Source organism: Cygnus atratus, chromosome 1 (genome assembly GCF_013377495.2).
Source record: "Cygnus atratus isolate AKBS03 ecotype Queensland, Australia chromosome 1, CAtr_DNAZoo_HiC_assembly, whole genome shotgun sequence".
NCBI classification, from domain to species: Eukaryota; Metazoa; Chordata; class Aves; order Anseriformes; family Anatidae; genus Cygnus; species Cygnus atratus.
In genome coordinates, this window is record NC_066362.1 from 180,794,498 (window position 1) to 180,864,910 (window position 70,413).

The window sequence follows — 70,413 nt, forward strand, 5'->3', positions numbered from 1 at the left end:
CCCCTGCAGATTTACCAAGAAGGCTTTGATCTGTCATGAATCTCTGATTGAGGCATATCAGAGCTGAGGACAACAGCCATTAGAGGCTTTGTCATCTACACCATGCAGCTTTCTATAGAAAATGAATTTAGAGTATAACTGCTGTCAAGACAGCTTTCCTGTTTCATTAAGGTATTTCTCCACCACTAGCTAAGCAGCACAGACAAAATCAGCCATGTATTCTAATAGTCAGACTTTTACCAAAACAAGATAAGAGCGTGGGCTAAGCATAGCCCTGCTTTGATCCAGTTTGTAGATTCTTATCATCCCTGGTCTTCTTGAATATCAATGTTGCATCTCAAGATGGATCAGCAAGGTGTCATTAGAAATGTGCATTGTCATTATGCTTTTCTTAAACATCTGTTTTTGGCCACTAAATGAGACAGATACTGGGCTAGATGGGTCTTGGACATGACCTCGTACAACCATCCTTATAGTCTCTAATAAAAGAAGGTTGAAGAGCGCCAGGGGTTCCTGGAGGCACTGTTATTCTAAGGGAAGGCATTCAAACACTCCAGTGATGAGCAGCCATCCAAAACTCTAAGGTGGAAGGATGGCAATAAACCAAGTAGATAAGCAGATGGCTTCCAAGCTACAGTATGAGTTTACAGCAACAAATACTAATAGTCTTAAGCCATTTTATGAACTTCTCACAAAATACCAAAACCAGCTATTATATGTCTGGGCTTCTTAAATATCAAAGCTTTTTTTTTTTTTTTTTTTTTTTTTTAAAGTTGATTTATGCAAGCCAAAAGAAGTTATGTAATTTTCAGTTAAAACTTGTAGACCAAAGAAATAGCAACCTAATGTTTTCCTGATAATCCTTTCTGGCTAATGGATTTTGGGCCAAGTTTCTGCCCTCAATGCTTTTATATAGCCCAGTTACACTTCTGCAATGCTTTCAGTGCAGTTTGAGAGCAGCAGCTGAAGTCAAAATGAGTCAGGGCTGCCATGGTCCTGTCCCCTGCCCTGGAGAAGCCATGCACAGCTGGCTGTCCTGTCCCTCCCTGTTGTCTTGCCTCTGGCCTCTGTGCAAGCAGAAAGTGAGTCTCTTCAGGAAAATAATTTGGCTGAAATGAGCCACTTTTTTCTCTCGCTGGGCTGGATTTCAGTCAGATCAGCTTCTTGAAATTCTCCAGGTAGTTTGGAGACGAGGAGGTGTACCTGCCTGGTTAGGGACAGGAGAGAAGGGCAAAATCTCTGCAGCCTCATTTTAGCAGCGTATTAGCTGCTAAGGAGCACTGATGCTAACAAAAGCGTGAGACACCCTAGTTCTGCAGGTCAGTGGATTCAATTTGCAAGTTTAGCTGAGACCTTTACTTTGATTCATCAGCTCTCAGAAGAGGCCATCCTGGTACAAATGGATTAGCCAGAAAACTGTTTGTCCTCTGGGATGCTTCACATCTGCTCAGTGACCTGCCTGCTGTGAGAGAACATTAGAAAAGTGCCTGGCCCATATCTTGGGACAGTGTCTCTCCTCCTTTTAAGTCCCAGTGATGTTTCATTCCTTGCCAATTTTTAACAGAAGCTGACATTTATATCAAGCAGGATTTCTCCCTCCCTTCTGCCTCTCCCCATGCTGATGACCAGAAATGATACCTCTGAAGCAAAATATTCTTGGCATCACTGCCTCCCAATATTCTCAGCACAGGCAGAGGCATCATGCATATAAGGCTACTTCCAACATGAGAGAAGGGATATTTTAACATTTCTTCTCCCACCACACCAGTAAAAGGAGTGGTTATAGCCTCAGCCTAATGAGGGAGGGGAAAGAAAGTCTGTACAGCCAGTGAGACACAGCCACTGGACACAGGAGCTCCTGCAACACCAGCCAGTGTAAATGGGACTTTGCCACTTCCCTCTGCAGCAGTAAATCTACCCTTGTTTATGGATCTCAGAAGTGGAAACAGAAACAAACATCTTCTAGCAAAAAATTATTTAAGTTTTATTTCTGTGATCTACTTTGTGATGTTTACCCTGGCTTAGATTATGCATTAAACAGCCATTCCTGTTGTTTGCTTGAAAAAACAGTTAGTAAATCCCACAACTACAGAATGAAGAGTTTTAATAAAAATATTGAAACCCAATAAGCCCATCTGATTATCAATCTTCTGATTAAAAATTTATGCCACAGGTAATTCAAAACTGGATTTTTACAAATGTGGTAAAACAATTCAGAAATAAAATCTCCCTTGGAGATTCAACAGTGTTTTGAGTGTAGCTGCTGCTTTCCAGAGTAAAATGTTTTACTGTCATGACCAGCTGCAGTGGAAAAAAAAAAAAGAAAAAAGAAAAAAAGAAGATCATTTTTTCCCTTCAGAAGAGTCTACACATAAAAGCTGCTATAATATTTACTACTACTGCCATAGGGGTTTAATTCTTCCTCTTTGAACATCAGTGGGGACAAGACTGGTACTTGAAAGTAAATGTTTCCTCTGCCTTGTAAAACACATTGTTTCACGAAAAGCTTTGTTTAATGGAAGTTGTCATGGTTACCATCAGAGGAGTGCTTTTGTGAACATTATCATCATTCCTCGTAGAGCACTGACGCTGAGTATATGTGAAGGGCTCTAGATACTTGCCAGAAGCCAAAACTGTCTCGTTGACCTCATAAAATGGACAGAAGGTCCGCTGTCTGCGCTCCTGGCAATCTTCTCACATACGTGGCACAACATGACACTTGCTAGCACTCCTTTAGACGTGACAATGGAAACGTTTCCACTGTTCTGTAATGGATGTGAGTTAATGCATTCTAGCACTTCCATCAAAAAAGAAATGAGGTAAATGCTTGAGCATCACCTAACCCTCTCTCTGGCTAAAACGTTACCCCCCCCTCCCCCCCCAACTCAGCAAGTCCACACAAGGCAACTACAATCTCTCTCCACAAGCCAGCACAGATGAGAGCAGCTGCTGGCCAAGCAGGCAAAGAGTACTTGGAAATATGTTCAAATTCGTAGGACTATCCAGCCACTGAGATCTTGAAAGTACCTCTCCAGGCCAGTGGCAATCCCATACAACCTTGTCAGAACTGTGCTGATGCACACGTATGGGGCACCAAAGGAGAGGTGCAGAGTAACACCCATGGTCTCTGACAGTTCCTGTCCATGCTTTGAGCTCAAGGCTTCTTTACAGGAGATGGTGACCAGAAAAAGGGAAATTCACCTGTGTGATCTCCACATCCCTTTGCAAAGCTGTGGCAGGTAGCCCTTGTACACCAGGCTGCCACATTAGGGATGCTCAAATGGGGTGCTGATCCTTGCACATATGAGCAGCAAGCCCCTTGTACTCCCCTTGAGTCCCCGGCTTTGGGATGATACAGAAAAGGACTCCAAATACTCAAGTTTTTATAGGAATTGTTACTGAGTGCTGCAAGTTTTCAATAAAATTTTTAATGTACTAGAATTCAAGTAAAAAAAGAGAGCAATTTGCTTATAAAATACATATTTGCTGTGCTGTACCATGAACTTTGGTGGGAGTGTGCATGCTAGGGTTTTCAAATGAAGTTTAGAATAGTGGGACCTGGGAACCAAACTCCCTTAAACGCCACTGAAAACCCTTGCTCGGTGCTTTGAAGAAACAGCTTTTTATTGCATAGCTGTATTTTACCTCAAAATTGTAGAATTTTAGGAGGTTGGGTGTCTGGCTTGAGACCTACCACAAATGGACCTGACCTCACCATAACCTTTAAAAAAAAACAACGACCCAACAGCCTATGTGAGAAACTGCCACAAATATTTTGGCAACATTTACCAGTCTGAAAGTCAGCCCTTTAGGGCTGACCTAGCATGAAGACTAAACCACTTGCCAAGCCGTAACTCCCCTTCCTTCCAAAAGAGCAATCGTCTTTATGTTTTTTTAATCCATAACCAAGTGTGTTAAGTCCAGTGCTGAATGATAACAAAATCTTGATCTGCAGAGTGATAATTTCCTTTGGGACTGGAGGAGAAAAACCTTTCTACGAAGGCCAGGCCCTGTAAATCGAGACGTTCCTCATTGCAGCACCTAGAATGGGAGGGTAAGTGCCAGGATCAGAGTTCAGAACCCCACAGGAGGATCAGGATTCTGCCTACAGAATGAGATAGCCGAGGATGGGGCCAGCATGGGTATGGGCTGTTTTCAAAAGTTTTAGTCTGGAATGAAAAATCCTCTTGTGTTTTGTCTTTATCAGCAGTTCTCCACCTTCTAAGCCAGGTGGTTTTTCTTTCTTTCAGAAATAGGACTCTAATGTATAGAAGGAACTGCTGTGGCATCTGTCGCTTTTCTTCTGGAATTGCACCAAAGAGAGAGAGAAAAAGAGAGAGAGAGAGAAATCCAAAATGCTGCATGAAAAGAATTGAATTGAGGACTTTTTTTTTTTTTTCCTAGCAGAGTCACCTTCCACCAGAATTTAAGTTAAATGAGAAGGGACACATTTTTCTCCTCTCTCCCTACCTTACAGTGAAGCTCTACCACTATAGAAAGAAATGTGAGGCTAGAAATATCCCGTATGTGATACCTTGATCAGTAGGACGTCCATACAAACAGAACAACCACCTCTTTTTTGCTTACTCCTTTTTGGGCTAGAGAGAGTCCTTTTTGGACTAATGCTTTTGTCACGCACCCCATCCTCACGGCTCATGCAAGACAGATGATAGCCTGCCAGATCGAGAGTAGAAAAGAGATTGAAATCTGAACCCAGGTGTAGATCCACCAGGGAAATTGATGCTTTTGCCTCCTGTTTTAGTGCATGTATGATCTGACACGGTTTCAGCTTTCGGCTTTCAGCTTTCTACTCTGCCTTCATCCAGCAGCAGCCGGCCCCCTCCTGCAGCCTGCTCTCAGCTACTCAGACCAGTGTGCGAGGGATGAGTAGGAGGTTTGCATGTCCTCAGTGTTAATTCATTTTTGACAAGAGAGGGGGGTTAATTTTTTGTCTTCCTTGCAGATTTCTCCTGCTACATTTTGAGCACTGCTACTAAATGTTATTTAATGAAAGGCTTGAAATTTTGGGAAACTTAACCCAGGAATATTTTTATTATTATCCTTATCTTTACACCATTATTATAGCCTCATAAGTGTAAGAAAGTAATTAAAACTTAACCTCTCTTTTCAACAAACCATACAGAAGAGCTAATGTGAAGCGCTGGTAGCAGAGAAAAGCTAGCTAAAGGCTAAGACTTAACACCTCGTTCATTAGAATCTCTGAAATGCTTGGAATTTAATGCAGAGAAGTCTTCTTTTCACCATAATTATGTGAAAGACCAGAATAAAACAGAGTTAAATGAAGCAAATGTATAAATAAAAGAGCCTAGAGTTTGTGGTAGCTTTACTTACTATCTTAATTATATATTTCCTTAGAATGTTTCTTTTTTCCCTCCCTGGGACAGATGGAATAAATTAATCTTAAATGCAGCATAAAATCTATTCCAGATCCTCTCATATGCCAGTGCTTAAACATTACTAACTAGAATAATAAAAGTCAGAAATGGAAAAGATCTATTACCTGACCACCTAAAATTTAACATACAGAAATATATCCATTTAACTAAATCTATTTCTAAATATTTAAGGAGGTTTGGTTACATCTTAAATCAGTTCAATGGTGGCTAGAGTCAATTTATTTCACTTTGAAACCACACTTAAAAGTGAGTGGAAGCGACCTGCTTTTAAAGGCAGTTACACTAACTAAATAAATACATGTCTGCAGACTAAGAGACATCAAGGTCTGTCCCATCCTGGTAATACAGAATGTAAATAAATACCTTCTGAATAGGCCCTTCAGGGGTTCAGGGTCTTCCATCACCACTGCAGTTGCTGGATAATAAATATCTAACTGCTCCCAAAACATGTTCAAGCTGGAAATGAAGATATACTGAATCTTTGTCTCAGGTTTGCCACTCTCTTGCCCTGGATCAATCATTTAAACACACACAATGTCTGTAAATACATTAATGCCTTTTACCTGAATATGATGATTCAAATATTAACAAGTTGAGAGCACAGCATTCTGGTCCCAATCCTAAAAGAAACTGCATGCATGTAATGTTGTGTAAGTGAATACGTTGATTTAGATGGCAGTATACCAGTTATGAAGGACAGAAGAGTTTGTTTCCTTAAGTTCTGCAGTACTGCGTATGTGCCTGCATGGGACAGTTTTGTATGAGCACTTTCTACAATTTTGTCCAAACTAGCTTTTAGTAACCACTGAGGGAGAGACGGAATAGGGATTCTAATTAGAGGGGCTCATCCCATACTTAAAGCATTATATTTATTGAAATACGTTAAATCCTCCATAGAAACTGAAGAATCATTTTTATTGCTTTCAAAATGCTATGCACGCAAAACAAGTTTCCTATGCAATGGTATGATTTTTTCTAATTGTTGATAAGTAGTAGAGACTGAAAGACTCTCCTAAAGACCACTGGAGACACATGTTGGATCAACCTGTGATGCCAAGAGGCTGCAGGGCTGTGCATGAGTCCTGTGGCACTCTTTGGTACAGCAGTGGGAATTCACCAGTGCCAGGACAAGCATTGCTGGGTTTGGTAAAAGCTCGTTGTTCCTACAGTGTGCTGAAACCACCTTTGCAGCTGTTCCCAAGCTGTTCCCTCTCATTTTACAGCACTCACACCCAGATACAGATTATTTTAGACAACCACGGCCATAAACTATTAGAGACAACAGTTGTGTGAGCTATATCCATTATGAGCCTTCTAAACAAAATTAAATGTTACTCTTGATTTGAGATACTGTACGGTTGGTTATACACAGTTTACTGCACCACTGGCAATCATGAACATATCTTAAAATAAAGGACTTCGATGCTGTACAATGTAGACATAGCTAAACGAGTACTAGTGGAAAACTAAACCAGTTTACCATGTCTTACTCCTGGCTTATGTGACGCATTTCTACCTCCTGGTCCAGTCTAGTATTTTTTGATGTTGAGATTTTGACCATTTTCCTTCTTTTCTGAAAGGCAATAGAACAAAAGTATAAAAAACAGGCAAACCAACAAACAAAAAACATGCTGACTTTTAACTTTTGATCACTTTCTGCAAATAGCTATCTCCAACAGCTGACAGAAATTAGGCGGTTGCTTGAGATTTCTGAAAATTCCCATTCATCAAATCTGACATTTTCCACAGAACATCAATGGAAGAAGTTTCTCAGGTCTGGGGCAGGATTTTTTTTTTTTTTAATTGTCACACAGTATCTAGATTGCAGGGAACACAGGAACACTGCTTCCGATGTTGTGCGAACCTGATTTGGTGGAGACACAAGCAGTGGTCTCCCAGCTTGGAGCCGGAGGTGACAAATCAGTTCTGCCCCATTCTCCTGTAGTCTGCTACAGCCTGAATAACAGCAGTCGAATACAATACAGCAGAGGGCCACCCAGGTGAGGAAGGGCCTGGAGCACCTCTCCTGTGAGCAGAGGCCGGGAGAGCTGGGACTGCTCAGCCTGGAGAAGAGGAGGCTCAGGGGGATCTCACCCAGGGCTGTGAATCCCCGCAGGCAGGGGGCAAAGAGGCCGCAGCCAGGCTCTTGTCAGGGGTGCCCAGCGCCAGGCCAGGGGCAGTGGGCACCAAGGGGCAGGCAGGAGGCTCCCTCTGAGCACCAGGCAGCACTTGTGTGCTGGGCGGGCGGCTGAGCACTGGCCCAGGCTGCCCAGAGAGGCTGTGGGGTCTCCTCCTGGATGGCGCCTGGATGGGGTCCTGGGCACCCTGCTGGAGGTCACTTTCAAAGCGCCCTCCCCGGCCCGCAGGGAGGCCAGGCGGCAGGCCGCAGGACTCAGCCCACGACTGCGAGGCCGCCCTCGGGAGCCCCCCGTAGCGCCCGGCGGGGCTGCGGCAGGAGGCCGGGCTGCGTCGGGGGGGGGGCCGGGGAGGGAAAGGCTCGGCCCCGACCCCCGTGCAGGGGCGGTCCGGAGCCTCCCGCCGCCGCCTCCCTCCCGCAGCCGGCGGCGCGGAGCGGTGCGGAGCGGAGCGGCATGGACGGAGCCGCGGCGTCGCCGCCATGGAGCAGCAGCAGCAGCAGCAGCCCGGCGGCGAGGAGGACTGCGGGGACTCGGGAGCCGAGACGGGAGGGTGAGAGGGGGAGGGCTGGGAGGGACGGGGTTGGGAAGGGAAGGAAGAGGGGAGAGGCTTGGGGGGGGGGGGGCAGAGAGCACCGGGGTGTTCCCGTCCCTCCATCCTTCAGCCCCACCGCCCGGGGGGGGGTGGGAGCCTCCGGGGGTCCTGAGGCATCCCCGCGCTGGGAAAGCCCTCGGTCCCCCCAGCCTCTTAGGGCTGGTTGGGATAAAGCCTCCCCCACCATCATCATCCTCGTTATGCACCTTGGAGGAAGGTAACAAAGCTGCGGGCAGGGCCCGGGGGTGCCTTGTTGAGGGCTTCGTGCCAGCCCGGGACAGTTTGTGTTGAGGATGGGCTTAGATTTGTGGGTGCCCCAAAATGGGGTTAGTGTTGTCACGATGCTCACCATACCGGCCTGTAAAGTGCCCTCAGCTTTGCCGGTGGGTGTCCGACCTGTAAGTGCCTCACTGAAGTCAGGCAGAGTGACGGTTTTATCTGGCTCCGTGCCCCAGCTTGCTCTGTTGGTAAGCTGGATGACTCCTGAGACCACGGAGCTGCAGGGATCATCCACGGGATCCCCCCGCTCAGCTCCCACCCTCAGCCCACCTCTGCAGGAGGGAGAGGGAGCTTCTGCCCTGCCCGTCCTGTGTGCTGCTGCCGGGTCATCGTGTCGGGAACAGCAGCGAGCCTTTGCTCATTCTCCAGCCCCAAAAGGATGAACAGAGGTTGCCTGCTCCCCTTTACGCTGTTTACGCTCCCCTTTACGCTGTTCTCTCCTAGCTCTCCTCCCTCCCCCCCAGCTCCTTGTCTACAGTGTGTCTCACTTGGTCCCTTGTCTGCATGGGCTTGAGGGTGTGCACACACCCAGGTGCAGCAAGGTTGGACAGCCTTCTGACTCTTTCCTTCACTTTCTCCCTTCTTGCTACTGTGACAGCCCGTGCTGAGATTCAGGGAAAAAGACGCTATCCTGCTCTCAAACTGATACTGATAAATAATAGCACATACAGGGGTGCTGGGGCTCTGTGCTGGTGTATGAGACTGAGAGCATAACAAAACTGTAGAGCTAATTCTTTGCAAAGTGGTGTCAGGTGCACGGCACCCAAACTGAAGTTGCAGTGCTATAAATTAAAAAAAAACAGACATGAAATATGGCTATCTCTTTCATTTACCAACTATTAATTCAAATAACTTTTTTTTTTTAACTCTTCTGTGGTCTGAGAAGCTAAGGACTTTCATCTTACATAGTTGTAGTATTGCAGACAGATCTGGCAGTGAAAGTTTTAAAATGTGTCACGTGGCGGAAAAAAATCCATGTCTTCTTTCTAGTTCTTGGAACAACATCTTTAGGGAATGTGGGTGAAAGGAAGAGTAACTAATCACTGAATTCATGGCTGGTTCAAAGCTCAAAACATCCTCGATGGGTCAAGTCACTCTCAGTTTGCTGTGCTTACCCAGAATAGAGAAATCTGCATTTCCTTGGGAGGGGCGCTGGGAAGGATTTGCCCCAGCTGGTGATGTTAGCCTTCAGACCTCAGTGATGAGCACGACAGCCACTTACGTCTGGTGTTGGTGAGGTGTTAAAGCTGATGATTTTATGAAGCATCCCTGTCACCGGCTTGACACTGGAAGGTGTAGCTTAGCAGAAGAGTCTGTCTGAGGAACTTTAACGAGGACATATGGCAATTGATAACCACGGGAGTTTATTTGGAAAAGCAATAGGTCTCTGCGTTTCGATTATTATTTTTAGCTCTGTTTAGCAGCTATTTAGTCTGATAAACATGTTGCGTATGTCTCTTTCACAATGTTTATATTTCAGTTTTCTCACCAACCCAACTGCTCACAGCACTTGCCTTTTCTTCTTACCAGACGATCTGCTTTTTGCTTTGTCTCAGTCCCATCCTAGACATCGCTGAACTGAGCTGTTTGTCTTTTTCTCTAATTACTCAACGGTTAAAAATTAAATAAATAACAATTTTCAAGTTCAGCCACCATCCTGTGAAAGTATAAGGATAGACAACTGTCAAAGTGATTCAGTAAGAGGTTTACGTCGAGTGCTCTCTTTCTGTCACTCAGGGAACAATAGCGTGCAGTGCCTGCAGTAAAGCCAGGCGCTGCGAGCCACTGTCATCCCGATAATTGCACGTAACGGCGTGTGAGCTCCGACATGGAGGCTGTGCCATGGAAGCTGTTTGTAACAACCAGCCAGCCTCGTACATCAAGTACCCCATCCGCGTCTTACGGTTTTGCTGCAGCTTCCACCTGCAAGTGCAGGCAAAGGTCTGTGCTCCAGGAAAGCTCAGTTACAGTTTTAAGCCTTCATTTTCCTAATCAGCTGGAAAATATCTTCCTCGTACTGCATTTGCCTCGGTAAATACGGTTGGCAAACAGGCTGCAGAACAAAAACAGTGTATTTTAAGTGACTGAATCCAATCAGAATGGATTGAGCTGTTGTTGTCAAGTACCTAAATAGAGTGAGTAGAACGTATAAGCCAATTAGTTTATATTGGCTATTTATTAATGAGATTTGAAAGAGTTTGACCATCCTGGGTCTAAGAGACATTGCCTGTACTAAGTGTGTCTTCTAAGGAAATGTATTTTTGAGCTTTCTTGTGTAAAACCCTTATTTCATCTGCTACTGAAATCTTTTAGCCCAGAAGTATGGGAGACTGAGAGTTTTCAGCTATAATGTTTTTTGTAGTGTTTTGGTACTATAAAACCAGAAATTTTAGGAAGAAAATGGTCTTTTGGGGAGGGGAGGTGGACATTGATTAGAAAGCCAACAGAGTGGAAGACAAGTAGAAGAAAGGATTTAAAAGGAGGAAAAATATTTATGTTTAGAACTGTAGATCGATCATAGAGAAAAGCAAAAAGGCTAGAAAAAAAACATACTAAGCTGCTTAAAATGAGTAGTAGAAAAGTGCATTTTTGAATTTTCTTGGTTTCACAAGCCATGCAAACGCTGTTATTTCACTATCCTTACTCAGAATAGCAGAGCTAAGTTTGGGGGGGGGGGTCTGAAACACCCAAAGTGGCAAACTAAAACAATTTTAGAAGTTATTAGGCACACCAAATTGAAGCAATGAGAAAGATTCTTGTTGTCACTGAGGCTAGTGGTGAAGCACTGGTTCGATGCATCGCATTGGTTCAATTCATTGCATTCAAGACTGATATCCAGAGGGAAGCATCATGAATGTAGAAAACCGGTAGTTTCTCAGACCCAAAGTCTTAAATGTTTGATTCCTAAATTTTTGTTAGGCCCAGTTGGCTGTATTCGAGGATTGCTTTTATAGGTATGCTCCCTCCTTTTTATTAAGTGTATGTGCCTTAACTGAGCATAACACTTCAGTGAGATAACTGGCATTAATGAAGATTTCACTATCTGTGACAATTCCCAGCAGAACTGCACAAGTTCCCTTAGACATCTGTAAGAGACAATGCCTTAGGAGGTTCACACTTTAATCATTAGCTTGCTAACAGTGTCAAACTTTGCCTAAGCCCTTCATTTTTTGCCTTCCTCACTTAAAAGTCATTTACAGTTTTGAGAAGTTATAACTTTCAACTTAAATGACTTGAATTTGCAACTTGAGCCTTTCCTCATGTACTTCAAAAATTTCATTCATATTTTTAGAGCAACCGAAGACTTGAAATTCAATGCTCTTCTCAATGCACAGAAGTATTGAAGTAGAAGGGTTTTTTTTTCTGTATAAGTTAAAAACCTAAATATTAAGGTTTTATTAATGGTGCAAACCACATCCACTAGTAGTTAAATGCTGAGTATTTGATGAATTTTAGGAAGAAGGAAAACTGTACTAGCAGTTGGTAGCAGTAAACTGCTGAGGAAAGTTCAAAGATGTATGGAGAAATCCCTTTCAAAACAGAGAGACAAAAAATTGCATAGGCTTAGGGCACTGTACCATGCAGCAGTTATTTTTAATGTATATTTAGCAAAATCCACAACTATTTAGTTGTAGTTATTATGTGGGGGATTTAATCCATCCTTTTTGTCTTCTCCTGTGGCTATCTTCCCCAAATTAATCTCTATAGAGATTGTCAAAACTTCTTGGTTGTGCTGTACACATTCATTATTTTTCCTTGTGGCTCTGTCCTTAGCTGCATGCATGACCCTGGATAAGTCACAAACTCTTTGAGCCTCCTTTTACTTATCTGTTAAGCAGATAAAAAATCCTTTTCTTGTTTGTTGCAATTCTGTAACCTGTGTGAGACTCAGAAAATACAGTTGTTAATGGGAGACAGGACAGCCTGTAAAAAAGAGGGTGTACCCCACTTACAAGTATTAAGAATGTTGTAGTACACGTGTGTCCTCAGTCAGATCGGGCTGCTTAAATTATTAAATGAGTAGACGAGCCACTTGTCTGGGGCGAGGAGATGTTGTTTCCATGTCACTGTCATATGCTTCTAGCTTAAAGGGTTTCAACACTTAAGACTTTGTCGTCTGTACGGTAGTCCTTCAATATGACAAGTCAGTCTCTTGTCACAGATTTCAGCCATTTATGTGAAACTCTCAGGAATACAAATCACTGCTGCTGAAACCTATTTTGAGATTGTTTTTTTTTTTTTTAACCTTGGGGCTTTTTTCGTTTTTCCTTTTTTTTTTTTTTTTCTTGAAACATTCACTTCGTAGATATACATCATTCTAGATGTGTCAAGCTGTACAATTTGTCTGTGATTTGACATTCAAACAACATAAAGTTGAGCTTTTTGTCATGATTTGGGACTGAGTAACCCTTTCTGATCAGATTTCACCATTGGAGTGAAGCTGTTTCATTGAACCTGTGGGAAGGCAGACCTTTCTAGTGTGTTGCTCCAGGGCTGGGTGCTGAAAGCAATACTGAAACTGACTGTAAATCCCCTTTGACTGATAACCACGATGGTTAGGTCTCAGCAGGAATGAGATTTCTGTCAGCTAACTGTGGCTGAGAGGAACAGGACCCCAGGAGGGGATGCTACATGGAGGCAGATGTGTGCTATCTGCATCCTGGTGCATCCATCCCTCTGGGAGCACGGTGTGGGGAATGGGGTGCCAAGGCAGGGGTGCTAACCAAAACACCATGGTCCTGCCTCATCAGGTGCCTTGTGGAAGGTTAGAAGCAACACTTCATCCTGATACAACGATGATGGGGATGACAGTAGTGATGTCTCTCATGTTCAGCCTCAAACATAGGTATTGGGAATAAGCTCTTGAGTGCGGTGGTGACAGCTGGGCTGTGGGAATCCATCCTCTGACTTCATCACTCTGTTGGGAATCCAGAGCAAGATGTTTTGAGACGAGCTGCTCTGAGTTATTTCGTTGCAGTCGTCTTGATTACACAAGTAGAAGTACAGCGAAGGTAATGGGTTTGTGTTGGATAGGTATTAGTGAAACAGATTGCAATCTGACCCACAGGAATTTGGTGAGAAGAAACCCAAGGCAGAGCTACAAACCTAAATCTGTCTCACACGTTGCACTCTAACTGCTATAAAATCCTCCTGTGTGCCCTGTGGAGTGCTTTCTGGGGGAGGGAAGGCAAAGAAGCTGCTTAATGCAGCTCTTATATGAAACAGTGAAATTGAAATAACTGTAGGCAGAGAAGACGGGAAAATGTGAGTACATCAGGTGCCATACCATTGGTCCTAGGCAAGCTAAGGGAGTAGACAACAGAGGAGCTAGTAAACTTTACGTGGTAGTGACTTTTTGTGGGGGATTTTTTTGTTTGTTTGTTTGATTTGGTTTGGTTTGGTTTTGCTGCATTTTATTTTGTTTCTGGGGACTAAGGAGTCTATGCAATGGGGATCTTGGACAAAGCAGTGTAGTAGCGTGTTAGGATAACTTGAGAGATACGTTCATGTTACACAGCAGACTGCCTTGTGGAGATGTTGTTTGGCTCAGAAACTCTACTTTTAGCTATATTCGTGCATTAAACAGCCTGTGGGGGTGTTCTGAGCTCTGAGACAGTTTTGTCCATACTCTTGAATACTTCAAATGGTCAATGGCATCAGTTTGGATGGGGCCACCTAGTTCTCCCATGGGATTCCTGGGAGAGCCAGGAGCTTTTTTCACCATGTTACCGTGGCCAGAGACCATTTGCAGAAGACCTCTTGCCAGGCTGGTTTGGAAGGCCGGAGGTTTTAATGGTACAGGTGCAGACTGTTTCACACTGGTTGACCTCAGTCCCACACAGCTCCCCTGATGACATTTGTTAATTACCCTACGTGTCACCAGTGTGGCACTGCTAATGAGATGCTGTGCCACGGCTGATCATCAGACCTAAGTAACCCAAGCACAGTGAGATGCTGAAGTACCTGGGTTGTTTTTGTGATTCAGAGAGACCTTACGTAGCAGCACTTCTTCCACAAAGAAAGGGGTTTAGCGTGTTTTTATGTATCGTACTCAGAAATTGCAGGTTGTGCTAGCAGCTACTGGTATTCAGTGAGCTGTTTCCCCCTCTTGGGTATGTTGAAGCTCTGTATTAATAATCATCAATGAACAATGCAGGCTGATCTCAGAGGACTGCTCAGGATCCTTTGTGCTCATGATGGACTTACGCTCTCCGATAATGCACCATCCTGATCCTTCAACAGCTCTAGTGGGAATCTAGGTCCCACATTTATCTCAAGCTTCTGCATTCCTACTTTAATGTCTCTTGACATGCTCACAGCTCCTCTTTGCTGGTGGGCTGGCCGTTAAGCACAAATTCTTTGCCCTAATTTTCAGTACCTCCCACTGCTCCAATACCCCTTTTGATCGTTTTTTTCTCATTATGTGCCCATAAAAGGAACAGTCCTCCATTTGTTCAGTTTCTGTCCTGAACATCTCTTTCCTTTTATCTGTACTGTAATATCTATCAGTAGCACAGGGGAAATTGCTGGCTGCAAGACCACGTAATTGGCTGGGAGCCTCTGAGCAGTATGACCCCAGTCTTTCACCATTAGAGCCAGAGAGTGCTTTAGTCTTGAATTATCCCAACGGGAGAATCATTTCCCAGGGGAACTGATAGGAGCTGATGCTCAGGATGTTTAAAACAGGGATGGAAAGAATGGGAGGAAACAAACTTGCTTGATGTCGAGAGCCTACATGACCCAGGAGTTGTTTATTTCTGTACTTAATTTAGAATTCAGTATCCTACAAGGATGACTATAAGGAAAAACATTCTTTTTCTCCTACTTTGTAAACCACTTACCATTGCATGCCATGAATCTGAATGGTTTGTGCTAATGTGCTGAAATATTAAGGATTTTACTAATTGTCGTTTTTGCTCTTAAGAAGTAGTAGATTTAAGACAAAAGAAGTTGTAGGGAAGGAGTCAGAAGAAGGACAAAAGACGATGCAGGTTGGCACTGAGAGTACACAGAGAGGCTCATATTCATCCCATTTGGTTTTAGGTATGTAGCCAAGGGTCTTACAATAGCAATATAGTTTCTGTAGGCTTCATCTCTAGACAACAGCAAGGGAGAGACCTCTCGTTATCAACTATAGATGGAGCTCAGGGAGAGTGCAGTCCTTATTTCAGTATCTGAGGTTAACCTAAGCCTTTAAGCTTAATTATCCCTTTTTTTAATTTTAATTCTGTGTATGTCAGTTCTGCAACAAACATGAATTAAATATTAATTTGAACCATATTAGAATTACAAAAAAAAAATACAATACATTTCTAAAGCCTATTAAAATGCGTCTGTGCAATTAGTCTCTGAGCACGCTGTTGTCTCCTCCCTTTTCACTCCCCATCTTTTTATTTTTCTTCTTGTCTCATTTTTCATGGCCTGCCTGTATGCCGAATGACACTCCCTTGGTTCAGGACTCATTAATTCTCCATGCCCTGTAATATGCCTGCGGCCCTCTGGGATAATAAAATAACAGTGTGAAGTAATAGAAAGCTGCTTCTATTTGCAGTAAGCAAAAGACAAAATGTTGTCTCGCTCCTATCTGAAACACAAGCAATGCAGATCCACTGGAATTAGCTGCCAACTGCTGAATGCAGATACAAGCAAGGAAAGCCTCGGGCTGTTTTCAAACAGAAGTGCAGACCAAATGAATCCTTGCTTGGGATGCTTGGAGGCAGCTGGGTGTATATTGCTTGCCTCTGGGCTTGTGAAGAGTGGCATGCTACACAGTTTTAACACCCTTACAAATATGCATGGTGCCAAAGGATACCCAAGTGACTCGTTGCTGAACATACCCTGCAGCTTTATGCCCCCATACAGCACCAGCCCCTGGGATTGCCTCCCCCAGAACCTGCCCAGGGTTGGGCGAGTGGTGTGGAGATGGCCCAGAAGAAGGAAGAAGAAGAAGATCTCCCTCTGCCCGTGCCATCATTGCCTCTACCTTTCCCAGTTATACAAGGGTCCTGGGGAAGTGTGGCTGAGGAGGGGGAACATTTTATTCATGGAGGAGGTGTTGTGTAGCAGGCACATATAGGTATTGTAAAAAATTCAGGTGGTGTCATTTTTCACTGGTCCAGCAGGATGGGCAAAAAGAGCTGGGGGTAGTTCCTTGTGCTCTTCCTCACCTAAAGAAGCAGTCCTGCATCCTACCTGCAGGATACCAAGCGCTAAGCATTGGACTATGAAACGTGGGGATGACTGTCATTGCTTTGTTTCCTCTGCAGAGATAAGTTCATATCAGAACCTAAAGCAGCCACTATAGTTGTTGGGGGGTGATAGCCTTTATTCCCTTGGATGCCTGAGAACCTAGAGTATCAAGGTATCTTAAGAATATGCTTAGATGTTATCTATTTCCAGACAAATATCTTGGGAGTCAAGGCTCACGCACTTCTTTTGATTTAAAGAAATATTGCAAACTTGTTGGAATTGTTTATACAATACAATATAATACAATATAATAATAATAGGTGTGGATCCAAGAACTGTGTTATGTCTCCATGAACAGTTTGCCTGTTGTGTTGAGGGCACTGCAGGGCATATATGCAAGAAGTTAAAAGTGGGAGAGGGCTCTGGCGAGTGGGGTCTATTTGGGGGAATCAGAGAGAAAGGGAGTGGGGGGTCTGTGAATGACCAAAATCAAGCACTCAGAAGTCATACACAGGGCCTCAGAAATGGAAATGAATTATAAATAAATAAATAAAGTATATTTGTTTGGCGTATTTGTTTTACTTTAATGTTTCTGGATCTTCAGGACATGAATGGGCCGTGTTTGTGAGTTTTAATCAGCCCAGAACAGGGCTTTCAGAAGTTTGGGGTTATGTGCAGCTGCAAAATTAACTGCAGTAGTGCTCAAAACTCTTAACAGCTCTCATGGATAACCCAGTATGCACTGAAGTAGAACTCCTAGCCCATGTTTTTGCTGAGAGATGTCTTGAAGAGGAAAAGGGTTTTCTAAAACAAACAAAAAAAATCCTTTATAATCTAAAATGCTTACCTTTCAGTCCTCTCTTTTGGGGTCTTCCCTGCCAGTTGTGTCCAAAGAAGAATAAAAATTTTGTGAATAGAGTTCTCTTAAAATAAAATAATTTAAAAAAAAGACATCTGCAAAACAGCTTTTAGACAATATAAGACAAGAAAGAAGAGGAACAGGGTCAAAATCTAGTCGACTTCTGCTCCTAATCTTTATCTGAAGCAACCTGTTTCTTTTCAAATAGAAAGCCTCTGAGCTTTATTTTTATGCCTGAAGTGAGGCAGCATTACCAGCCACTGCCATCCCTAGAAAAAACCCTCATTGCTTTACTCAGCCTACATAAGTGTTTTCAAAATTTGTACAAGCTTTTCTGAGGCCATGTTCAAAACTCGTTCCAGTTATTGCCTTCCTTAAAAATAAATAAATAAATAAATAAGCATACGAAGTGGACTTTAATTTACTATGCAGTGTGAATTAGTTTTGGTACATTTTTTATTCTCTCTGTTAGATGTAATACGATAGAGCCCCATTTAACTGAAATCTTTGTCTTGCAGGTCTGAGTACAGCCGCATGTCCTCTACCAGCAGTGAGTATAACTTTGAGACTTTTTGGAAATGGAATCTCATCTTCTTGTTCTCCTGTTTCTATTTATTAACGTCAACCCAATGCTATGATGGAGCTCACACTGACACAATAAAGCCCTCGTTCCTTCTCTTCTTGGATCTATGTCTAGAAGCAGCATATAAATTAAACTGATTGGAGATTCGTGACTGAAATACAAGCCATGTGTAAAATCGTAAACATTAGAAGTCATATCAACACAAGGCAAAACGAGAACAAAATCTGTAAATACGGCTTGGCCAATGTGAATGGGTCCTGCAACTGAATGAATCTGTAATGATGAATGTCATTAGAGCTGGGGCATGTGGAAATAATTGAATGTTTATTGTACGCTGATGCCAAGGACGCAATTGAGAACAAATCCTATGAAGCTTTTTGTTGATTTCAAAGGCGATAGATGCTCTAGCGAGTGTCACAGTCTTTCTGTTTATGATAGTTGAATTTCAGGGTATCCTACTGATAAAAGATGAATCCTAGTATATCTGGATTAGTGTTCTTTTTCACCAAAGCAAAATGGCATTTTTTAAAGCAATTTCAAGTAGTGCATTTTCAGTCCTCTATCTACCCACTCAAACCATTCTCTTAGTTGTAGGACATCCTGTATCTACAGCACTCCTCAAAGGGCAAGATGACGCCTGTCTCCCTGGTACACACACAGACTAGAGTATTACTTATGCCAAGGAAGCAGATCAAGAATTCATAGATGAGTAATTGCATTTTATAAACCGGATCTTGAAGCACCATGAAAATCAGAGGGGAAGAAAGCTGTCAGTTTTTCTTCATTCACACACTCTCCATGCATGGAGAGGGTTATTTTCTGTCTCCCATGGTCTTCAGTGGAGAGCTTTTATTGATTTCAGCAAGAGCTGGATCAGACAGTATTCATAATGTCTGGCTCCTGAGCTGATGCGACTAGCAGGGAGCTTGCTGACTTTTCTCCATCTGCTCTGTGTGTGCACACAACTGAGAAAAAGAGAATTCAGCTCATCTTTTTCCTAAACTTTGTTGTTTAAATACATTGCTGGCTTCCCACTGGCAGGCATAGTTCTTGAAATGATTGGAAGGCAAAATCCAGCCAGTTGACTTTTTCCACAAATAGTAAATGCGTATTGAATTTGACTGGTTACCCCAGGTGTGTGCTTTTCCCCTCAAATCACAGTTTTGGGTGATGGTTTGGGTTTGCCTAGTAAGCATGCTTATTTGGCAAGTAAGTTCAGAAGGCAAGGCACAAATAAGTAAATTATTTCTCATTAGGTTTTGGTCTCTTAACAACTTCGTGTGGCTGCATATTTTAAAAATAAAGGTAACGTTAATTTTCTAAGTCTTCATTTTTATTAAATTAGCTGTTTGCACAAGTAATGTTCAGTCGTATGGCAGCTATAGTTTGTCACGCTGTGTGGTCACCTTGCTGTCTTGCTGACCAAGGCTATCCACAATATGTGGGGATTACAGTTGTATTTCAACACTGGTAATTTGTCAGGACAAGGATGTATTGTCGTCCCAGCACAGACACAAAAGTTCAGGAGGCAGGACTGTCTCTCTCTTTCTCTTTTCTGCTTCCAAGGCAAATTATATTGATGCAGCTTCACAAGGAGCAGTATTTAGCTTTGCATTTTGTGTGGGATTTTTGTGGTCAGTCTGGTCAGACAGTGTGAGAGCAACAGTAACATTGATGTAAAAGAAGTTAGGTGAAAGAGAAATGCTTTTGTTTTGCAGGCTGGCAGTTGAGGATGCATCATGCATTTGAAGAAAAGATTATTGTGGAAGAAAGATTAGGAAAAAAAAATACAACTATGATATGAACATTTTAATTTATTTGGGGAAGAGATTCAGAAAGTGGCATCACTTGTACAGAAAACAGTCTGGTCAATGGTGCCATTAGGACCTAATATAATGCAAAGTAAACTCTCATAAATTAAAAAGCAGAGTCTCCATTATCTACAGCTGCTTCACTTGAAGCTCCTGTTCTAATGAAATGAAATTTATCTAAGCCAGAAGTACCACTGGTTCATTTGTTCTTTTTTCAGGGGTCTTATCCTCTGGTGCCAATGAGGCTCCCATTTCAGCATTTAATAAATGAATAATTCTGTCTTGTGAAGTTCTGGATAAACTCCACTGGACAAAGATTTTCCGTGGACATTCCAAAGGATTTGAGGATAGGAAGGATTTGGTGGGTGAATTAACTACAGCTGCCTGTATTGCTTGCTGCGATGAGAGCAGCTGAGCAAAGTGCAGGACCTCGTGCCAGTGCAAAGGCACACAGTGGCAGGAGGCACCACCCAAGTCAAGTGAAATCTCAACAGCTGCTTTGTGGCAATGGAAAGATCAGTCTGTGCATGGTTTATTTCCAGGACTTGTTTTCCCTAGGGAGACGTTCACCAGCTCAAAGCCTTTTCTGGTGCTTTGGTTGGACCTTTGGTCTTAGGCAGCACCCCAGTCCTTTTATTCTTTGCCCTTGTGTCCCAGCTTTGGGTAACCAAAGAATGCTGTTCCCCACAGCATCCAGCTAACATTGGTGGTTTCTTTATAGGAGGTACTTTGGGCAAGAGTACTGAAGTTTGCAGAGTGTGTCTGTGTTCATTTCTGTGCAGAAATGGAGCCGCTCATCTCCTGTGCTGGCTCTGGCTGTTGCTAGGGTGACAGTGGGCCACTTTTCCCTTTCGTATCAAGCAGAGGAAATAGGCCAGGCAAACCTGCCTGATAGATGCTGGGATTTGAGGCATTACGGCTTTGAAAGGTTCAGCAGTGTGGTTTCATGGAAGGTACGTGCTAAATTAATGTTGACATTCTTCTTTTCTGAATCCTCATGTGCATAGCCCACTTCTCCCTTTGTTATTTAGCAGGAGGTGTGCTTCGTCCTAATAGGATGTTTTGCCCATTGGTGTGCTCTTCATTAATCCAGCAAATGCAATAAGCTGCTTTTTGTTCATATTTTCAATTACCTTTTCACTTACAGTTTTCAATTACCATTAGGGATCCCTGATCATATACGAGAGGCAATTGTGCTAGGCACTTTAAAACACAGAAGAGACCTTTACCCAGAGTGCATAATACCAAAATACAAAGGCTGTCGGTGCTTTATGGATACAGGCAGTTGGAATCACAAAGAAATAATTAATTAGGATTGGTCAGCATAACAAGCAACGGTCTCCGCACATCAACTCTGCAATTATCTTCAAGCTGCTTTGAGCTGCGCATTTCAGGGATGACTTTCAATCGGGGAGGAGGAGCTTTGATGGAGCCTGCTTACATCCTCCTCTGCACAGTCTTTGCATTTATGGAGCTTGCGAAAGACCCAAGCCAGAAGCAAGCATTTCAAAGCAAGATTTTTGTGATTTGAGATGTGAAGTATTCCCTGCTTAGTCAGATCTGGAGCCAATTTAACCAGGTTGTCTTAGAAATAACTGTGAAAATAGGTGGGTTTTTATTTGTTTGGTTTGTTTGTTTGTTTGTTTGTTTTACTGCTGACATTTTTCAGCTAAGAAATCAATAGGGAACTGCCTGGATACACTTTTGTACCCTGTCAGCTAAGCCAGTAAATGAAACACAAAGCTGGCCCTATGGGATAAGGCACAAGCTCATGGCAGATTGTAGAGCATTCGAGATAGCAAAACCGTGTAGCTATACCATGGTTCATGTCATGCTTCTCAGCGATGTAAAAGAGGCTTGTCACCCACCTGCTTTGCAGTTGGAAAGCTGGTAAGTCACCTTCCCCTGTTCCTCTGCTTTTACTTTAGCAAATAGGAAATAATTCAGCACTTCTGGGTTGGTTTTAGGTGTTTTGTGTTCTTCCACTGTAAACCTAAGGCCAGGGCTATTAAAATTTTATTTCCACTTTGCACATACTTGTAACCCAGGGTTCTAAAAATTAAGCACAGGACAGTTTCTTTTGGCAGATTTACAAATTTACAGATTTACAACTATGTGAGTTACCAAGCATGTGTCTTTTTTATTAAAATTTACCTTTAAATTATTTTCTGTTTGTATTCTCTTCCTACGCTAGTATAAATTCAGGTCTCTGTTCTGGGATTGGATCAATGGTTTGTTGGCATTGCCCGTATCAGCTCACCTGGGCTGTGTTTGGACTCTGTTTTCTCTACAAGCGTCAAGAGTCCTCACCTGTAAAACTGAAGTCTTTACTGTGGGACAGGAGTGGTGAGGTTTCTGTTATTCTCGATGCCAGAGGCAGAGAGAGTGGCTAAGGCTCTTACCTCTGTGCACAAGCTGTGCGTTGCAGCACACTGCCCTAATGAAGGCTTGGACAGCAGTTTTTATCTCCTGAATGACACTTGCCTGAGAAGGCTTGCCAGTCCCAATACTTGTTCCTTCTCCTTTTCTGCTTTGATATTATTGCTTTAAAATGTCACAGAGCCACAACAGATGAGTAACCTTCTCCTTCATTACTCCTTTTCTTCACTCCTTGCGAAGAAAAAGAAGCCGCAGCACACTCTTTATACTGGGTCTGGTCATGGGGAACAAGCCATCTCTGGCACTACAGGAAGAGTTTTTTTATGAAAAGAGCCTTGAAACCTCATGTTGACACATGTGCCATTAACCCATCCAAGACAACATACCAAAATCAATGTTCTTTTTCTTTCAGACTTTTTCCAGTCTTACTTAAACACCTCACAACTCTCATTAAAGACAATTAGAGCAAGTTAATGGCATGCAGTCAAGTCACAGCATCCAAACAGGAAAAATAACAGTTGCCCAAAAATGAGTGCTGTCCTGAATTTGAGGTAAACCTTTGTAGTTTCCCAAGGCTGTGCCACCTCTCCTTTTTGACTTGGTGCTCTGCCAGACTGCTTTCATTTTGAGCAGCTCTGCTCTGAACCCTGCTGTGAGGTTGCTGCACCCAAGATCAACATCAGCAGTGGAAATTCAGTATTTGCTTGTGTTTTCATCCTGAGGACCCAGCAAAAGCTTCTCAGGTACAGATATTGTTCATCAGGTAGAGCATGAAGAGTCAGTATTGGGCCATCTGTCCCATCCATGCTCAGAGCTTTTCAATGCACAGTTGTCACACCATTTTCATACCATGGGCATGTAACAACATGCTACCTTTCTCCTTTGATCCTTCTGTTTTGTCTCTTTTTCTCTGTTTTCCATTCTTTTTTTTTCTCCCCATGGCTTCTGTTTCTTGATGTTACCACAGAAGAATCCAACTCTTCCATCTCTATTCAAGTTCTCAGACTCTAACCACTGTTGGAAGGAAATGTAAGGAGAAAAAGTACCCTTGAATAGAAAAAAGTGTAATATCCACCCTGAGGACTAGGTCATTTATACAGGAAAGCAAAGTCAGTGTCTTCAGAAGTTCTCCCATTTATAATTCTTAAGAGTTTTTATTATCGAACACTCTAGAGACCAAGGGATCACATCAGTCAAAATGGGCACTAGTGGAGCTTTTGACTAAAGATAATAGATTTAGCCTTCCTGGTTGCAGAGATAACGGGAGCTACAGGAGTGTAAGGATTTATAGTGTTACGCAGATTTATAGGTATCCTCAACAACAGCACATGGAGAAATGGATTCCTGTTACTCGTGCCTCATTTTGAAATCTGGTTGCCTTCACTTAACTATTAAAGGTGATGAAAACTAATCAGGAGCAGGAGAGCGGTGGGTTTGATTAGGGCCATTAAAAATCTGTTACAAAGGTAAAAATTAGTAATGTATTTGCCTGCTTTAAGCTCAGTTAGTTCAAACCAGTTCTGGCCCAGGACTGCCAGACTGGGTATATTCTCAGTGTATTTCTTCAACCAGTGTCATTTAGTAAGTGTAAGGATATAACTATATTCTTTTACTGCAATACGAAGATATACCATAGTATATTGTTGCTTATTTCTACAGAGAACTGAGATGATTTTACAATGGCTGGCAGCAGGCTCTATTAAATAAAATTGCAAAATCAAATTATGGTGGGCTTGCCAGAATCATGCTATATTCCCAGAAAGTAGTATTACAAAAAGAAGATGAATCAAAGTGTAAAGAAAAATGAAAGAGGAAATTGGGCCCAAATCATGTAGAGCTCTTAGCCTGCAGCATCTGCCAATGCTGCAAATTCAGGTGTTTTATGTAGTGGTGAAACCTGAAGTGGCAGCTCCACAGGAAATACAGGGAGTATCTGCTGCATATCTTACCTGGCCTGTGTCATGCTGCTAGACATAAAGATCAGCGTGCTGCTGCCCACTGCAGCTGTGTGAAGAAGGAAAAAGTCATGCTACATGCCACCTAGCAGTAGCTGGCTGTGCAAAATGTGTTGGTATACATGCTCACCATCAAATTCCTCTTCCTTTTAAAGGTTGGACTAGATGATCTTGGAGGTCTTTTCCAACCTAAATGATTCTATGCAAATGCTTGGACACAGGATAGAAAATGGTGCTGAATCACAGAAAGCTGAGGTTGGAAGACTGAAATGGTCTGGTCTAAGCTGGAGATGGTCCGGAGATGATCAATGGAGATGGTTGTCTGACCACCCTCACAGTAAAAAAAAACAACAACAACAAAAAAACTTTTTCCTATGTTTAAACAGAATTTCCTGTGTTTAATTTTGAATCAGGCCAGCAACATCTCCAGTCCTTAATTTGCCACCTCCATTGCATACTTCTTAATCTATCTTTTGTTCTGCTATGGCATTTGATGGCACAACACCACCCACCCTCCTAGCCCCACCAACATCACAGTCTCATCTACAAATGTCCACTCCTGCGTTAGGCACTGCGTGGAGTTACCGCTGCTGCTGCACCACTGCCTGGGAGCTGTGCCAGGGCTGTTGATAAAGAACTTACATTGCTATTTGCACTTTTACCTTTCTAGAAGACCAGGTTAGGACACTGTTTTCATAGGGAGATAATGCGTTGAGGATAGTCATACTGCACGTGGTTATTTAGAAACATAAGGATTAGAGAGGAAATATAAAAACCCTAAAGCCCTTAAAGACACGTGCCCTTAAAGACACGATTAAAGATGGCCAGTGGACAGAAACAGAAGACGGTAAAGAACTGAGGCAGAGTCACATGGAAGAACATGCACAAACATCTGTGTAGCTGTGCTTGAAACCAAATCCTGATTTTTGCATGTCAAGTATGTGCTGTTAACCACAAGCAAGCCCTTCCTCTTGTAAAGGTTGAAGTTCCTCTTTAAATGTCTTTAGTTTGGAGTAACCCATGCTTTGTGTTAAAGCCAGAGTTTTAATCTTTAGGATCATTTAGCACACACCCAATTGTGCGTCCCGTGGTTGAGTTGCTTCCTCCTGGGTTAGTGTTAGCTTGGGATTTCAGTACTGAAGGAGTGTTAACTTACCCTAAACAGTTACTGGACCAGAGCTATCAGAACTCTACTTCTGCTGTTCCTTATATCACCATTACATATTATTTTCTGACCACATCCAGGCCGTGCTTTTTCCTGTCATATAGATGCAGCAGATATAAACTGGACCAATTATACAGAAAAAAAATAATAAGTATGAATGACAATCTGACTTTTTTTCTAGCTCCTGTTTTTAATGCACATAGCCATAATAAAAACCACATAAGCAAATCTTTCTTCTTTCTCATTACCAGACATGATTCAGAAGCACAGGGAAGCTTTGATAAACACCGAGCTATAGAGTACCACACAGTTCTAGTAAAAATTTACAAGAAAGATCTCAGAGAGAGTTAAATGGGATTATGAGGTGATGTGGATTGTATTTCCCTGTGTGGAAGCATTACTGCTGCTGTCCCAGAAAACCACAAGGAGCTAGGCAGCTGTTTAGTGGGTCTTTCACCCTGAGCAACGGGTTGCAGGAAAGATCTTGACACTCCCAAGTTCATCTGGTACAACGATGAAAATGATCTGAAAATTGTTGAGACATCTGTCTGAATTGTTAAAGCCCACAGAGGGAAGCTAAAAAAGTAAAGCTGTCCCATAATAAATCTGTCAGGCAACTCCTGGTTCAGAGGCACCTGTTATAATAGGAGGGGAAAAGCCATCGGATTCACTGAGTCAAATGGCAAAACACTTGTGAAGGCTGAAGCTACTGAGGCAGCTTCTACTAAATGCTTGCTATGTTGACAATGCCAGCAATTAGTTTTCTCACTGTGTTGCTGCAGTGCATTATTGTGGTTTATTTTCTTTTATCTGAATTCCTTTAAAAAAATAAATAAAATTATTATGCAGGTTCAGTGTGGAGCTGGGACATTTGCTAGTTGATGCATGCTGCATTCGAGAGCAGTAGATGTCCAACACCTGCCTCACTTTTGTTGGTAAATAGTTGTTGTATTTGTTGATAAATAGTTTTGGGGGAAAAATCTTGTATCTGTAATTTTAAAAGATACATAAAGTGTTTACCAGGTGACTCCTGGCTTGAATCTCTCTGTATGAGATACCAGAATGAAACACTGACCACAAGGTGTGCTCTCTATTGCTAGCTTCCCTTTTCCACCAGTTGGTATGGATGGGGTTGGCCTTTTGAATGGCACACTGCCGTCAGCTGCAAGGATCCTGAGGTTCAAAATAGTTTTTGAACTGGTGAGTCTAAATGTCTCCTTTGTTCTGAAGCTGATACAGTTGATTGTCTAGACAGGCACAAATGTGGCAATGCCTGATCATGCCTCGGGGCTTGATCCCATGGTTTATTTGGGCTGCATCCCTACTGTAGACGCTTTGTCGTGGCTCCTGCCTTCTCTCTGGCCGGGTTTCCCTGCCACCTCCTTGTGAGAGCAAGCTGGTTAAAAGAAGTCTTCCTGAGAATTAACATTTTTGGCCAGATCCGTTCTCTGACTGCCACCAGAAGGAACAATCCTGATTATTCCTTGTCTGAGTCTTTCTTTCCAGTCTGTTCAGCAAGCTGTTTCAACTTGCATCTAGATGTGACACATGGGAAGCAGTGGAAACACTTAGCTGGGAATAGCAGGGGGAAGAGTGCCAGCAGTGAAGTCTTAAATTGTCTTAAGCCAATCATAAAATCACACTCTCAGTTAACTAGAGTACATTGTGTGAGGTATGGAGCTCACTGTTAGACCAAATTTGTCAGCTGCTCAAGTGTACAGAGTTTCTGGTGTGTTTTTTTTTTTTTTCAAATGCCATGTTCTTTCTGTGCTTTTCTAAAAACCATATTTTTTTAGAATCTCAGCTTTATACAGGAGTCAGATTTGAAGAAAATGCAATGCTCGCAGTCAAAGGACTTTAAACTATATGTTGCTGGACGGAGTTTGAATGCTGACAGGCATGGAGTACAGCTTCTGATTTATCAGGGATTGCTGATGGGACTTTTACTGAATTACCACACCTTGAAACTCCAAATGGAGATCTGAAATGAATACCAAGGATCAGTACCTGGGTTCTTGCCCAGTAAAACAATCCATATCTTTATGTAGGAAGATTTTATGGTCGGAAAGGACTTATATCTTTGCAAAGCTTAAACTTTCTAACGTGGAAAGCTGAAGTCATCTGGAATACCGCTCTCTCTGTGTTTCAGTTTCAGACCCTCTTCCCTCCCCTATTCCCCTTAAAAAAGTGGGGCAACTTATTTCAGTTCTACATGCAATAGAAAATACCAATAAAACAAATTAATGTAATGGTTGAGCATTAATAATTAGTGCACTTTTCCTGTATTTCTCCACTGGACTGAATTTAGCAGCAATATAGGCTGCTGTGTAATGTCCCGTGCTTTGCCTTGGAGATGCAGCACCAGCAGCATCACTGAACTCGCTGGGGCAAATCTGGTGAGCAGAAGCTAACCACTACGATTGACTTCCCCCTAGAGGGGTTTTCTACTTATTGTTTCTGATACATACAGAATAACAATTGCCAGCTGTTTTCCACAGACCAGGAATATTTTTCAGAGTGTAAAAAAAAAAAATCACTTACTGTTTCTCATACGGGTATCGGGTCTCCCGTGAGAATTAATCGCTATGTGATGGAGCCATTTGAGCCCCTAGATGGGGAAATAGAGGTAGATTGTGGCTTTAGAGTGAAGACAGGTAAGGAAGATGCCAAATCCCATGAATCCATTTTGTGGTATGGACACACATGCAGTGCAGACTGGGCTAAGACTCCCAAGACAGCTCTTGAATTGTGGTGAACTCTGTGGGAGGGAAGAGGGGAAATAAAAAGTTGGCTTCTAGGAGAGTGCCCCTAAATTCCTAGAATAATACTTTATGCTAACCTTCCCTATTGCAGCTTGCAGAGCTTTTCAGTGAACATTTGCCCCGGACTGCTCCAGGTATCTGGAGTACCTAAGTACAGGGCGAACACCACAAGTTGGACTGCAAAGTACTCTTGGAAAAATTGGTTAGAAGGCCCTGGCACCATCATGATGGAAGAGCAAGCAGGCAGGGCTCATTTAACAGTACTGCCTGTTTCTGCCATTTTACCACTAGTCTTGATTTAGTAGTGACTGTCCCAGAGATGTGTGAGCACATCAGCATTTTGAAGTTCTTGCTTTTCAGCAAGCTTGTAGCTAAATCTGTGGTGCTTGTGGAGAGCACTGAAATAAGACCTCAACTCTCCCCAAAGAGTAAGCACATGGTAAGGATTTTTTTTTTTTTTAATTGAGACTCCGTTTCTAACATTGCTGTTGCCAATGTAAAGTATGGTGTCAGCAGCATATTTTAGTGGAGGAGAACGCCAGATTGCAAGGACATCAGCAGCATGAAGAGTAAGGAGCTGATGAAGCAGACCATAGCACTGGTGGAAAAAATCCATATCTTGGGTATACGTTTAAGAGATTGTCAATGGTTTGCTTGCTTATAATCGGGGTCTGAAACCACCTACTGTGGGCTTCTACTGTTTGCCTGTGTGAAGGTCCCATACACCTTTTTCTTGGAGATGGGGGTCTTTTTGCTAAGTGCTTAATATACAGCAAAGCACAGCCTCTGTTTTGACATGCCTGCAGGCTGCATGAAGCCTAGATAGAAAATATAGGATTTGCAAAGAGAAGGCTGTAGTGTGAGGGATGCAGGATTAGACAGCTAAAAACACACTGTGGCACACCAGTCCCTTTCTTTTTAGCCTGTTTTTGAAGAGACCATGAAACAATTGTGCCATTTCTCTTCAAAAAAAATTTTTTTTCAGGCCCTTGCTCACATTCAGCAAATTTTGATAGAGAAATAAAGGTCTCGGAGATGTTAACATCCCACAGGTTTTGTCAGAACTGGAAGAAAAGCAGAGGGACAAACTTTTGCCTTCAGGGATAAAAAGGCTGCAATGTGAGTTGAAGCCATCTGTTTTCTCAACCTACAGCTGGACAGTCAGCTTGCAGACAACACAGACGTATCTTTACACCAAGTGTGAACTGCTTCTTGTCTGCCAGGTAGTTAGGGGATAAGTGAAAAGGCTGAAGCACTGAGAATAAGGAGTTGAGGGAAACAGGGAGTGAGGGTACATCTGTGACCTAAGGAGCGCCTGAGTGTTCACCTTGGTGTGATCAGTCAGCAGCTTGACTAAAGGAATCTTAGAAGTTGTTTTCAGAGGATGTAATCACATAGTTCAAGAGTATTTCTTCTGTAGCGATCATCGCTAAAGCATGTCTTATTTGTTGACAAAGTGGTACAGCAAGATAAACTTCCGGAACGAGAGTGATCTTCAAGATAAGCACATAGGCCCACAACCTTTTCCTATGAGTTGCACAGCTAAAGAATCAAGATGGAAGCATAGTTACTTAGCTCCCACTACACTTGTACACAGTGGAGCACTGTGGGCTTCATCTCAGGTTTGATTCTGACTCTTGGCATTGACTTCAAAAGGAGTCCAGGACAGCCTCTGCTGGAGGGACATCTGTTAGATTCCTAACCTTCCACAGGATGACTCTGGGCAGCAGTGGTTGAGACCCAGAGAAGAAGGGGAGAAGGAGGGTGTTACATTGTTCTGAAGACAAGCCGAGATGGCACCATGGACAGTAGGAGCACAAACAGGAGAGCAAGTCAAGGTGCAGTTGCACGCTCAGCTTAAGACGTGTTGCCACACAAGTACCCAGGCCAACAAAACAGTGAGCAGGAGTGCATGGAGGGGAGAAGGAGGGAGAGCGAGATGGCCTCTATCAACAGCAGCTTAAGCTGAGCATGAAACAATGCCATTAGGTAGGTCAGGGCTGGTGGGGAGGCGTTGGGTCTGTAACACAGCAGGTGGGGAGTTCATTGGGATCTGTAGCACAGTAGGGAGTTTCAGCAGCTGCTGCACCATCTAACAGCAAAGGTACCCCACGGTGAGATCTGCCATTGCCTTTGCTCGGTCATGCAGTGCCTCTGTGGGCATCAAGTATCACTTTTTAATAAGATTCAGTCCTGCAGGGTTGGCTGCATGCTGTATACTAAGGGCAATGACATCTCCTCAGAAGACTGTTCATATTAATGCGTCAGAAAGCTTTTTATCTCCATCAAGCAGATAACAGGCTTCATTCTCCAGCTTTGGTTTTCCTCGGATACCTTTTATTGAGCCCTAGAGCAACTAGATAAAAGCACAAAGAGCCTAACATTATGTGCCTGTCTGGAGGAGCAGATTGACCATTTTGCCCTGCTTCTCTGTATGCAGGTCTGCTATGCATTTTCCATACTACCTTAGCAAGGATGGAGGAGTGAGCATCCTGGCACCATTACCTCCGTTAGAGAACATTCAACTGCAGCTCCACAGGAAAATGCTGCTCTGATGGGAGTGTGAAAGAGGTTTCTCTTCTTGTCACAGTGCCATGCAGAATATCCCCTTTCTTATCACTTCTGAGCATCCTCCGTGAGTTTGAGGTGGTGTGCTAAGCAGGGCATGCTGAGAAACACATTATGCTGCAGTCCTGCATTTGCCAGATGACATTAAACAGTGGGAAAAGAGAACGGAGGAGCTGGTGAATGTCACATCCTGCCTGTTCAAAAGATTATTGATGCTGCATAATTCATCAAAGCGTGCCCTAGCAGTGGGTTCTGCTGCCAGAGGTGGCCAGTAACCACTTCTGTTGCAGCTGCCCACAGAATAATGCTCCTTGTTTATGAAAATAGCCTCTGTCTGCCCTAGAGCCTTTCAATTAACACACCTAAAAGGGTCAGTCTTGTGTTAGAATCAAATGAAATGTGAAGGTCCTGCTCAGTGAGATATGGTACCATTTCAACATTTATTTGTGTTTTGGAAAGGAGTTGAAATAAGGAAATATTGAAATTATCTGTGCAACAAAAATCCCAGGAAGACTCAATTAGTAAATATTATAGCGGTTTGCTTTTCTTTTTTTTTTTCTGACATTATTTATACAAGGAAGTGTTGTGTTTTGTTTGTTTGTTTGTTTGTTTTCATTCCCAGAGTTAGAATATTTTTATTTATTAGCAACGAACACAATATGCTGATCCATAATGTTCAGTTTTGAGTTATTTCATTACCTTCTGCTAGCAATTATTTCTTAGTAATGAAGTACTGTTTGATGGGTGCTGCAATTGTGGAGCTCAGCATGTTCGTTCTGATCCTCTCTGACTGCCTCTTTTACGTCTCCTGTAGTGCTTCACAGCATCAGAATTCAGTCTGAAATGTTACTGATGTAGTGATGAAGGGATCCAGTCTATAAGGCTGTAAGAGGCTCAGACTTTGGTTCCCATGAAGTGGTGTGCCATAGCATGGAAATGGAGGTTTGTGTTTTAGTGCTCAGATTCACGACGCAAAGTTCCAGCTCAGCTCAAAAATTTATGTCAAATATTTATAGGCCGAGTACCTCCTCTCAGTTTCCTTGATAGAAAATTGAAAATGTAGATGCACAGAGGATTGAAAATATCTCCCTCAGTTTGGAAATGCACTTTCCTATGCAGAAACTGGGGCTGGGATCCAGTCTGCCTAAAATCTTTGCCCCAGTCTCCATCCTAGCTCAAATACTTCCCAGGTTTGCCTAACCCTGTAGGTAACTCTTCATGAAGTATCTCCTGGTTAGTGTGTGGGGTCTTTAGGTCCCTATCTTGATTCACCAAGACAAGTGTAAGAGAGACGTTTTGGGAAGGCAGGTGCTCATCTCCCTCCTAAGTGCTGCTACAGGCCGGATTTGGGCAGTTAATGGAATTCCAGCCAAGGAAGGTGAAGCCAGGAAAGCCAGATGTCATCCAGGCTGCCAATGGTGGTGACTTCTGAAATGAACAAGTGTTTGGAGTGCTACCCCAGAAATGGACAGGTCTTCATGCAGGACCTCTTCAGGGGGAACATAATCTGGGCCTTCTTGTAAAAGAGGGGCCAGGCTGCCAGATGCGGCTGGATAACCACAGCAGCCTTTCTGCTAGAGGAGCCCTAGTGCCAAAAAACAAATGCAAGAGGGAGGTTTCTCTAACCTAGCATTATCCAGCTGGCATGGGGAAACTCCCAGCTGAACCTACCTTCTGAGCTGCTGGGTACGGACCCGAAGTTACAGCTGCACAGTTACAGTTGGCACCATGAGTCCTACATTCCTGGCCAGCTTCAACAAGGACGGTGTTACCCAGATACTGGACTCTGAACTTCATGGCACCTCCCAGGGGTAGCTGCTGTCCCCCCACCCTCCACCCTTAACCCATGGCTTCCCATGTTGCCCATTTGTGTCACTAAATGGCCACCGCTGACAGAGACTTGTCCTGTCTGTCCCCAGGACAAGGCAGCCTGAATTTTGGTGAAGCAGCTGGCACAGACTTGACAGCACCCACTGCTTTCTGTCAGGATGTCTTTTCCTGATGAAAAGATCCCGGTTTCTGGGCAGGGAAAGGAGGGGAGGAAGAGCCACAGGACAAGACTGCCACACTGCTTTGCAGGACTTCCTTTTTTCTCTGCTCAGCAGTATTGCATCAGCAACACAATAAAAACAACACATAATGGCCCATCACAAGCTCAGTCATAAAATACCAGGCCACCTTCTGCTGCTAGCTTCAGGAAATCAAGTGTGAGAGCCCTCAGCATTTGGGCTGTTTGCTAACAGCTTTAACCTCTCCTGGTGGCAATGCTACCTAGCAGATGAGTAAAAAGTCTAGGATTGTGAAATGGTCTTTCAACCTTGATAGCAATTACCTCTTAGCAATGTTGGTCCTTTGCTAAGTCAAAAAGAATTAATCCCCTTCTGTCATAGGGGGAAAAAATGTCGTAGCTGTGAGAACTGCAGAGCTTATTTCCAAATAGATGTCTCAGCATTTTGATATTTTCCGTGGGATTAACTGCTAACACAGAAGGGCTAATACATATGCAGAGCTTTCATTTGCTTCTGTGACAATTTGCCGGAGGGCGAATTAACTGTGTCATGAGAAACAGTGCCATTTCTCCCCTTTCCCTGTGAGTTGAAGCAAAAAGCCTTGTTAGTAACACAGAAACAATTTGCAGCTTACCATCAGCTCAGGGGAAGTTTATCTCAGCTCCTTACCTCTCATTTCTGATTCTCTTAAATTTCTGGTTTTCTTACCAAAACAGAAAGGGCTGCCATTTTATAAGCACAGAAGCCACATAATGAAAGGTGTAAAAGTGGCACCCACCCATACTGCAGTAAAAGCATCCTTGCTAACAAAAAAATAGATACTGAAGCTCTTTCTGTACTGCTTTGTTACTTTTCCACCTTCAGCATAGTTAGCTGCTTCTAGTTAGGGAAGGAAAAAAAGCAACAAAAGATTAAAAAAAAAAAAGGTGATTTTCACTGTTAGATATATATAACCCTAACTGCTAATTATGGTTTTGTGCAATGCTTTGGTAGCCTTCGGAGGCTGGCTCTCTGAGCATCTGCTGCTGATGGGCACAGGCAGCAGAATACTAATACTGGTGCTGGCTGCAAAATGAAAAATGCTTTAGACCATTCAGTGTCCAGGCACCACGCTGAGCAACAGGAGGGCAGAAAAGCCACGCTCAGGGAATTTTTTTTCTTTAATTCAGAGTAACAAGCCCGCAGCAACGATGGCTCTTTGCTTCGCATTGTTGTGCCCAGGCTTCTTTCAAAGCTGCAGTCATTTATATGCATAAATATCAAGCCTGTCGCTTGTTGCATGCTCTGATAGCATTTGTGTGACAAAGGAAACAGAGGGAGAAAAGAACTGAACATCTTCTATTCCAGTCTTAAAAAACGAATGGCTGCGTAGCTATGGCAATTATTTTCTTTCTGGTTTTATTAGATCACTGTCCTCTGTAATTTGTTTGCCTTCCTGTCCTGCTGTCCCATGCAGAAGGCCATGACAGGGCCTTCCCCCACACACCCTTTGTCTTTCTCCCACACTGTCACTATCCACAGGGGATATCTCCAAGAATTACCTACCAGTAACAGTTGTCACAGTGGAGCCTCTTGCTGTTTACTGACACAGATTTTTCCTTTTGCTTCAATTTTCTTCCATGAACCATCTGACAAAGTCACTCTGCATCACCCATTTCATGCAGATACAAGAACTCCACAATGGTTGTGTTTTTTATAATTTCCTTGGGTTTTCTGTATCTCCCCTGGGAAAAATGCTTGTTATTTGTTTTGCATGCCATATAATTCTGCAGCTTCTAAACTGAGGCTGATGGTATGCTTACTGGGCATCTCTGGAAAGCTGCACAGTTGCGTCTAGCTTTTCTCTGTGTCTTGCAGCTATCCTGTATTAAAAGACACCTAAAACACGCTACTTGTATAGTGCTGCTTTTCCATTAAAGCAATTGCTGAAGTATCACAGGAATGTTGTTCTGATGCCAGGATGGAGGAGGGAGAGGTTCATACAATTGCCAATAGGAGAGGAAACAGCCTGTGAGACAATCCCTCTATTAAATGTGGTCTGTACAATGAAAAGCTTGGGAAGCCTTTCTAAGTCTTCACACACTTAGGCTTTGTGCCCAGGCCTGGGGTCTCAGACATGTAGGTAGTTTCAGAACACCACATAGAGGGAACCATTTCAGCAAAAATATCCAGAGTACCTGCATGATTTATTAAACTGTCTTGGATCTCTCTTTACATGCTTCTCTCTTGGCATGCAGCTCCAGCAGAACAGAAGTGATAATTCCACCCGTGCCCTCCATCCAGCCATTGCTCTGCTGCTGAGCTGTCAAAGAGGTTTTAGGGACAGCAGCACACACAGCCCCTTTTGAATGCTCCCAAGGCAAAATAGGGATTTCTTTTCTTCCTTGAGTAAATGTAACTTTTTGTGCTTCCTGCTTTTACCAGTCATCCCTAATCTTATAAAAACCTTGAAGCAGTAGTACTGTAGTTATGATTGTCTAAGGACATAAACAGTGCAGGATTTGTAGGGAGAATTAATATCTTTTCCTGAAGAAAGGCTTGTCTGCCTGAAGACTCATCAGCTGTTTTTTTTCCCCAACTGTACCAATTGGTCTAACAAAAGATACTGCCTCTCCCTCTAAACTTTGCCATATTTATTAAAACAGTTGCCTTCAGGACACAGAACACTTTTAACTTGGTGGAAAACTCCGGTGTCAAGGTGATAGAGTGGAGTTCAGCGGTGCAGCAGTGCAATTTCCAAACCCCAAGCCAAGTGGCAAATTAAAACAAGATGGGATGAACATTGTCCACTCCAATTGTTCCGCACATCATTAGTGTCCCTTCCACCCCAACTCTATGTCAATATTTTTGTCTTTCCTACCTCTTAGCTGTAGGAGGCAGCTATTTCCTAACACAGAAATACACTATGGGTAATGTCGTTTGGGTCCTTTCCCAGTAGAAACAGCAACTGTTATGGCATGCTTGATGAAACTTCTCTGTCTTCTGATTACTTTCTCGGTTGCTTTATGTCTGCACATTATTTTTGCTTTATTGTGGGTGAGCCTGAGAGAGGTAAAAAAAAGCCCAGTGTGACTGAGTAGACTGTTTCTCCGTCAAGGAAATCAGTAGGTTAAAAATCTTAAAGGATGTTTTTCTTTTTACACTCCCAGGTGAACTTTCTGTGGAAGAGATACAGGACCCATTCCTCGTTAGTGTCCATATTATCACCGACCCAGGTGAATCCAAGACTCTTCAGCAAGCCATCGATAAGCTCCTAGCCTGGATCCACCCGGACCTCCAGCTGTTTCGAGTCTCAGAAAGACGCCTGTCCAAGAAGCGCAGGAAGCCAGGTAAGGCTGGGGTTCCTCAGCCAGCCCTCGCCGTCATTCTGTTCCTGCAGGAGGAATATGGAGAGGAGCCCATCTTGCAGCTCCACGAAACCTTTCAGCGGCCACCTTGGCATTACCACCACACAGAGCGAGTGCACGGGAAGTTCCTCCCTTACATGCCATGCAGCCAGGACTTTTACACCTTGGCTCCCGAGACCCCTCTGTGGGCCATTCGCCCAGTGCATTACGGGAAGGAAATTATCCGCTTCACGATATACTGCAGGAATGAAAACTACACCGACATTTTGAAGTTGTATGAGTTAATACTGAAAAGACCGGTATGTCAGAAAAAAGCAGACTTTTGTGTTTTTCCTGTCTATTCGAACATGGAAATAGACATTCAGTTTTCTTTAAAAAAACTTCCAAAGGGCCAAATACCAGTGCCAACCGAGTCAGCAGTGCTGGAATTCAGAGTGAAAGATGTCGGACAGCTCGTTCCTCTCTTGCCCAACCCTTGCAGCCCAATTAGTGAAGGCAGGTGGCAGACTGAAGACCACGATGGAAATAGGATCCTCTTGCAGGTAAGCCCAGTATGCCGGGAAACAGAAGAACATTTATTGACTTTGTGCAGAAAACCTTAATCTAGAACAGCAACCAGAAGAGGAGGCTTTTCTATTGCTCTACTCTAGGTGAAAGAGGAAGGACTTGACTGCTAAAGAACTCAAAACCCCTTGCTGTGTAACTACTCAGAAAGGCAGTTGAGATGCTATCCAGGTATCATTGAACCTCAGTTTATGCAAAGAATGATTTGAGATGAGGTGGCTATTTAAAGGAACGAGGGGAGAGGGAATTACAAGCCCAAGTGGAGAAATTTGGCTGATGGGTGTAGTTTTATAGGAAATATGGGCACAGAACGGACAGTTTTATAAAATAGCTCTCAGTTACAAGATTTTTATGGGAGACAAGCAGAATTCCTGAAGGTACACATTATTTTCTAGAATCAGTTTGAAAAAACAAGGTGACAGGCTGCACCTCTCTTTTTCACAGTGATTATCAGGATGGAGGTGGAGGAAAGGAGGTGAAGGAAAAGAAATGCAGCCTGGGAGATATATTCCCACAGTCTGTCCTCTCAAATTAATCTCAGGTCCTCATAACCAAGTCCAAAAAGAGAATTTATTTGTTAGCACATCTGTAGGCATGATATCTGGACAGTGCATCAGCATGCACTACATCCAAAGGAGTTGAGCAGGACAACAAGCAAAAAGCTTTCAATAGCTCCCTGCTCTGCAAAGGGATATGTCTGGCAATCCAGAACGAGGTTCACGTGCATTCCTTCACAGCAGAGGTGAAGGAATTTATTGCTGCTTAGCGTGAGAAACAAGGAGTGCAGACCCTCACCTTTAGAAGACTTTTGTTCAGATTTTGAAGTAGGGTATTTTTTTTTTTGAGTGCATTTCATTCATGAGCTCAGCTTCCCCGCCTTTCTGCCAAGGTAGCCACCAGTTTGTCAGGATTACTGACTGCAGTGTAGGCATATCTGTGTTAGGCTGAGATAACTTGTAAACATAAGCTTTCAGGAGCCACCACAATACCTTTAGACAGCACCCACTTTAATCTATATCCCTTTTCCCCCAATCCTTTTTCTGTATGTGTTTGTGTGTTTTTTAGTGTTTTTTTCCTCTCTTTTTTTTTTTTGAGGGGGGGTAGGTGTTTCCTATGTGATATAACTTTGATTTATGAGATCTTTGCACTGGTTCCAAGTAAATTGAATGGAAAGAAAAAAATAAAGAAAAGAAAACAAACAGACCTTGTAAATAAGGCTTTCAATTTCCAAACAGCAAATTTTCAGAAATAACAGGCACTGGGCAGTGCAGAGTTAAAGTGAGATTGCCATACAGCATGCTGAAGTAAGCTTTGCAAAGTTAAAACAAGATTTTTATCATGTGCACAAAAGAGAAGAATGAAAGCCTGTTAAGTATGGCCTCCAAATGTGATTGATTTTCACTTCTGTTTTCAGTGAGGGTGGTGATGCTGAACAGGAGAGCAAAGTGGCAAATTGGACTGAGGCTACAGAACTGGAAATTATCACATAGAATCATATAATCATAGAGGTTGGAAGAGACCTTCTGGAAGTGGGATGAGGCAAAAGAAGTTTAATATAAGCAAAATGGAAAGAAAACAGACTTTGTGTCTAACATGAAATTGTAGTCATGAAGTCTAGGCCTTGGTATACAGGTCTTAATAATTTTATACAATCAGAATTAGAATCAGGAAAATGTCCTGTTTGTACTCAGACAACTACAAATCACCCTGCAGCCTGCCCATGACAAGGGAAATGCAATCTCCGGTGTGCTTCAGAGTTCATATCCCCTAAGGAGTGTGGGCAGTGCTTGCACCATTTCTCAGGGTACTGAGGGTCTCACCTGTGCTCAGTCCTGGCCTCCAGAAAGGTGACTTTGGAGAGGCGCAGGTACAGGAAAGGGCTCCCAGCACATGCAGAAGAATAGAGGCTGCCTTACAAGTGAAAACTGAAGTAGGGCCATGGGAGCCTTGCCAAGGTCAGTCTGAGGGGAGCTCTGACTGTGCTCTGAAAATACATCAGAACCTCAACAGGAGGAATGGGGAGAGGCAATTTCACCTACGTGATTCTTCTGGCACAGGAACAAAAAGCCGCCAATAGATGGATTTAAGTTGGCAGTTGTTCATATTGATGGCCAGCCACCCAGGGGGTGCAAAGAGGTTCATACCTTAATTTGAGTCAGGGTGCTCAGTTAAGGAAAAGGAATTATATGATGGGGTATGGGTTATAGAAAGCATTTGATTTGGTGATCCATGGACTCCTTATGTTCTTCAAACTCATTCTGAGTTAAAAACAAATTACAGTGTCTACCCTTTAAAGCAAGATAGAGGACTACCTTTTGACTTCTCATATAATAGTGCTTTTAACAACATTATCGATGCCACAGCATCAGTAACAACTTTCACCTCTTTGCAATTATGCAAATCCAAAGAATGACTTCATCATAGTTTCCAGCCTGCACATCAGGGGTGCTTAGCAATCACTGGCGTTTTTTTATTTACTGCATATTGATACTGTACTTTCTACAGAGTAAAATTACCAATTATACCTAAAATGTTTGATTTACATCCTTGTTAATAACAGGCAGTGATTAATGTTTGAAATTGGAAGATACTTCCATGATTAGACTAACAAAATGTGACCTCTGTGTTTTTGCTTGTGTGCTTACAGGGACTGGGATACTTGCCAGCCAGGTTGATCCATGTTCTTCAGAATTACATTTTGCAAATGGAACTATCAAGGGGCACAGATAAAGTCAGTGCAAGAAAAAATAAAATTATTCATGGGCAGGATAAGTCTGTTCAATATCAGAGACCTCATTCCTTCATTTGCTTGGAAGCTGTTCAAAATTATTTTGTCACAGTAACTTTTCTAGTGGCAAGTTAGCTCTGGGGTGCACCTCTGTGCCAGCCAGGGTGAAGTGGTAAGGAAGACTTAAGAGCATGACCACACCCAGTGGGAAGACCCATGCTGCATCACCACTGCTAAGCCCAGGAGCAGGAGATGTGGGGGCACTTGTAAGAGCAGTGGGAAGAACATATAAATTTTGTAGCTAAGAATATACCATATCTTGGTATACGAAACATACTGCTAGTTTTATAGGTCTTGTCCAAATTCCTGGTTGCCTCTGGACATAACCCCCACAGAGTGCTAATGAATTTGCATGCCTGGCAGTGCAGTGTGGGAAGCAGGAGAGGTTAATAAGCGATGGGCTGGCTTGGCCATGCATGGTTGGGAAGCAAGGAGTAGTGAGCAGAGAGAAGAAAGAAAATGCACAGAGGGATTCTTGAAATTAGGAGAGTGACTTTGCGTAAGGAAAATAAATAACAATACAATTTTGGCAGAATTTCCCAAACACTTCACATGGGGTAGGGATGCAGACATATTTGGGGGGAAGGTAGACAGCAGACAATGAATTACTCAGTGCTTAAGCATGAGATCTAGTGCCATTTTACATGCCAAAGGGTAACTGAGACACCCAAAAGAGACCTTCTGGCAGATTAGACTCAGAACCTACAGGAATGCCAAACAGGCAACCCTAGGAGATATCAAAATGGATCAAGCATCTATGCTCAGGCACCTGATTCATCCTGCAATAACCAGTTTCTTGCTGAAATCCCTCCCCCTCCACCATCTCCAGTACCAAGAAACAGACAAACAGTACCAAAAAGCCAAGATAAATAAAAAAAAATCCCAAGAAATGTCCAGTTTGCTACAGGTCTTTGCTAATCCTGCCTGAAGCAATGCAGTCAGATCTGGCATTGTAAGGCTATTTATTATGTTGATGACCCTATATTGTTTATGGAGTGGCTATTTTCTGCCTAGTGTTGCTTTACAGAACATCATAGAAATAATAGTGCAAATGTTAACTGATTGTAGCTTTTAATTAGAGGGATTTTTTAGCCAATTTGCTGAGGCAATCAACCAATGTTTTTCTTACCTATGCTGGGCAACTGTAATCTTGAGTTCAGAAGTGATATAATCATATTCAGGAAACCTGCTTTATTAACTGAAGCATTGGTTCTGAGAAAACATTGCATGTGGACCCAACCATTACATCTCATTAACCTGCTGCTGTGTGCTACCTGCAAGCCGAGGTCTCTGCTACCTTGGAGATTTCTCCATCGCTCAGTGTACAAAATGACTGTTACACATCTATGGTTGACCAGTATTCATCCCCTAATGGTTTCATGAGGTCAACTGCAGTCATTTATGTACAAGATCGGTATGTTATTGTTGCCTATGTCCTTGGAGTTGCCAGAAGTAAGTCTGTGTGTGCAGATGGATGCCACCTGCATTTTGTGAGAGGCATTTGCAGCGCAAAGTGCCTGAAAATGAGAAACAGCATGAAGGTTACAAGCCTACACAGACGTCAGCAAATATGTTATACAGAAAAGGGATTCAAAAGCTTATAGCTAAAAACCTCTATGTTTATTCAGCGTAAGATATACAAGTGTCTGTGAGGCTCATGAGCTCATTACTTCATCCCCTTTTGTCTGGGGCCATGAGGAGAATAAAAGTGCCCTTATTTTCCTCAGGTTGCTTAAAACATGTACATGTCTTCATGGAAAGTGATGTTGTAGTCAATCTTCTTAGTCAAGATAGATGAATGCAGAAATCAGGGAGAGATTTTTCCATGATCCACAAATAATGAAACATATTTTAGGCTGAGGGAAGGGAGTAGAGGTAGTGAGGTAGTGCCGTCATGCAGAGCACTAGTGCTTGGCCATAACTAAAGCCAGGAGCTAGGACAAGAGGACTCTGAAAATGCAGAAAATACCCTGTGTTAGATATATGGGCAGCAGGAATGAGCATTATTGAGCTGCTAAGGGTAAAACCGATTACCAGATCTGAGGTTAGGACAAAGTTCTTCCTTTTATTCTTCCAGCCCCAGCTGAGACTAAAGGAAACATTTTACTCTTCACTTCAGCACGTACAATGGTTTGTATCTCAAGCCTATCTTGGCCAGCAAGAGCCAAATCTTGGAGGCTCAGGTCCACCTCTGTTTCTGCTCAGAGGTTCAGGACACAGATCAGTGTGGTCATAGTGAAATTTACTTCAGGTGACCTTCTAAACCCTGCCAGACCTCATGTGGGTCTGCATTTCCTATGTCCAACACAAAGCAATATTAATTCTCCTTCCCTTAGTTTACACTTCAGGTCCTTGGTGGTCATTCAACATTTGTATGATCTTGATAAAACATGTAAATAATCTAGGAGCATTAGTCAATTTGCTTCCTTTTAAGGGTCTTGGGCTTTGTGGCATTATGCTTGGGTTCTGTCTTATGGCTCTGCCTGAAGCATACAGCATTTAGTCTCTTAAATTTCCAAAAACTGAAATGCTTTTGTCCACTTGAAGTGTCAGCAGGCTCAGTAAAGAAATGGCTTAATGATTTTTAAAATGATAAACACAAGGTCAAAGTGGATGATTTAAATGTCTCTGTGTAGTTTTATATTCTGTTAAATTATCTAGTCCTTGTTACTCAAAGGCATCACTGACTACAAAATCTGGGAAATAAAGGAAAGAAAGCACAGTCTCACAAATACAGTCTTGTGTCACTACAGTTAAGCATATGTAAAAGAGAGAAAGAGAAGCAAGTAAACCAGGAAGCAGAGAAGGGGAAGAGGAAGGACAAAAACAGGCAAAGAGGGGGCACTTTGGAAGATAACTCTTTGATCTACAAGAAGGAAAATGGAGGTGAGTAAAGAGCTTCAAGCTTGCTTAGTGCAGATAGAGCAAACCTCAACACAAAGAAGGAAGAAAGGCAAGAAAATCATAAAGGACAAACAAGGATATATAAAGTCACTTTTGCAAAAATTTCTTTTGGGGCGACAATTGGGCCAGTCAAGTCAGGTGCCTTAATCTGAATTAAATAATCTGTCTAATTCTGGCTTCCTGTTTTCAAAATCTTGCCCTTTATTTTCCTTTCCTTTTAGTGCCATAGGTGTTTGATTCTTCTTAGTGCTAATGATTGCTTTTGGTCAGGACACAACTGAGTCAGTCACTAATTCAAACAGGAGGTAATTTTGCAATTTTTTTCTTCACCCCAAGGTACATTTTTTCTGTCTTCTCCATTAATGCAGTTATCTTTCATGGCATGATAAGATCTCTGATAGCTCTATACATCCAGCAAAATCTCTTGACAGGGAATATCTGGTGTTACAAAACACACAACCATTTTAGTTTTGTAAACACATTATGTGCCACTTTTCAAATATGTTCAATTCAATTTTAAATTGCATTTGTGGATTTTGCCTTTTGATATTCTGCCTTCTGAATACATTGTATCTTGCAAATAAGACTTTTTATTGTGATGTTAAGACTAGCTTTTGCCACATTTTCTCCAGTTGATTTTTTTTTAACTTTATTTTATATCTGTATCAGTCCCACTGGTTTAAATACCTCTAAACAAACACCATTGTGCTGCTGTTGAGCAATGCTGGCAAAATCTGAGTTTGCAGTGCAAGAACTGATTTTCTCATTGCAGCACTCACAGTTTGACTGGTTATAATCTTTTTCTTAAAAAGCAGATAACTTAAAAAAGACTACAGGATTTTTCTTGTCCGGTATGGGCAGCCCATGTGAAGTTGCAAGTACCTCTCTGTTCACCCCAGGTTGTTTACTGCATTCCTGGATATTTGTCATGAAATTCTTCTGCAAACTATTGTAATGCACAGAGACTCTAAATCCTTCCTGGCTTCACAGAGATTTGTGCAGAGATTACAAATGAGTAGCAGATTAGCGCTAGATGAAAAAACCCATTCTGTTAGAGAGCTGATCGATTGAAGCCACAGCCGGTTTTGATACGCGCATTTGTGGCAGGATTTGGCAGATCTCTCTCCCTGTATTTGGAGTCATTAAAAAAAACAGCTTTCCTGGTGTGGTGGAAGCTGTGTTGGTGATGCAGTCATTTAGATAGAGGCTTTGTTGTCTCAGGTGCTGCTCCCCTGACCAGCATCTCCACCATGCTGGCTCCTGATGCAGGCAGCTGGGTCAGGCTGCGGTGAGAGAGCAGGTAATGCAGAACGCAAATGAGGAGAAGGCTGCAGAGACTTAAATAAAGAAAAGAATTCATTAAAAATACAGCCTATGGGACTGAAAAGCCAAGGGAAGAGTTGAAGAGCAGGGAGAAAGCTGAAGAGCAGTTGAACGCGCATGACACACAAGTAGGTCTTGCTGTTTCCAGTCCCACAAAGCCCAAACGGCAGCAGCAGATGATCATCTTTCACTCCTGGGGCCTTGTTTCTCCTGTGAACACAAGGAAATCTGGTTTAGTTGTTAAACTTTCAGGATCTGTCATGCGCTGTACAGCCAAAACAAAGAGGAGCCATCACATGAACATCCATATACAGTGCTGGGGTGGTAGGAAGGAGTACGGTCAATGGGCTTGGCACAGGGCTAGGAGCTAGTTTTGCCTGAGTTTGAATCCTTGTTAAATCATGGAATCCTCTCTGTGATCTCTGACAAGCCACAGAATGTAGATATAGAAAAGTCTTATTAGTCCACATAATCCGGTTCCCTACAATACAGGATTACTCTGTAATCTTTTTTACTGGTATTTCATGAGATGGAGCTCTACCCACAGGATGTGTAAATATTAGAAAGAGCTCAAAACAGCTATTCTTGTGTCTGTGTTTTATTCCCAAATTGGTTAAGACTAAGTGGTTTCCTAATGTCCAGTCTGAGCCTCCCCAGGTGCAGCTCCATGCTGTTCCCATGTGTCCGGCCATGGGTTTCCAGGGAGAAGACAGCAGCGCCTCCCTCTCCACTTCGCCTCCTCAGGAAGTTGTAGAAAGCAATGAGGTGTATTTTTTGACAATAAATAAGAAAAGCAAATTATTACCATTGTTTAAATACATGAAACTCTTACTGGTGTGCAGAATATCTCCTGTACACACCAGATCAAAATGAATACATGGGAGTTATCTCTGCAGGCTTTGTGTTCAGCTCCTGATTGTAGACACCTACAATGGTGTATAACTGTAGATGTTTTTTTCCATGCGCTACAGTCTGTGTTCTAATTTTAGTCAATGGGTATGTACTCACTACAGCCCAAGGATCTACAGAGCAATTCAGCTAACCCAATGCAGCAGTCTTCTTGGAGGAAAACTGAATTGCTCTCCAGGTGCCACTGACTGTGCTAACTGGACAACTAAATCGTACTTGTGATGTCTGTGGACTCTGTTTTACGTATACAGACAGATGGTATAGTCTGCTTAAGGTAAAGGAGAGGTTTTCATACTGCCCACTGCTCCTGTGCAAGTGCCTGGTCTGTCCCCAAAAACCTTGTTTCCATGTAGTTTTGTCTGAGTGTTTACCAGTGCTTGTGGTCCCACAGACCTTACCCTTTCACAAACAAGAAGACTGCACTTAGTGCAACCTTGGTTTCTCTAGATGCCTAATCTGCTCTATTATCAACAAAGTCTGCTAAAACACAAAGACAGCATGGAGACATGCCAAGATCAGGCAGTCCATGATTTTTTTCTCTGAGAGGTGGGAGAAACATGAGGTACTTCTGCTGATTCATCAAGAGTAGTGCCTGATTCCATGCAGTGTATCTGATATCAGAGCTACTGCTCAGAAAAAAAGCAGCACCCTTGGTTAGTACAACCAGCAATACAATGAGGGATACAGAATCACAGAATCATCTAGGTTGGAAGAGACCTCCAAAATCACCGAGTCCAACCTCTGACCTAACACTAACAAGTCCTCCACTAAACCATATCACTAAGCTCTACATCTAAATGTCTTTTAAAAACCTCCAGGGATGTTGACTGAACCACTTCCCTGGGCAGCCCATTCCAATGCCTAACAACCCTTTCAGTAAAGAAGTTCTTCCTAATATCCAACCCAAACCTCCCCTGGCGCAACTTTAGCCCATTCCCCCTCGTCCTGTCACCGGGCACGTGGGAGAATAGACCAACCCCCACCTCGCTACAGCCTCCTTTAAGGTACCTGTGGAGTGCGATAAGGTCGCCCCTGAGCCTCCTCTTTTCCAGGCTGAACAATCCCAGCTCCCTCAGCTGCTCCTCATAAGACTTGTTCTCCAGACCCCTCACCAGCTTCGTCGCCCTTCTCTGGACTCTCCCGAGCACCTTGACGTCCTTCTTGTAGCAAGGGGCCCAAAACTGAACACAGTACTCGAGGTGCGGCCTCACCAGAGCCGAGTACAGGGGGACAATCACTTCCCTAGCCCTGCTGGCCACATTGTTTCTTATACAAGCCAGGATGCTGTTGGCCTTCTTGGCCACCTGAACACACTGCTGGCTCATATTCCGCCGACTATCAACCAGTACTCCCAGGTTGACCTTCTTCTACAAGTTCATCTGAATGGGGTGATCTCTTTCAGGATATCTCATTATTATTTCTGGGTTACCCAGAAGTGTCTTCAGCTAAGAAACAACTGGTATTTTCTTCATAGGCACAAGTCTTTTATCTTGTTGAGTGAGTTGTTAAATGAATTAACTCACCGATTGCATAAATAAAACAGTGTTGCATATAGACATCAAACATGACTTCTGGTAATGTTTTGTTGACAATTTAACTCATTTTATTTGATACTTTTGCACTATTGATTCTGTATCAGTTTATCAAACTGCTGCAGTACTGTGGTTAATGTACTCATGAATTCATTTAATTCCTTATGGCATTAAAGAAAACAGCTTATTTTATTACACAGAAATAGGTTATGGATTAACATACCTCATTATGGATACATTGCAATGTATACATTCAACTATAATGCCTAAGTGAATTCCTAGGGATTGGCTGTCCTATAAATCACTTCTAGCTAGGCAATCACAAACAAGCAAAAATCTTTTACAGATGTGAAAAATCTTTTTTTTTTTCCTGTAAAATCACATCAATAAAAAAGAGAAGATGGTTGTGACAGATCTGGGTCACTAAGACAATACGATGTGCACTAGCAAGATGTTAGAAGCAACAATGTATGGAGTTCTTTTAGAGAAAGAGTATACAAAAAGACCTCCTTGGCTGCCAGGTCTCATCCCTTTCTATCATGTCATGTAATCTATTTTGTAAAACAATCAAGCTCCATCTTTATCCATTACTTGCCCCAGAAGGCTCTTCTACTTCTGTCATGATTAGAAACCTTTTATTAGTTTGTAGTACATATTTCTTAATGGATAGTTCATCTTTTTTTTTTATGGCTCCATCTTTTTCAATTTGATTTTTTTTTTCATATAGGGGTGATTTAAGTCATGTGAAGCATTCCAGCTGAGGCCTTACCAGTGTTGTATGCAGTACATTAATACTTTTTTAACTAACTTAAGACAGCCCAGAATCATGTTTCTCACAGCCTTGTCACTTTAATAGCACATAGTGGCCAAGATCCTTAATTCTTTCTCCTCTGCTGTTTCTGACTGACAAGTCCCATAGCTGAGATTATTGCTTATTCTCAATGGTATGTTATTCCACATTTTCCCATTAGTTCCTCGCCCTTTTGGAATGGAAAGCTAGTGTTTTGAATTATGTGAAAAATTCTAGTAAGAAGAATCTAAATTGAAATTTTAAAAATGCAAACTTCTAAAAGCCTTGCTTAGATAAGTGGGATAATGAAAAATGTTGATTGCTCTGACACTAGGGCCTCAGTTTAGTTATCTGCACATCAGTGTCTAACCCCATATGAAGGCCACCTGACCTCCAGCTGCTTCTTGAGGACATTGGCTCTCTGTTTTTAACAGCTGCTATCCCTGTGCAAATGCTCAAATATCTGGCAGATAGACAACTGAATCCAGCTCAAGGGGTGAGATACAGGCCCAGATTCAGATCAAAAACATCAGGGCTCTTCATTGTAGGAGTCTAAAGCAAATTAGATGTCTAAAGGTCAACCACTGACCTGATCTAGTGGGTGGCGTCCCTGCCCATGGCAGGGGAGTTGGAACTAGATGATCTTTAAGGTCCCTTCCAACCCAAGCCATTCTATGATTCTATGATAAAGCTGTCCTTAGGAGTTAGTTTATAGAGCAAGTGGATTCTGGAGCACACTGCTCAGTTAACCAGATGTAAAAGAGAAAATGAGACAGAGCTGAAAGAAGCTGTATATTCCCATTGAGATGACAGAGAATGAAGTTGCTTGCTAAAATTGCTTTTTGATGTCTCAGAGGAAAAAATAAAAACGTGCACCACAGTAATGAAGAAATGAGAAATAAGAATGGTAGTACCATACATCTCCCATTTATTCATTTTTGTTCTTTAGATTTCTCTATGGCAGTAAAGTTGGAAGGCAGGGTATGAATGAATCTGAGCAAGTCAATAGCAAGGGAGGATTTCGAGCTAGTGTAATTCAGCCCGCAAGGCAGGGCTCCTCTACCATTTATTCTTGTTGTCTTCAAGGCTCCTTATGTAAATATTTGGGATTTTGGCAGGGTAGTTTCTCTTTGTTATTGAAGTGAAACATTTGCTGTGAGCATACTGAATGAAGTCTGCTTCATAATTATTTGCAGTAACAACTCAGCAACGGAGACTTACGGTTGTAAGACTGCCAACTGTGTATTAATATGATCTTCTTTTCCCCCTCTCCTGCTGCAGCAAGCACGCAGTTGGTGTAGGAAGTCTGCAAAGCAGAACAAGCAACCATATCCATCTGTGTCAACAGATTCCCGCTTCACCACTTTGCCAGGCTTTCTTCCTCAGAGCCACCAGCCTGTCCCTGAACAACCAGAAGAAACGAGTCAAAACAAGGTACATCACGCAAACGGCCTTGGTCATCATCTTGGTTTCTCCCAGCAGGACTTGAGGCACGGTGATCGAGGAGACTTCACTCGCAGATCCAGCAGTGCTTCTAGCATTTCGTGGTCATTTCAACGAAGCAAGTCTCTGTTCTGCTTGCCCACAGTGAGCACCTCCCCAACCTCAGAGACTGTTCATTTCAGTGAACCATTTCAGTTTTCAAATACTGGGTCACCTGCAACCAGGTTGAAAACATGGAGATGCAGCCCCAGGCTTAACATCGATGATTTGGAGGGTGCACAGGAGACTGATGTAGACACGGGGAGGAAGCTGTTCTTCTCAGACCTGTCTGTGGTCTCTGCATACTCTGCCCTGAATGGATTTTGTAGTGACTTGGAAGCCTCTCTTCCCCCACAGAAGCAAACTATGGCTACGCAGGCTGCTACCAGTGGAAGGCCTGTATCTGTCATGTGCAATACCTTTGAGCCTGGGGATGGTTCACTACCTTCTCTCTCTGAATGGTCTTCCAGCTCATTTAGGTCAGCATCTCTCTCCAAGCAGCCCAAACAGCCTTCGAGAGCAGCCCCTTGTTCTCTGGATGACTGTGGTAGCATTTACCCAGCTTCACCAACTAACGAAGAAGAATTTTACATCTGAGGTTTCTCTGTCTCCCAGGGCAAATGTGTTCTTCTTGTGATGTCCATGGTGGGCCTAGTCTGAGCTTACAGAAATTTCCTCACGAAGAAGAAGGTGATGCAGCAGAGCATGCTAAATATTTGACAAAAGCTCTCAGATCCTTCAGAGATGGGTGTCCCCAAACTATGTACTGTAAAGCAGTCTGAGCTGGTGCCCAAAACCTCTGTCCTGGAGGGGGTGATCTGTACCGAGGCTTGTCCATGGCAGTGCAAGGTGGATGGTTTCTGTGACCGATCTTTGGACTGGCAGTGAAGGAAATTCCAGAAAAGATGTAAAATAATAGAATTTTCTTTGGCAGAAACTGAAGAGTAATTTGTGACACCAAACAGCTTCAACTTTTCTGGGAAATTATTTTAACTATGGAAAGATATCGGGAGAAAGGGATCTTCTTTCCCTTTTACAAGTTCTAAAGGCAACTCTAAGGACAGCAGGTCCCAGCAGCACATCTCCAGTAGCCTCAGACAAGAAGTTTCCAGTGGGGACACAGATGGTTCCTTCTAACCTCTGAGAGTTTACAGTACTGAGAGGGGGAGAAGCTCCATTTCTTCTACAGGGAAGAGGAATCTCCACTGGATCTCTTTATTTTGACAGTCCGGGGTATGGAAAGTGCCAAACAGGAAACCTTACAGAACATTTTCTACCCATCTCCACATGAATCCCATTCTTTCCAGCTGTGACTGTAGTCTGAATCACTCGTGTAGTCAATGGTAACCTAAGTAAAAAATGTTTACTACTTCCAACTCAGGCAATACAGAGTTTACCTTTTTGGAATGCAAAACAAGAGACATAACGCAGCATTTTTATATATTGCTACACCACTAGTCCTGAATATATAGCAACTTCCTGCTTTTTTAGGGGTTGTTATTTTTCTGTTAAAAACAATTGATGCAAAAATGTATTCTTCATATTTTCAGTGCAAGCGTACTTGGTTTTGGGTAAAATACATTTTCTCTCAAATAAATCTATCCAAAGGGAAAACAAGTCAGATTTTACTGGCTTTTCAAGTTATATTTTTAAAATACACATTCTTGATAACCTGGTTTACTCCAATTAAATTGTTATTAATAATAATAATAATAAATAAATTGTAAGTACAAAGCTATTAATATGGCAGCTAAGTACCTTCAGCAGGATTTAAGTCAGATTTATAGATTGATTATAGTTCTGAAAACTTACGTTGGTGCCAGAGAGAAGTGGCACTGACTGCAGTTCTGGTTTAGCCAGTAGGAAAGTGACCCTGATAAAAGGTGTATGTTTAATGCTGTATGTAATCTATATGCAGGTGCACATGCTGAAGACCTACCGTGACAGCATTGAAAAAAATGCATTTGGGAAGAAAAATGTTTGTTATATTACCAGGGATTTTTACTCAGAAGAGTTGCTGCTTTAAAAAATAAAAATAAATTAACACACACATACTCTAAAGTAGTTACAAAAAGTGAAACAGCTCCCCTGGCCCATTGTAATGATTTAAGTAAATGCGCAGTCTGCACAAACAGTTCTGGAAGAAAGTCTGAGGAAAACTGAACACAGCTTTATAGGGGAGGAGGAAGTATTCCACTAAACTTGTACCCCAAATCCAGAAGAGGCCAGAGGGACTGTCAGAGCCAGGAAACCACTCCCTGAGGCTTTTTCTTTTTCGGTCATTTTCTCCTCACAGTGAAGGAGACATCAGGCTGAAGTCCAAGTCTCTTTGTGAGATGCTATCGTAGCATGTACCAGAGGTAGGGTTGTCTTCTGTGCTAAATACCGTGTATAAATAGGAAATTCTGTTCAGCTCTAAGAGCACAGGAGATTATTGGCCTTCTCCTGTGCTCACAACTGTTTAGATTTACTGCAGTTTTTGGTAAATCATTTTCTTAAGAAATGTCTGGGACCAGAAATGGCACCAGTGAAGGATTTGTTGTGGTATGCATGTGTTTACCTGCTCTATAGTCAGAATATGTGTAAAACACTGTGAGGTCAGACCAGCCATGGTTTCCAGCAGCTTGGAAATCACTGTGTGAACAGCAATGCCCAGGACAGCCCAGGTTCCTCATCTTTTCTGTCATATTTAAAGTAGTACACAAATAAATGATGAAATAGCATTGTATATTTATTGGACTGCCATTTCATCAACACTAACCGCTTCCAGATATGACAAACAGTATAAAGTTGGTTCAAGACTGTTAAAATTTTAGTGTTCATTATTTGGAAGAGGGAAAAAAAAATCTTTTCAAAATATTTCAATAACAGATAACATTAGATCTGAACACAGAATCAAAAAGTCTTCAAAGAGCTGTTTTCAGCTGACATATCTGTTAGACCCTGGAATCAGGCCAGCACTCAAGCTCTTGACAAAAAGTCACTGGGGTTTTTAATGAAGAGGAGGCTTTGAAATGTCTTTCAGCATAGCGCGTGCCTCTGCAAGGAGCTCAGCGCATCTAGGGGCCATCTCCTGACATGGCAGGAAGCACTGGTACTGGAAGTCTACAGACAAGCACAGGATAGTTTAAGTGTCAATCGTGAGGTTCACATGTGGTATTAACCTGCAGCTCCACAAACATCTAAACTCAGATTTCATCCCGTTAATCCTAACAGGAAGAAAACTGAATGAACTTCCATGGACTCTGAATTTACGGTGTCTCTATTGGTTGTGTCCTCAAGTATTTCTGTTCTGTTTACTGATAGTTAACTAGAAATTAAGGGTTTTATTGTTTACATTCATGGTGCTTGTAACCAAATTTTGGGATAACTGAGTGTACCACTGTCAGGAAAAGCAGTGATGATAGTGTACAGAAAACTTTTTGTCTGTAACAGGGAAAGCCAGAAGTTGAAGAGTGTTTCATTGACGGTAGTATTCATTGTTTCTCCTTCCATTATTTAAGAAGGGGCTGATCTCTTCGGAGAGCTGAATATGCACAAATTTCATGACATTTATGTATCATATTATTTTGGTTAACTTATGAACAATGTCATTTGAGAACTGCAGGTTTTTCTTGGACTTTCTCTTCTTCTCACCCCAGAATGTGTTGCTTCTGTTAAATAAAATAGAGACAAAAAGTGAGTTTTGCTGGACCTTCTGTGTGCTCATTTATGAGGTATTGCAGCCTCGCTGACTATTTTAACTAGGCTTCGAAATGAATGCAATGACACAAGCTGTCCAGCTCTTGGCAGTGCCTGTCAGTGGGATAATTACAAAATAAACACAGCAAAAATATTTTTATGTTCGACTCAGCTTTGCCTCTGCAGACCGGATCTTTTGTTTCTCATTGTATTATTGTAAATCATTTGCTCCAGTAAATCTGAATGATGAAATAGGAGCTGTGACAAGTACTGGTAACCCTGCATACTTAGACCCTATCTTGGTTTGTTTCATGTATGTTGGTCTGCATAACAGTTTTTCCCCATTATTTTCATCGCTGTGGTGTTATCTATTATATATATATTTTTATTCTCCTCATGAGATTTGTCTGCATGTCAACATTACATTGTACATGCAAAGGTATGTAGGTTTGGCTTTGTTTAGTTTTTATGGTTTAACATTGTGGGTTTTGTATATATTTATATGGCAGTTATAGAATTGTAGAAACATCAGGAGTTGTAAGAGGCCTCTGGAGGTTCTTTAGTCCAAAGCAAAGCAGGCTCAAACCTCAAAGTTTCAAAGTCAGATCAGGTTGTTCAGGGCCTTGTCCGGTCACATTTGAAAACCTCCAAAGATGACAATTTCACAGTGTCTCTGGGCAACCTATGCTAGTGTTTAACCACAGTCATGGTGAGGAACTATTTCCTACTCTGCAGTCACAGTTTCCCATGTTCCAACTTGTGATCTTTCTCTCTTGTTGTTTTGCTGTGTACCGCTGAGAAACTCTAGCTCCGTCTTCTCTATAATCCCCTTTTTGGTGGTGGAAGACTGCAATTGCTCCCACAGGCTCTCCTTGCACATCACAAGCTCTAGCTCCCTGACCATCTCAGTGGCTACAGCCCCTCTGAACTCTCTCCAGGTTGTCAATAGCTCTCTTGTACTGGGGAGCTAGCAGTCTGGATGTGGTTTGAGGAGTGCTGAGTAGGAAGGAAGAATAATTTCCATCAACCTGATGGCAACTCCCTTGCTTATAGCCCCCAGTAAGCTGCTGGCCTTATTGCTGTGAGGATGCACTGCTTACTCATGTCCAACATGCTATTCACTGGGACGCCAAGATCCTTTTTCTGCAGAGCTGCTCCCTAGCCAGTGCTCAGCCTGCGCTGTCATACAGGCTTAGTCCATGGATGGTACTGGACTTGCATTTGTCTGTACTGAACTTCAAGAGGTTCTCATTGAAGTCCACCTATCCTGTCTGCATTTGGTTGATTTGGATACAAGGATACTGGAAGAACTCACTGAGAGCAGACCTCCAGAGAGAGACTTGGGGGTTCTGGTGGACAAAAGGCTCAGCATGAGCCAGCAATGTACGCTTGCAGCCCAAAAGGTAAACTGCATCCTGGGCTGCATCAACAGAGGGGTGACCAGCAGGTCAAGAGAGGGGATTGTCCCCATCTACTCTGCCCTTGTGAGGCCCCACCTGGAGTACTGCGTCCAGGTCTGGGACCCCCAGCACAGGAAAATGTGGACCTGTTAGAACGGGTCCAGAGGAGGGCCACGAAGATGACATTGCATGGAGCTATCCTGTTCTTGGTTTGTATTGCCTAGTCCAATCCAATGAAAGGCTTTCAAGGCAGAGGATACATTAACTATTGAAGAAACCAGAATATTGGAACACATTGGTGTTTTCAATGGCTGGTATCAGCAAGGAGATGAGCTCTTGTGATCGGTAGCATTTTAAGGCCTGCAGTTTCATGCCTAGGTAACAAGAACTGCAGTGGCCTACCTTGGACACCTGAGCTGCCTTCATAAGAATATACCAGAAGGCTATAGGAATGATTAGGGTGGTTAGATACTGGAAGAAGTTACCCAGAGAAATCATGGATGTGCCCTCCCTGGAAGTACTCAAGGCCAGGCTGGATGGGGCTTTGAGCAACCTGGTCTGGTGGGAGGTGTCCCTGCCCATGGCAGGGGGTTGGAACAAGGCAGTTTTTAAGGTCTCTTCCAACCCAAACCATTCAATGATTCCATGATTCTGCGATTCTATGAGTATGTCTCAGGAAGGCCTGTGGTGCAAATGATGGCACCTTTGTAAATAGTTTCCTTGTTTGAATTTGTTTGATTGTTTTCTGATCTATCAGTAGCAGCATCCTGTGAAAAGGAGTTCCACTGCCTAATTACATGCTGTACAGAAAGGGTCATTTCCCAAACCTTCCAGCTATTAACTCCATTTGATAAACACTAGATTTGCTTCAGGAAGAGATATTCAATAATGTTATGTTATTCACCATTTCCAGATCACTCACATTTTTATAAGTTTCTATAATATCCACCCACTGCTCTCTTTTCTCCTTTCAAGATGAGAAATCCTAATTTAATCAGTTAACATTCACAGGGAAACCATTCCATGCTTTATCCTTCTTACCTCTCTGCATCTTATTTTAAAGTGTGCTTTTAGAGATAGGGTGTCCATAACCACACATAATTTTGGAGATGTAGATGCACTGTGGATTTACAGAATTGACTGAAGTTGTTTTCCATTTTGTTCTCTGTTCCTTTCCTAGTAATATGTAAATTGTGATTTTTTTCTTTAACAACAGCTGAGGACTGAGATACCGTTTTCATAGAATTTTATGTAGTCCCAAGGTCCAATTCCAAAGCAGTAGAAGTCAGTCCATTTACTATCATGTTTGTAAAGTTAGAGTTATTTTTCAATTTAATTTATTTTAGAATTAGTTACATTGAATTTCATCTGCCATTTTATTGGTCAGTTGCTCTGTACTGTAAGATTCTTCTGCAACTTCCCCAGTTGTCCACCATCCTTACTATCTTGAATGCTTAATATCCTCCACACACTCCTCCACACACAATCTCATGAGCCCACCTTTTTCCAGCTTTAAAGCATGATGAATAATACAAGTTTGAGTACAGATCCCTGCATGACTCCACTACCAACCTCCTTCCACTGTCAGAACTGGCTATTTCTACTTTCTGTTTCCTGTTTTTAAACAGTTTTTTAGTCACATAACCTTAGCTCTTAAACCATCACAACATGATTTCTATAAGAGGTTATGATGAAGGGCCTTGGAAAACTGTTCTTAGCTGTACACACATCTTTTGATGCCTTCTGAAGTGTCTAATAGATTTATGAGGTGTGATTTTCCTGTATAAAACCACGTTGACTCTTCCCCAAACTGACTCAAAATGGTTTCTGTACAAATAATGAATTCTCTAAACTGTATCTGTGTCCTTTGAGTATAGAGCATTCCACCCTGCAGCATCCCTTTCCAGCTTCCAGGACTTAGCACAGTGTAAATTGATGAATTTACACAGAATCCAGGCTTCCTGAGCCAAACCCCATGTTCAGATCATGTCACCACCTGCTATATTGTGCTACCAATTGATTTATAATTCATGAATTTGTCAAATTCTCTGCCTAATTTCTTTTCATTCCTCTCATTTCCACAATGGTTCATGGCAATAACGGCACTGAATTCACCCTCTACATGAAAAGATACTCGTGTTTATTTGCAGCCTTCACTGAGATCATTTCATTGAGTGCTTCCTCTTCCAGGTGAGGTCAGTGCAGACTGCTGGGCAATGTTACTTCAGCTGAGCCCAGGAATGAACACGTTGAGAGACAAATGGGAGGAAACATCCTGCACATGTACACAAAGGAGGAATCCAACTGCTTGGTGTAGAAAGCCCTTGCAAGGCGTTGGGTCCTGGGCACCCTGCGTTGGGGGGCCCTGCTGGAGCAGGGCTTGGGGCTTGGGGCCTCCAGAGCTCCCTGACAGCCTCAGCCATGCTGTGGTTCTGTGATCAGACTTTGCACCCTCCTGTCCTCTCACATTCCTTTTGGCATCCCACAGTTCCTTAGGGTCATGCTGTAAGAACACCTCTGACATTATTTCAGATAACAACCTCTCCTGCAAAATGGGATAACGGTGTCCTACAGCTATAAACATCCTGCAGTAGGCCAGGAGGAAACCTAGGCCCAGTCCTGTCTGGTATTCTGTGGCCTGTGGGATAGCTCTGAAGGATAGGGACAGGAGTCAAACAGTGCTGGGCTGGGCTGGGAGCTGGATAGCAGCCTTCAGCCTGCTTTTATTTAGCCACTTACAGATAGACAGTGTTGCCTGGCCACAGAAAGGGCATCTGGAGTCTGACAGCCTCACAGCTGAACAGGTACAATCTTGCATCTTCTTTCACTCAGCCTTTTGGATTAAACATGCCTCACTTTAGAATCAGTTGCCCTTTTTAATTGCTTTTCTCCTGAATATACGAGGCATAAAATGCAAACTAGCTTGGTAGATGGGGGCTGTTAATCTCGCCTGCACATTGTCAATCAAAACTTCTGACCATTAATACCTGATGAAGTGGCAACTGAAAGGGGTTTAGCCAAAGCTGATCAGTAAGAGGAATACCCGGCCAGCTGCAGGACTGAGGGGAGATGACTGCAGAGTACCTGCGTGTTTTGTGAAGGGAACACAGCAATGCAGCATGCTAACCATTTTTTTTAACTTTATTTTTTTAAAGCCACCAGCCTGCAGGAGTTGCTAGTGCCATCTGGTGGCTTTCCTGAACACGAGTGTTAGAGCAAGAAGCTGTCAGCCCACGCTGGTGACAGCCCCAAGGCCCAGGACTGGGGACTGGTGGCCCCAGCAGGGTGTCCTCAGCACCAGGCAGCGATGCCATGCCCCCTTCCCCAAGGCATATTGGGTGTAGTAAATATCCCCAGCGAGCACACCGTGCGTGTGGTGACACTCATTCCAGAGGGGGGAAGACAGCAGGCCTTGCTCCAGCAATCCGCTACCCAGCCCAGCCTGTCTGTGTGCTGCGTTTCGGTTTTGTGTTGGGCTCCCACCCCCTCGATGTGCTTCACCACCCTCCTTTCACTCACAGAGCTGCTGAGCGAAATAACCACATTGTTTGGTGGCCCAAATGGCTTTGCCGTGTCCTTCGGCTTTGCCAGACCAAGCCAAGCATCTGCTGTGAGCAAGCCCTAGAGCACAGGGCGGTAAGCCGGCTGCCTGTCACAAATTCCTCTATTACTTGAAAATTTTAGCCCTCCTGGTACGGGGATAATCTGCTAAGTATGACCCAAGTCCTGCCAAGACAATGCTGCCTGTTAGGCCCCGGTGTCCAGCGGTGCCACCAGTGCATGCTGGCTCCTGGGGGGCAATGCACTCCGCGACAGGGCCTCCAGGAACCCGTACAGGTTAAGAATGCAATGGATAGCACAAATTTCATAACTCCCCCTTCTTTGGTGAATTAGCAGACACTTTTTTTTTTTTTTGTGGTTCACATGCTATTGCATTGATGAATTTTTTTAACAGAATTGTGATTATGATTTTTTTTTTTGCATGATTTGCCATGACACATCTATGATTTTCCTATATTATTCCTACTTGTTTTTGTTGTTTTGGTCACAATTAAAGCAAAGCTTTAATTTATTACTCTGCTTATGGGTTTTGACAAGTCACCAGCATTCCCTTGCCGTGCCACATAAATCCATAGCAAAGCAACCTCTGCCCCCATGTCTCTCTGCCAGGTACTTTGCTGCCTCCTTTCAGTACCTGGTTGCTCTCATCTCTTCAGACAGCACCCAAGTTTGGGGCTGCACCTGCAGCTCTGCATCCAGAACGGAGCAGGACAGGTCCCAGCCTTGTTTCCTCCTGGAACTCCTCTCCTGATCATCTCCTTATTAAATCAGGAGGAGCTGGTATACAGCTTAGCTCTAGAGAGCTGCTGGGCACAAAGCTGTTTTCAGCATCAACAGGAGTCATCATCCAGTGACATCCGCGAGGACACAGCTGCCAGTGTGCCCCACTCTTCTCTGCACATGGATGCTTGTTGTCTGATACACATGCCAGGTCACCAAAGCATGTCTTTTCTGGTTTCTGGTAGATGGTCAAAGCAAAACCTGGCTGCTCTCTGGAGTGACAGCTAGCTTGCAGCCTGCCATGGATGAATAGCAGGATTGAACAGATTTTTGCCCCAGGCATCCTCTGCTGATGTGTTAAGTTTGGCAGCATCATTTGGAGAAGAAGTGAATTAATCTTATTGGAGTTGTGTACAAAAGAGACTGGGAAGAAAAAAAAAAGGGGGGGGGGAGAAAAAAAAAGTGTGAATCCATGTTGATTATTTTGAAGCCATAAACAAGTGGCATCAGAAACGAATCTGACAACCATATGGACTTTCAGAAGTGTGAAATCTTCTGAAAATGATATGCAATGATGTAAAGACTGGAATGAATAAAAAGAAGATTTGAGACACGGATGGATGAGAAGTACAGGCAGAGGACTGCAATCTGTGATACAGGAGTTAAGATTCTGGGCACATGAAAAGAATGCTGTAGAGAAAACAGTATATGAAGCAAAGTAAATCAGAAGTTACACAAAAGAATTCCACAAAAGTGATAGGAATAACAGTCAGCCCTATTTCTTATTTCTGGTTCCCAGAATTCTTTAGGGAACTGCAGCCTCAGGGACTGAGCAACAACTTTTCCATGAAACAGCCATTAGGAGGGGAAAAGCTAATCAGAATGATGGAGAAGAGGGCGATGAGTGTAGAAGAGATTGTCCTGAAGATGTTTGTGCAGTGAGAGGCAAGAAAAAGTGGAAGATACTGGTCGTTTTTATTTCTTTCAATGGTCAGTGTAAGACTCTCATAACCAGTTCCTATCCCACTCCTCCCCCTACATCCGTGACTCATTTCTAGGGCAACACCCTGGCCTCCTGCCTGCTCTACATCCATGTGCACGAACTGCAACTGGCTGGCCCAATATGTGATGTGCCTTTGGGCTTCATCCACTGGGGCTGGGGGGACACCAAGGCCAGGAAAGGATCTAACTGCTGATCTGCTGTCTTGGGGGAATATGGGCTGTTGGCAGGGGTAACTCGTCACATCCAGACAAGGGCCACCATGCTGCACAAAATCTTACCTGCTAGGGGTAGAGAAACTTGAGGAGTCTGGACTCTATCTGGGGAACTAAGTTTAAATGCTAGCATCCTGAGCTTCTTTACCCCCTGAATGTTTGATGCCTTTCCCCTTCAAGTTATCATAGCACACAATACTATAAGACACAAATTGCAGCAAAATCTATGCAGGTTTGATTTGTAAATGGCTCTGACTTTCATTTGGCAGCTGTCCAGGTCCAAATACTGTTTTTTAATGCTCATTGTGGTGTGACAGAAGGGGGAAAGTGGATGAGAGGTGGAAAGCTGAAAGTAGAAAACAAACCGACTGTGCCATCCTAAAGAAGCAGGAAATAATTTAGGCTGAATGCCCAGAGAGCAAATGATCTATCATGAGAGAACACAGATCAGAGCAAAAGTTGGCTTTCATGTATCAATAGATATGTATGATGTACATGAAATGCATCTACTGGTATGGTTTGGATATTGGAACTGACACATCAGCAGAACTTTGGCTGTGACAGTAGGGTGGTTTGGGAAGAGAAAGATGCTGCCACTCATGCATGCCATAATGCATGTTACTGTGGCTCAACAAAGCACGGTGGTCTTGGTCCAAAGAAACACAAAGATGACCGATATGGGGAGCCTCCTTCCAATATCTGAGAGGAAAATGAGGTGTGAACATATGAACGTATGAACATCTTCACTTTTTTTATCTGGAGTTCATCTCCCCTCTCACCCATAATGCCCAAAGGCATTTCTGCTTTTCTTCAGTGTGGTTTGTATCTCAGCAGGCTACATGCTACAGAGTTGATGACCTCTGCTCTGCATTGCACCCAGAATGATGAGAGCATGAAATCTGGGACATATGCAGTCTTAAAATCTAATATTTTGTGTTGCTCCTTCTATTCTGCAATATTCCCATTAGACCACTATGTCTTTAAAAAGCGAGTACCCATACAAAAAAGTTCACGTGTATCTTAATTCTTTGTTATATCTGCCTTCTAAATCCACTCTTTCTCTCTTTCCCCTTCCCTTTCATTACACGATCACAACACCCATCAATCTTTTTTTTGCTTGGTGACGTTAGTGCAGTCACCAGTAAATGCAATGTCCCATGCTGCACCCGTCTCCTTCCACTGCTGATGCTGAGGCTGGAACTTGAAGTTAGTCCTGGGAGGGACCGGCAAGAAAGTGACACTGATGAGAACACGACAAAATTCATAGGGGAATGTAAGGCTCTTTTGCTACTTACAAATGAAACTCTTGAGAATCTTTTAAGATGCCATAATCTGTATTATCAGACTGTGGAGTGACAGGCCTAAAGAAAAGCATATCCAGGCCTTCCCGATTTCTTTATTTAATGAGGCACAGGGTTTAGCTGAGGAATTTAAATGATTGACTGATAAGTATTTAGAATTCTTGAGGGTCATAAAGATCAAGGCAAATGGATCAATCCAAAATAATTAATTTTGACACTATGACAAATGCTAGCTTTATTTTTTCCCTAAACAAGCTGTGAATGTTTTTTTATCTCTTATTGAAACACTGAGGTAAAAGAAAAGTCTTATTTTCCAAGGAACTGCAATATTAAATGTCCTCATATTTGACAAGAACATTTACAGACAGATGTAACAGTTCTACCTCTAAAAGAAAAAAAAAAAGTTGAAAACCAGCAATTCCTTAATTTCATGATTCATTCATCAGCTGGTCCTTTGACACTTTTTCTTAATTAATAGAGTTGTTAAGAGACAAAGCAGCAAGAGAGACACATTAAGCAAGGAGAAAAAAACCCGCTGAGAAATAAATGTTTGATATTTAATTACAACAGTCGTGCAGTGAGCATATGTGCTGTGCCACATCTCAAGCAGAAACAGCACATCGTTGTATCCTCAAAGAAGTGACCTTCAGAAAGAGCAATTAGCTTTCTAGAGCTTTTTCTTTCCTATTACTAGTAAAGTTTCTGATGAAACAAGATAGTTTAGAGGCTGAATTTCTTCTTCCAGAACATGTATCTGTTAGACATACAGCCTCAGGGGCTGGGAATATGGCAGTGCTCAGAGACCTAGCTTGAAAGGCATCTCAGGACAAAAGTTCATGGAGAACAACTCCAGTTGCAGAATCTAGGCTGTAATACCAGCACCCATCCTGTAGCTGATGGCACATGCCTTCTGCATGGCTTCACACAAGTCCTTCTGCCACATGGTAGCTCGGTTTCCCCAGAGAAAAAGAGACAGCAGACAACAAGCGCTCTTGCCTCTTGCAACATTAACGTTCAGCATTAACACTGTGCAAGGCCTATTTGGGCTCTATAACAAGTTTTTCCTGCCTCTTCATGTACCCAGCTTTCTGTCCCCTCAGCAGACAGTGGGCCATCAGTGGGCAGAGCTGAGCACCATCCCATCCCATCCCATCCCATCCCACCCCACCACTGGTGGGTAGGAGGGTATGGCTGCGAATCAACCCTTGCTCCTGTGGGGGCCGAGATCTTCAGCCCTAACTCTGCGTTGAGGGGAGATATGATGTTCCTGTGACCTTGGTGCCAGAGACTGAATGCTGCCCAAAGCCCCAGAAGGATGGAGGAAGGCTGGAGAATGGCCAGCAGGCAACACTAGGTCATCACAGCCTGTGCAGAAAGGCAGGGAGGAGAAACTGGTGGCCCAAGGCCAGCTGCTGCCAGGGGACTCAGGTGGATAATTTCCTGAGCTCTTCCCTGAATACTAAAGAAATCTGCTTTGCCTCCTAGTGAGAAAAGCCCTGGGCTTATCCTTAGCAGCTAGCTCTCTCTCAAACACAGCGGAGAGATACAGGAGGCCTCAGATGCTCCACTGGGAGAGAAGGGACAAAGTGGCCTCAACAGCTGGATCTCCTCGTTAAGGAACCAAATGCCAGGTCCAGGTTTGAGTTGGTGAAGACCTGCTCAGGCCTACAGAGGATGTGTGCTATGGCAGTTTCCTTGCTGAAAAACAAACAAACAAACAAAAACTGCTATAAATACAAATGCAAACATTATTTGTAGGAAACTGTCATCAGAGAAACAATGTTGTACAACCAGGGGGAATTTGCGGAACATGATGGTCCATTTCTCAGCCAAATCAGCCAGGCCACATTAAACTGGACACCAGGAGGAGGTGCAACCCATCTACCCTGCTGTAAATCAACCCCTTATTTTTTTTATATTGCCCTCTTCTGCACCAGCTTTCACAGGCTTCAGCTCCCAGAGACGTATTTTCATTCAAAAGAGGATGCCAGTGCCATTGCGAATGTACTTACTGGTTCACTTCTGGGTCTCCTTCTTTACCCTTGTTCTTATACCTGCCCTAAACTGACCTTGCCTCTTCTCCAGCAGAACTCTTCATCCCTGTTCACGGTTGTCCCTTCAGCTCTGTTCAGCTGTGACTCTGCAGTTGCAAGGCTGGGCTCAGCCCTGGCCACTAAGCAGAAATGCTGGACAATGTAATTTTTCAGGAAGGCAGCAAGCCAAAAGCTTTGCCTGCCATCAGCTCACAGTGTTGGAGGACTGGGGTTGATCCCAACTGGAGAGCAGGAACCCAGTCTCACAGAGGCTGTTTTGGGCTTTCAGGTTGCACCAGGACACCTGGAAAGCATCGGCCTGAGCAGTTTGCTGTGTTTCCTGTGCTTCTCACAGGTGTCCTTTGCATCTCCTCATGCACCCTGAGCAGAGACTTCCTCCTCCTCTTCATGGGCACTCGCTGCTGAGATGCCTCAGTGGCACAAGACTTTCCTAGCCACCAATGCAAGGGTCTTCTCCTACCTACCTTGCTCACCTTCCAGCACATTACTTTTGCTTTACAGGCTGCCATGGGGCTGGGGAAGGCTATCGGTGGTGGGATTTCCATGAGGAGAGCAGAGTTCTGCTTCTCACCCCAGCGTTTGCAAGGAAAGACAAGAGCCACAGTGGGCAGCATGCAATGAAAGACAAACACGTTCATTCATCCCTTCCCAGGGCTCTGTCAGAAATGGTGTTTGCACATGGGAAAGATGAACAGAGAGGACTTATATCTACAAAGTTGTTTTCCCTTACTGCTGAAAAAGAAGCAGCAGCTGTTCTTCACTTTGGCTTTCTATGCTTTTAAGTTTCTGCCCTGTTGCAATGCCACAGTGACAAGTGCTATTTACAAAATAGAAACCTAGGTAGAAAGCCAGTTGGAAGAGACCTTTCAGTTCATGCTTTCCCCTCTCTCCAGCCCCCCAGCTTTACGCAGCAGCCTCCACGCTCTGTGTTTAAAGCCGTCTCTGCCCGTAACTCACTCCCAGTGCCAGTGCTAGACCTCCCTCTGCGAAGCACATGCACCAGCAGATAATCCAGATCAGTTTACCTCCGTGTACCTGGCAGCACGCTACTGTGCAGTGACCAAATATCAGAAGAGTTAGTGGTTAATTAGGATCAGTTTAATCCCTGCTGACTGCCTGTCTCTGTGTAAAAAGGGCACTAGAGGTTAGAAAGTATTAAGTGCCTTAAATGTGTACTTGCATAACGTGAAAACTGAGTGAAGATCCAGACTTTGTTCTTGGAAGTGTTGATGTGAAATGATCTACTCCTAGAAGCATTTAAACATGCATCTTATCCTATCAAAGCAAGAAAATCCATTTAAAAATTTCTGGGAAGAAATGCAACAAATGTTTGGCCATGGAAAATGACAGCAGCACAATGGAGACAAGACATCCACAGGAAAAAAAGGTTTTATAGAGTCTGAACATTACTTTCAACTTCTAAAAAATTAGTTCAGCATATGAAATATAATTTATATAGCTGGAATAAAGCTTTTTCTGGGCTACAATTGTACCTAGATTTCCATTTCATTGGTTCGTATTTATCATAAAAATACAACAGCTAATCATTAGATAACTTTGCATTTACACCCGGTCTATGGCACTCCTCTTGGAGCCCAGGTTGACAGCTTGTATAAAATTATTTAACGAGTTCCTGACAATAAAATGTAGATTTTACTTTGTTGAAATGCTTAGCTATTGTTAAGCATGAAATTCTCTAATGGCATGTCAAAACATGGAGATCCTTCATGCTTTTCTCTTTATTTTACATGTAACTGTTATTTTAAATGAGAAAGGATCCTGAGGTTGATTAAAAGAGCTGAGTCGCTGTTTGAATGGAAACAATAGTAGAATGATTTGTAGAAACAATACAAACTAATAAAGCGCCTACAGGACAGTGGTGAACTCACACACATCTTCACACGCACAGATAGACCGTTGCTATTCTTCCCGACTTGTTTTTTTTTTGCTACTGGTACATTTATATAAGTATTAGGGACATTTATGTAATAACAGGATGTTAGCTCCTTTTGAGGTCATCTGTCCTGGTGACTTTTTCCCCATTTCCAGCCATAAGCTCCTTGTTGTGACATCATTTTGGCTGCCGTGGCCATACCTGTGATGTCACCAGGAGGGATTTAGGACCTGAGGTCAGGCATAAGCTGCAAGAGCAGATCAGCTCACGAAGAATAAAGGTTTTGTTTTGCCCTGCTAACAGAAGGAGAAGGAAGCACCCACCTGCCCTTCCTCCTCTGCCTGTCCTGGTTGAGCAGGACCCTGTAAAAAAAGTAAAAAAGTAAAAAGCTTAAAGTTTTACACGGCTGGTGTTGAAGGGACCCTCTGCGGCTGCCACCAAAACCCAGAGAGGCTCTGCCAGTGGACCAGGGCTGGATCAGACCCTCCAGAGCTTGGGCACACACCTATACTGCTGCTCCTCTGTGCTCCCATGGCCACACCAGGATGGCAGGAATACAGATGCCTACATAGGACAGAGGCCAAGATGGTCAGGAGAAATGTTGGACATCTGTACAAGTATCAACGTGTGGGGCACTCTCTGGTGAAGAAGCATTGAATGCCAGGGAGGAACCTCCTCCAGAGAAGAACACGGGGGCTGGCTGGATGGGAAGATTTCCTTAGCTTGGGTGAACTAGGATGACAGGCAGGATATATCAGCTCTGGCTCAGCGCTACTGTGGTTTGGCAATGCAGCATCCAGCCTGGGTTCACCTGGTCTGTTCAGGCCACAGGAGAAGCAAAACCAGCGCTGACAAATTGGCCTGTGCAGAAGTGCCCCATAAATAGTATTTTTCCACTCTATCTACTCTGGAAGTTCTTGTTTGATCTCGTGTCCCTCTTGTCCACTCAGTCCAATCCCCCTTTCTGAAAATCAGGCTTCGTATGGGAAGCCAGCTCTGCAACTTCATAAACATATTCGTGCTTTCATCTTCTGTTTGGCTCCCCGTCGTTCCAGCCAGATCAGTAGCAGAAATTGCATTGGCAACATGTTTATCTGAAGACCTCTTCCAGTGTCATTTACTTGGCATCATTCATTTGGCATTGTAGGAGTCTGTGATAGTCAGTGAGATAAGCATTTGGGAGGGCATCTGAATTAAAATCAGCTTTTACCATACTTTATATTCCCTGTCAACAGACAATGTATTTAAATTGTCAGCTCATGTAGTCAGCTGGGATAAAAATGTGTTGCTCCCCAGCACTGCCCTTGGCTCACCGACAGGAGTGTGCCTGAGTGTGGATTTCCACCAGGCCCCAGTGCAGGGAACTGACTCTCTCCCAGCTGCACTTTGAATGCACAGAAAACCAAAAGGGCAACTGTTCAGGGCAGAGGTGGCGTTTCACAGCCTGGCAACTCAACTCTGAGCACGCTGATGCAGCACCTCTGAGTTACTGCAGAGAGCGAAGTGGTTGATCTGTAACAGCAACCCTCACAGGTCAGCTGGACGCAGAGGAAGGGTCTTATCATATAGTAAGAGTCCACAGAGAATAGGCTTTACTGCGAAGTTCTTCATATAGCACTGCAGGCAATATATATGCAGCAGGATGCTGAAGAGCTGAGATCATCTCTTTGCAGCTCATGCATTGTTTCTCCCAAACAGAGCTTCTTAAGCCATCTTCCTCAAGAGACATGCACGGGAGAACTACTCGGGTTAAAATAAGGATGTACGAAATCTTTACTCTCTCATCAATCAGCTTTTCTTTCTTCTTTTAATTCAAATAGGTTTCATCAACCTGAAAAGGTGATCTTGTCATTTTGCAGCTCTTTTGAATGCTGTCTACTGAAAGCCACATAATGAGAATGGTCACCACCAGGCTGACCTGATTTGGGCTCCTATTCAGTCTACATTTCTGCCTGAGGAAACTTGTGCCACTTCATCAGTGTTACAATGTCAGCCTAATTCAGAGAGAGAAGGACTGTTTGCTTTGCCTTGCTTTGCACCAGAGAAAGGCACCATTCTGCCCGTTGCAGAATACAACACATGCATGACATGTTAGAAATAACCACCACGCAACTTAATAAAGTAGATCCCACCACTGGATCCCTGATAGGTCATGCTTCTTAGCATGCTGCCTAGCTCAGTTTTGGGCTGCTCCCACTACCTGTCTCCAGAACTGCTCCTGGGTATGGTTCAGGGCTCTCTTATTCCGGGACTCATCCCAAGTGCCCCCATGGCAGAGCCTGCACCAAGCTGGGGTCCCATGCAGCCCTCCAACACCACTCCTCCAGTGCCAGCCATCAGCCCTCGCACCCCAAAGGGCACCCACAAGCTCTTGGGCATCTCACGGGGCAGGAAGCATCATCAACCCTCAATATCATGCTGTAAAATCACCCTGATACTCCACTCGCAGCATTAGAAATACAGGAAAATGAACCCACATTTCATTCTGTTGGGCTTCTCCTTTGAAGAAGAACCTCTACAACAACCATCCTTTGAAGAGCTGGGTATTTTCTTCATGCCCCAGCAGGGAAGCAGTGCAGGAGGCAGAGGCAATGGTGATTTTTACATGACACGTGGATAGCAGCAGGCAAATTCACTTGAACTGGCTCAGCTAGGTGTTTTGTGGCTCTGCAGGTAACTGCCTCCCAAAAGAATAAGTTCTGTATTTTGAAATGATGATGCAAATTTTCTTATCCTGAAATTCAGCAGAAAATTCTTCCTAATTGGGCAAACGTGTTGGTGTCTTGCAGTGAGAGCTCTCTAGTGCAGCTGAGATGTAAGCGGGAGGCAAGCTGGTTTGGATTCAGTTTAATTTCCCAAGGGATATATATTTTAAAGTACAACAGTTCTGCTGATACTAGGGTTGTGGTGGAGTGAAAGGAAGATCGCTGGACACCAACCTGATGCAAGAAAACAAGCAAGAGGTTTCTGAAGAGGAACACCTGCTCCACACAGCCTTTCTTTGGGATAAATCCTGCTCAGAATGGCTGTGTAAGGTCACTGCAGCAGGAGCCCAAGCAGAACTGCTGCCCCTCTCCCCTAAGGAGCCACACCAGACCAAGGCTTGGCTTTATAAGAGCACAAATAAACCAAATAAACTGTGTTTTCCACATCTGGTGATCACCCTCTTCCCGCAAGGAGCCCCAGATCCCACAGCCCTCCAGCAGGTCCATCCAGCTATGGAGCATTGGGTGACCCTATGGTAGCAGCACTCACACTTCAGGCAGGATATCATCCCTTGGCAAAAGCAACCATCTCCAACCTCTTCTCTCCAGTGATCTCCACCATTTTGGGGGTTTGGTTACACATCAAGAGGTTCTTTGCTTGTTTCCTTCCCAAAGAGCAGCTATTTTCCCTGTTCAGCTTGGAGACAAGGGGTTGGGCTCCTTCTGAAGCCCTCCGAGCTGCTCCTGTAGGTGCCCTGAGGAGCTCTGTGGAGGCACAGCACCACATGCTCCAGCTTCCTACCCCACACCACCACAGTGTGTCTTCTCCAGACGTCCCCGGCCTGTGCCTTCCCTCACGTCCCTCAGAGGCAGTCTAAGCTATCTTCAAGCAGCATCTCCCAAAACACAGCTTCTATATATGCCCCTTTCTATCTTTGAAGAGTTATCTTGGTTACTAATCAATTATTTTTTTTAATTGAAACAAAAAATAATTTAAAAAATAATTCCATCTTTTCAAAAATAAGATGGTTGCCAGCAAGTTTATCAGTACTTTCCTCAGTACCTTGTGACCCATATCCAGATTAAGACTCAAAGAAGGATATGATGCCTAAGTTAGGACACAAACACCTCTGCAGATCCAGAACATCCTTCTTTTGAACCTGAAAGTGGCCCAGTTGGTTTGCATCCCCTGGGTTGTACCCCCAACCCACCCCACTTGAATAGCTCGGTCTCTGGCTCTCCAGGCTTGGCAAGCATGGTTTCCACCCCTGTATGGCACCAGCTTCTCCTCGGACACCCAGTTCTAGGCTTTGGACCCCAGTTTGGGGAAGAGAAACTTAAAACAGGCTGCTAAACTGAAGGGGCATGAGATTTTTGGATCTATCCTCAATTGTAATAAATGCTCATTCCCTCCCCCCCCCCTCATTTTATCACTTGTTTTTTAGCCACAGCTAATTTGACTCATCCTTTCTTACTTTAATGCCTTCTATCCCTTTAATCACCTACTAATGGGTTTTCTTCTTTTTTAGTCATTATATTTAAAGAACATTTGTTATTCCCCACTGCTTCTTTGAACAGCATTGACTCATTTTTAGTTTTCTTAAGTCCTCTCTCCTTGCCTACAAACACTGCTTTTTCTGACAAGGTTCCTCCACAGATTTCCTTTCCTAAGTGATGTGGAGAGATGGTTTGAAACACACACCCTGATCTGTAGGTCTCCTCTTTGGTGAGCCAGAATGTTGGGTTTTTTTCTGCTTTCCACAGAAACTTTGTTGTCTTACACCCTATTTGTACTGAGTCCCATTTTCAGTTGCATGTTCCATAGACATACCAAATCTGAATAGCAACACTGGCTTCATTTTTTTTCCATGCAGGAATTGAACGTTAATTTTTGACAGCAGTATCTAAAGCATTCAGGGGCTCACTATCCTTCTTCCAAATCTTAATAAATCCACAGGAGAGTATCAGGTAGGGCACAGAGGAAATGTCTCATAGGTCCTGGGGCCTCTGGGAACAAATCCAACTGTACAGTCCTCACTAGAAGTAATTTATCTAATGACAGTGCCAGGCCCATCAAGAAATCATTTGGCATCCTCAGCTTCATTCCCTTTGAATACATCTCCAGTCCAGTGGCACCATTAACAACAGCTTCAACAGAGAGGTCCTCATTCAGTAAAACTTGTAAGCCCAAGTGTAATCAATGGCAAAACCTACATACACGCTTGTCATGCTACACAGGGACCGACCAAACTCTTGCCCTTCTTCTGTCCTAACAGGAATGTGGTATGAATCCCAGGACCCTGAGGCAGCCCCTAGTATCAGTATCTATTCTGTCAACTTATAAAAGCAGCAGAAAGAGTGGAACAACATAAGCACAGACAAAGGAGATCATGCTTTCATTCTCATTTGGGCCCTAATTAATTCAGCAGCTGCTCCTCTACTGCTAACGATGAAACAGTAGCACCTAAATGCTATTACTTGATTGTAATGACCTTTTCCCCTGTATTTTCTTTCCCGGTTGCAACAGGACTGTACAATGTAAGATAACTGAGTACCTGTATAATGTCAAACCCCGTGAAGATCATCAAGCTGCAGTTTTACAAACGTCTTTAGGCTGCAACCTTGCGTGCCTCAGAGAAGGCTGTGAGGCTGAAACTGTGAATGTGACAGGCAGGGTTTGATCCTGTCACACGAGGAAAGCCACAAATAGCTGAACCTGTGCTTAAAGTGGTCTCCACCACAGCTCTTCTGCTCCTGGTTCATTCAGAGCAACCCCCTTCTATCTCCAGCAAAGTGCACTGCACTGCTTTGTTGTTTCTTTCCTCCTGGAAACTAAAGAGTGAATGAAAATCTTCCTATTTGGGATGGTATAAAAAAAATAATGGCAAATAAAGACATTTTAATTGCATGGGATTTCTGGAAAAAAAAAGGTTTCAAAGTGGGGGAAAAAAAAAGTAGCTATGTGCCTGGTACACAGAGAGCCCTTTCTCTTCCCCTTTGTGGCAGAGGAATCAATGGAATTCATATAAAAGCAGGAGGGGGGTGGGAAGAGAGATAGGAGATTCCTTGCTTGGTACCAGCAGGTCACAAGTCTCATGAGGCTTGAGCAGGGCTTGGAAGGGAGCTGCTGGCTCTATCTCTGTGTGTACCTTTTTGTTCCTTGCCTTGGATTTGCTGGTCCGTGGCATGCTGCTTTGCCTGGCTCTCCATAGAGCTTGTAGCCTACAGGAATTTGGACAGAGTGGTACAGACATCGCCGACAGAGACTCTGATCACTGACTATCCCTTTAAATGCAGTCTCATGACCCAGTCCTTACTCCACTACCTATTAAAGAGGGAGACAAGACGTACATAGACAGCTTCAATTCAGACACCCAGAAGGACACAGAAAGGCAAGACAATTTAACAGAGCTAACTGTGAGTAAACGCGAGGCATTAGAGGTGCTCTCTAGAGCAAAGGGCATGGAGAAAGATTTGTAGGAAATCCTCAAGCGAAAGAAGGTGCAATATTTTTGAATATATATTTGCATACATTG

At 43.2% G+C, this 70,413-nt stretch overlaps 1 protein-coding gene across 1 annotated transcript; it reads left to right on the forward strand.

The window, feature by feature from the left end:
• The first annotated feature begins 8,034 nt into the window (after nucleotides 1-8,034).
• On the forward strand, nucleotides 8,035-48,943 carry FAM124A (family with sequence similarity 124 member A). The gene is made up of 4 exons (XM_035542812.1): nucleotides 8,035-8,105; nucleotides 17,994-18,025; nucleotides 35,857-36,596; nucleotides 48,146-48,943. Exons 1-4 carry the CDS (start codon nucleotides 8,035-8,037, stop codon nucleotides 48,941-48,943), a joined length of 1,641 nt encoding a protein of 546 aa, XP_035398705.1.
• The last annotated feature ends 21,470 nt before the right edge of the window (nucleotides 48,944-70,413 follow it).

Coding starts and splice junctions, on each gene's coding strand:
- FAM124A (XM_035542812.1), top strand. CDS start 8,035: ATGGAGCAGCAGCAGCAGCAGCAGCCCGGCGGCGAGGAGGACTGCGGG. Junction 8,106..17,993: donor TCGGGAGCCGAGACGGGAGG/GTGAGAGGGGGA, acceptor TTTGTCTTGCAG/GTCTGAGTACAGCCGCATGT. Junction 18,026..35,856: donor CCGCATGTCCTCTACCAGCA/GTGAGTATAACT, acceptor TTACACTCCCAG/GTGAACTTTCTGTGGAAGAG.